General features: G+C 41.4%; 4 protein-coding genes across 5 annotated transcripts; 3 read left to right on the plus strand and 1 right to left on the minus strand.

Annotated features, from left to right (window-relative positions):
* Positions 1 to 2,272: 2,272 nt before the first annotated feature.
* LOC101279567 (T-cell surface glycoprotein CD3 delta chain) lies at positions 2,273 to 6,536 on the minus strand. Its single transcript, XM_004273343.4, has 5 exons — positions 6,375 to 6,536; positions 4,521 to 4,739; positions 3,936 to 4,067; positions 3,609 to 3,652; positions 2,273 to 3,387 (listed from the first exon to the last, which is right to left on the minus strand). The coding sequence occupies exons 1-5, from the start codon at positions 6,427 to 6,429 to the stop codon at positions 3,322 to 3,324; spliced, it is 516 nt and encodes a 171-aa protein (XP_004273391.1). The 5' UTR covers positions 6,430 to 6,536; the 3' UTR covers positions 2,273 to 3,321.
* Positions 6,537 to 8,216: 1,680 nt separating this feature from the next.
* On the plus strand, positions 8,217 to 16,942 carry LOC101279311 (T-cell surface glycoprotein CD3 gamma chain). 2 transcript variants are annotated; one of them, XM_012534303.3, is made up of 7 exons: positions 8,225 to 8,354; positions 11,241 to 11,264; positions 11,747 to 11,962; positions 12,767 to 12,898; positions 13,552 to 13,595; positions 14,346 to 14,429; positions 16,168 to 16,942. In XM_012534303.3, the coding sequence occupies exons 1-6, from the start codon at positions 8,300 to 8,302 to the stop codon at positions 14,409 to 14,411; spliced, it is 537 nt and encodes a 178-aa protein (XP_012389757.1). In that variant the 5' UTR covers positions 8,225 to 8,299; the 3' UTR covers positions 14,412 to 14,429; positions 16,168 to 16,942. The 2 variants fall into 2 exon arrangements, with proteins under 2 accessions (XP_049569359.1, XP_012389757.1); XM_049713402.1 differs by lacking the exon at positions 14,346 to 14,429 and having other exon boundaries at positions 8,217 to 8,354.
* A 2,639-nt stretch (positions 16,943 to 19,581) lies between these two features.
* On the plus strand, positions 19,582 to 53,544 carry UBE4A (ubiquitination factor E4A). The gene is made up of 20 exons (XM_004273341.3): positions 19,582 to 19,705; positions 24,644 to 24,805; positions 29,920 to 30,093; positions 30,700 to 30,812; positions 32,020 to 32,172; positions 32,825 to 32,984; positions 33,227 to 33,429; positions 33,632 to 33,823; positions 34,760 to 35,093; positions 36,194 to 36,314; positions 38,026 to 38,330; positions 39,637 to 39,769; positions 40,798 to 40,985; positions 42,505 to 42,605; positions 42,720 to 42,833; positions 44,398 to 44,572; positions 47,119 to 47,299; positions 47,740 to 47,887; positions 48,983 to 49,140; positions 50,516 to 53,544. The coding sequence occupies exons 2-20, from the start codon at positions 24,685 to 24,687 to the stop codon at positions 50,643 to 50,645; spliced, it is 3,204 nt and encodes a 1,067-aa protein (XP_004273389.1). The 5' UTR covers positions 19,582 to 19,705; positions 24,644 to 24,684; the 3' UTR covers positions 50,646 to 53,544.
* Positions 53,545 to 55,352: 1,808 nt separating this feature from the next.
* ATP5MG (ATP synthase membrane subunit g) lies at positions 55,353 to 62,935 on the plus strand. The gene is made up of 3 exons (XM_004273340.4): positions 55,353 to 55,502; positions 61,300 to 61,460; positions 62,750 to 62,935. Exons 1-3 carry the CDS (start codon positions 55,451 to 55,453, stop codon positions 62,846 to 62,848), a joined length of 312 nt encoding a protein of 103 aa, XP_004273388.1. The 5' UTR covers positions 55,353 to 55,450; the 3' UTR covers positions 62,849 to 62,935.
* Positions 62,936 to 70,606: the final 7,671 nt, after the last annotated feature.

Consider the following 70,606-nt stretch of genomic DNA (forward strand, 5'->3'; position numbering starts at 1 on the left):
ACTATTTTTGTTTAAAATTCTCAGCAAACTGGACAGAGAAGGGAATGACCTCAACCTGTTAGAGGGCATCTAAGAAAAACGTACAGCCTACATCATATTTAATGATGAAAAACAATGCTTTCCCCCTAAGATCACTAATAAGGCAGGACTTCCCTGGCGGTCCAGTGGTTAAGACTCCACGCTCCCAATGCAGGGGACCTGGGTTCAATCCCTGGTCAGGGAACTAGATCCCACATGCCACAACTAAGAGTTCACATGCCGCAACTAAAGATCCCACGTGCTGCAACTAAGAGCCGGCACAGCCAAATAAATAAATATTTAGAATGGACCCAGAACTTAAAAACAAACAAACAAAAACACAAATAAGGCAAGGCTGTCCTCTCTCCACTTCTACTCAACATTGTACTGGAGGTTCTAGTAGTACAATGAGCCAAGAAACGGAAGTAAAACAGATCCAGATTGGAAATGGAAAAGCTGGAAATAAAAAACTGTCTTTATTCACAAACAACATGATCAAATATATGGAGTATCCAATGGGATCTACAAAAAAAAAGCTACTAGAATTAATTAGGAAGTTTTCAGGATAGAAGATCAATATACAAAAAGTAATTGTATTCCTATACAATTTCAAGGAACTACTGGAAATCAAAAAATTTTAAATAACATAAACAATATCATCAAAAATATAGTAAAGCACCTAGGGATAAATCTGACAAAAGACATGTTCATGGACTGGAAGACTCAATATCATTAGGATGTCAGTTCTCTCCAAACTGATCTATAAATTCAATGCAATTCTGATCAAAATCTCAGCAGGCATTTGTAGTAACTGAGAAGGCAATTCATACGGGACTGCAAAGAACCTAGAATAGCCAGACTACTTTCTTTAAAAGTTGTATCCCAGCCATTCCACTCCTGAGTATTTATCCAATAGAGATAAGAGTGTATGTCCTTGTATATGAGTGTATGACTTGTATAATGATTTATGTATGAATGTTCATAGCAACTTAATTTGTAATAGTCAAAACCAGGAAACACTCAAAAGACAATCAAGGGGTGAATGGATAAACAACTTGTGGTATATCCATACAATGGAGTACTACTGAACATTAGAAAGGAATGAACTATTCATAGATGCAAAGAGATGGATGAATCTCAAAATAATTATGCTGAGTGTAAGGAGCCAGACCAGAAAAGGGTACATATTATATTATTTCACTTATTTAAAACTCTAGATAAATGGAAACTAATCTATAATGACAGAAAGCCGATCAGTGGTTGCCTAGAGGATGAGAGGATAAGGAAGAGATTGCATGCAAAGAGGCACAAGGAAACTGTCCAGGGTATTGGGTAAGTTCATACTTATCAATCTTGGTGATGTTTCACAAGTGTATACATATGCCAAAACTTATCAAATTTTACACGTTAAATATATGCAGTTTATTCATGTCAGTTTACTTCAGTAAAGCTGTGTTTTAAAAGCACAAAAAAAAAGAGAGCTGAAGGGACCCAAGTTTCCAGAAGGGCTCAGGTGAAGGTCAGTGTTTCTCATCCTTGGCTTCACATTAGAATCAGCTTAGGCAGTTTGAAAAGTCCTGATGTTCCAACCCAGTATAATCAGCATCTCTAAGGGTGTCACCCAGGCATCAGTACTTTGAAAGCTCCCCAGGAGATTCCAATGTGCAGTGAATTTTGAGAACTGGTGAGCTGTAGAGGGGGACATAAGGGTATATGAGGAGCACAGGGTCAAAGGAAGTGTGCAGGGCACGGGAAGGACACAAGTATTGCTGCAATGCAAGCCGTGGAAGAGTTGCCCAAGGTGGAGGGATCCAGTGTGAAAATTGGATCTAGGGCTAGGAGGACTGCAGCAGTAGGGTATAAAGGGTAGGAATGAAACATAACCATGAATGAAGCCTGTGTAAATTGGAAGTTCATTCTGTCCTAACAAAGTTAGGGTCTGTGTGTATCTTGAGGAGATAGTGGGCAGAATCATCCAGACCTCTGGCTATGTGGTTGCTAATAATTTTCTCCTTTGGGAACCCTGGTCTAAGAAACTCCCACTCTTGGGGACTTTCCTGGTGGTCCAGTGGTTAAAACTTTGCCTTCCAATGCAGGGGGTGTGGGTTCAATCCCTGGTTGGGGAGCTAAGACCCCACATGCCTCGCAGCCAAAAAACCAAAACATGAAACAGAAGCAATATTATAACAAATTCAATAAAGACTTTAAAAATGGTTCACATCAAAAAAATCTTAAAAAAAAAAAAAAGCCCATCTCTCATTAAACTGTTCTGAAGTTTATTGAATTACTCTTACGCAGAGAAAAAAAAGAGGGGTTCCCACACATGGTAGACAGGCATGGGCGTAAAGGACACAAAAGAGTAAGTGGCCTCAATTCTTCCTCTAAGCCAGAGATTCTCTGAATTGAGGCTGCTTCAGAATCACCTGGGGACCCAAGAGTGTCCCCAAGTGGGACCCAAGTGTGTATTTTTTAAATAAATCCCAAAGTTTCAGAACCACCACTAACCCAATGGCTAAAGATGCCATCTATTGAAAATATCCTAATTCCCCACCCAGTCTCAGACTCCAGCTTTCCAAGTGTGTGGAGAAGGATAGTATGTTTTAATTGATGAAGAGTTTCTGATGCCAGTTTACTATGCAGAAGGCAGGGATGGGGCAGGGAAAGGTTCTGAGGAAAGAAAATAGAACGGTACCTTCTATACAGGGGAAAAGGGTACTGAAGGGGCCCTGGCTGAGACCTCCTTGTAGGTAGTGGCTACCACTCCACAGGAGTCATAAAGCCAAGGCCAGCCCCTTAGCAGAAATGGGACTTTGTCATACACACTCTCGGAGCCTTGATAAGAAGTGATCCTCAGGGCCTTTGATGTCTCTGCCACCTCCGCTCATGATGTCATGGAAACTTCTGAGTGGCTGTGTCCCTAAACACAGCAGCCCGCCCTCCACTGTGGTGAGGAAATCAAAGCCGTAGAAGGGTTGTAATAGGGGACTGGAGCCAAGAGAGTGTGGTGGGGCTGATCCTGCACCCAGGGAGCCCACCAGGACAGAAACACCAGTGGGTCAAGATACGGTGGGAGACGGCCCATCACACGGTCCATGTGGGGCAGAGGAGGGAAGTGATGAAAGAAGGACACAGGTGGGCAGGGGAGGGCAAGGGCCCAGTCACGTCAGGGCCACTCCCATGCCTTGTCCAGGAGCCTTCAAAAGTCCAGGCGCCTGCTGAGTGAAGGAGGACAGCTTTCTTGGCTGAGCAAGGAGAGAAGGTCCAGTCGATAACCAATGAGCCTAGAAGCCACCAGCCTCAGGTTCACTTGTTCCGAGCCCAGTTCTCACCAAGATGACTGTACTGAGCATCATTCCGATCTCGAAGGGGCTAAGAGATGAGAAGGAGAAACAGTGAGGCAGTGTCAGAACTGTCCCAGGGAGAACCCCAGCAGACCCCAGAGATGAGAGATCATTCCTGGCCATTCCAGACCCCCCAGTGACGGATTCCCCACTAGGACCTTCACACACATACACATTAAACCTAGTATCAGGCTCTCCATCCCCACTCACTCCTCCCCCCATTCTCATCTTTTTCCCCTCAGGGCTCACCTGATAGAGCTGGTCATTCCCCAACAAAACTTGAGTGTCAGCAACTAGAAGAACCAGGGAAAGAGAGTCAACAAGGGCCTAGGAGATGGGACAGGGAGACCCCATGAATGCTGCAGGGGGACTTCAGCTGGTCACACCCTTGGAAGTCTGCATGAGCTACATGGGCACCTAAGTTCTGTCAGCAACCAGTTGTAAGAGGCCTTAGGAGATTGCAATAGTGACTCCCAGATGAGACACAACCCACCTCCAGCCCCATTCCTTAGCAGGTACACACTCATACCCACATTCACAGCCACAACACACACATGTTCTGTCCCTTCCACTTACCCCTGGAGAGCCTTCCAGTCTCGTGTCCAGCAAAGCAGTAGACACCCAAAGCAAGGAGCACAGTGGCAATGATGTCAGTGATGACGATGCCTGCCAGGGTGGCTGAGTCCAGCTCCACACAGTTCTGGCACACTGTGGGGGAAGGGAGGCCGAAGGAGAGGTGGAGGGTCTTCAAGATCAGGGAACCATCTCTGCCTCTTAAGTCAGCCCCAGGATCTCTCATGCCAAGACCCAAACTTGGAAAAAGTCCTGCTGAGAGCCTTGATACATCTACCTCTAACCTTCAACCCAAGAAATCCCTGAGGAGAGCCAAGAAGTTGTCTCAGCTTTGTAGGAACTTAAACAAGGCAGTAGGCCAACCACTCTCCCCACCAAGCCCCTACTGCTTGGGTCACAAGGTCCCTATTGTTCTTTTGCCATTAAGCTATTTCCCACTCAGGGCTCCAAAATCTGGCTCATGCCATTACGAGAACAACCCAGTTTGTTGAGAGCACAGACTGGTACACCAGAGCTCCCTACACCTAGAAAGTTCTCATATACAGAGGCCCCATCCATTCCAACGCAAAGGGTCTTGGAAGCACATACTTCGATAGTATACTTGCAGAGTAGGTGTTTTGCTGGTTTGTCCATCTGCCTTATTGCACACATACACTCCTCGTGGGTCCAGGTTGCGTTTTCCCAAGTCCATAGTTTTATTGCCTAAGGCCAGTTGTCCTACCGTTCCTTCTAGCCACGTGATACTCTCATTGCATCTCAAAAACACTCTGTCCTCAAGTTCCTCCACAGAGATATCGAAGGGGCTCACTAAGGGAAAAAATAACACAATTGGAGCCAGCTCTTTGGTCTGCACCAGACTGCTTGTTCTGCTGAGGCTCATACTTAAGAAGGACCAATTTCCAAGTCTAGAATAGTTCATGGTTTCTAGTGAGAGAGACGGAAGTCACAAGAGAAGTGCTTCAATAGGCTCCCCACAAACTGCGGGGACCAAGAAGGACATGAAGATACAATCCAAACAGAGGACAGGCCCTGATGGACATGGAGCAAAAGAGGAAAACATGGAGTTGGGTCGATCCAAGAACCTTCCTGGAAATGTGTTCAGACCACTGATTAGAAGTAGGAGGGGAGCCCAGACTGCTAAAACACCCAAGAGATATGGAAAGGCAGAAGAATGGGCCTCGATTGGAGATGTCTTCATTTTTTTCTCCAAGAAACCTTCTAATTCTACTTCCCAGCCACCTGCAACACTCCCAGGTCAACTTCTCATCTTCTGCCCCCTCGCCCCACCCTTGCCCCAACCACTACCAAGGGAATGGTACTACTAAAGCCTTTCCTATGGCCAATGATGGCTGCGGGTAGGAGAGAAGCTAATATGAATTACCATCCCAGTGGTCCAAAAGGGGACCTAGGGCAAATCCCATGTAAAGATTTTTAGTTGTTCCACCCTTGCTTAGGAGGAGAGGGACAGGAAAAAAAATTTTTATTGAATCTGTTCTTGGGGCTCCACACAGGTCAAGTCTTGTGGGGAGTTTAAGGGTTGGAGGTACGAACAGCACCTTTCTAGATCCACTGAACTGCTGTGACTGAGAGCATCTCCACAGCCCACAGAGGCACTGGAATCTATATCTCCAATCCCAGGAAAAAGTGGAATCTACATTCTTCCTGAGATTCATGGTCAGTAACCAATTTGGATAGAAGAGCATCCTCTAGAAAACCCCCCGAAGAGCCATTTCTCATGCCTCTGTAGCAGGTCAGGAGAAAATGCATGTATTCTCAGGGAGATCCATGTACATCAGATGCTCCACATCACAGAGTCATGTATTCCTTGGGGATCCGCTTCCAATGGAAATCCTGGATGTCCCAAAGAAGCTGACTACTAGGGTAACCATTCATCCCAGTTTGCCTGGGATTGAGAGAATACCTGGGACATGAGAGTATCAGTTTTAAAACCAGACAAACGTGGATGAGTGGGTCATTCTACTACCCCAAATCTGCCCTCCCTCCTGCTCAGCCTCAATTTAACTTTTCTCTTAAAGCATTCCCCTGAGTGCTGGGCCATGGCCCCAGGTGGTGACATCATGATGGCCAAATGACCAAGAGTCCTGGATCCCAAAGGCTCTCTGCCCTAGAAGGAAAAGTGCTCCCATTACCAGCCCTAGGCTAAGGCACACACATACTGCAACACTTCCTACAGATCTCTGGCCTAAGGTCTTCAGAGAGACATTCAAGGCAAAGATGCACCCCTAGCTGGATTCAGTCAAAGCGAAGAGCCTGTGCTTCCCAGACCCTGTGCTACGTCCCAACATGGCCCTCCTTGACAACGCTGCCTGGTGAATTGAAGCTAGCATTGAGAAGGACTTTCGAGTGGACCACATTCCAGGTGGTAATGTCGCTCTTAGGTCCCTTCTCCAAGATGCCCCCATCCACCCAGAGAAGCCTTACCTTGGGAGAGAAGGGCAGCCAGTATCAGGCCAGACAGAAAACTTCTGTGTTCCATCTTCCAGCAGAATTCATCCAGAAGACAGACCCAAGTCACAGAACTATCAGCCAAGGTGAAAGCTGCCTTCCCCCAACTGACTCATGTGTACCCGGAAAAAGTAAAGGGTGGTGGAGGCACTAGAAGACGCCTATTTCTCTGCTCTCTGCTGTTGGTGATGGGAGGCTGCCAGGGTAGAGGTAGGCTGGGGGTGGGGTAGGAAGGAAGCAGGTGCAAATCGCTCTTTCTCAGAGCATGGAGGGTGGGGGAGGGGTAGAAGGGGGAAGCAGAGGATATGGAAAAGGTTGCCTGGACTTCTAGGAAGTAAAAGGAGATTCAGGGTGTCCTTTCTTGAGTCACTGATGAAAAACAAGGAATTCTGAGTTCCTGTCAGCAAACATCACTACATTTACTCACCACCTAAAAACTGCCACCTCTCAAAACCCTTGAGACAAGCTGTGAACCCCATCCCAGAAGCCATATCAGCTAGGTTCCTCCCTTTCCTGGTCTTTCTTGGGAGGACCCGAGGTCCTCCTTGGGCCGCCTGGGACACCACACTAAGTAGCTGCTGTTTTTTTTTTTTCTTCTTTTTTTTCTGTTTTTTTTTTTTTTGCGGTACGCGGGCCTCTCACTGCTGTGGCCTCTCCCGTTGCGGAGCACAGGCTCCGGACGCGCAGGCTCAGCGGCCATGGCTCACGGGCCCAGCCGCTCCGCGCCATGTGGGATCCTCCCGGACCGGGGCACGAATCCGCGTCCCCTGCATCGTCAGGCGGACTCCCAACCACTGCGCCACCAGGGAAGCCCCTAAGTAGCTTCTTACCAGTGGGAGTTTGAGCTTTGGGAGCCCTCTAACGAGATTTACATCCTGGCTCCAATACTGCCTACCTGCTGGGTCTGAGCCACTCACAGAATTCTTCAGAGCCTGATTCCCTCAGTACCATGAGAAGAATTCGAATGGAATGTTTCCATGGTACCTGACACTTCATATGTTCTCAATAAGAGAGAGAGTTATTAATAACAATATGATTAATTCGCAGCACAATTGAGTCTCCCCAGGAGACAAATGGACTTTTTTCCTCTGGGCTATGGAAATCCCAAACTGCCTACACTGTCGCAGTTAGACTGTAATTTATCTGAGGGTAGAGAGCGTACATGTCTTGCTCACTTCTGTATCACCAGCACCTGGCCTGTGCGTGGCACGTGATGAGAGCTCTGTACATTTTTCCCAATTCACTGGCTGACCGGCTGAGGGGCCTGAGGTCCTGGGAACACAGCTGACCCTAGTCCTTGGAAATGTATGGTCTGTCTTGGTGGAATTGTCCTACCTATTCCTTTCCAGGCAGGCACCACTCTGATGATCTCATCTCAAGAGAGCAGTGAAAAAAAATCCCTGGACTGAGGTGGCTTTCTGTTCAGAGTTCCAGCCCCAAGCACCTAAGAGTTCCCACCTAAATTCACTAGTTCTAACAACAACAGCTAGCAACAGCTGGCTGAGACCCAAGTAACAAGTGGTGGCAGAAACGTTTATCTTCCCCTCATAAAAAGAAAGCGGCCCAGGCCCCCTCCTGCCCAGCACCCAAGGTGGCTTTCCGTACAAGCTGAGTCTCTGAGATGGGAATCCAGCACTCCCTCACGCTCCCTCCCCTCCACCACCCACGCTCCTCTCCTTAACTGAAAAGCCAGAGGTATCTGCACCTGCAGCCCTCCTGAGCCCTGCCCCCACCCACTGCCCACACTTGAAGCAGAGGGTGGAGGCTCCGGGTTCTTGCCTTCTCACAGGGGCCCCAGCCTTAAGGATGCTGGGCGGAGCCAGGCTATACGCTAGCACAGGCTGGCTGGCTGGCTGCTAGGGGCTGCTCAGTACTTCTGCGGGAGAAGAACAGAGGCTGCTATGGAGCAGGGGAAGCGTCTGGCTGGCCTCATCCTGGCTATCACTCTTCTTCAAGGTAAGGGCCCGCTAGGGGGTCTGACAGTCTGGAGAAGGGCTCAAGGGAAGAAGCCATAACAGGGGGGCAAGAATATTTGGATCCCCTAACCTCGAGCTGTCATCCTAAAGTTCAGAGAAGGAAGGGCAAAAATGAAGCTTCTCACTGCTCTCTGCTAAAGAGAAGCCATGTTCCATGGGAGAGATGGAGTCCTTGTCTCTTAAGAAATCAAAACAGATGACTTTACTGGCTTGAGAGAGAATCCGGATGCCACCATCTTAGGTTTGAATGTAGCCCAAAGGGCACAGGCCAGGAGTCTGAAGAGAAACGTATGTGTTCCTTAACTCAGAGCTGGGGTTAGGAGTAGACCTATGAAGCATTCACTCACTCTGTTGGTCAGCTGGTCAACAAATACATGTGAGATCCTATTACGTGTTAGGCTAGAAGGGTATAAAGGTGAATAAAAACCTTCTGCTCCAATTAGCTCATAGTCTAATTGAAGAGATAAGTTTCAACGTTGCCAGATTGAGTGTAAGGTTCAATATAGGTTGCCTGAACAAATATTCAGTTGGAAATACAATAGGAAGTGGATGAACTGGGCCGATGCCTGGAATCTGGACTAGAGGTGATCCTCTCCACATTGAAAGTCGTTGAAATCACGCAAGAACTATGAGAGATGTGAGGAAGAGGAGGCTGAGGATAGAACTGTGAGGATACCACCTTTAAAGAATAGTTAGAGAACAAACATGTCAGTAAAGAGATAAGGGAATGATCCAAGAGCTGAAATAATCGGATTAGTGCTATTCCATAGAAACCAAGGGAGTAGAGAGCTTCCAGAAGGAGAAAATCACCATGAGTATGAAATGCTAAAGAGACGTCCACTGATATAAGAATATATTCAAAAGTTTAAGTCTGTATACATACTACCAAATGTAAAATAGATCGCTGGTGGGAAGCAGCCGCATAGCACAGGGATATCAGCTCGGTGCTTTTGGACCACCTAGAGGGGTAGGATAGGGAGGGTGGGAGGGAGACGCAAGAGGGAGGAGATATGGGGAGTTTTGAATCAGAGTTAGAATGAGGGGACTCTTTTTTCCTCCCATGGTGATCAGGTGGATGGGGAGAAGAGCTAGTTAGAAATCTGCTTAACTCTTTGTCTTGCTTTTCTTTATCTTCATTTACCCATTTATTCACTCATACATTCATTCGAAATATATAAAGCTCCTACCATATTCCAGGCACTGTGCTGGGTGAACTATTCATAAACAGTTCACCCCTATATGAAGTTCTAAGACTGTTGACTCCTTCCAACTGTTTCCATCACACTTTGATCTATGCCCCCATCTCTCCCCATAACAAACTCTACCTCTAGCCAAACTACCTCTTTTGTCCTTTTCCAAGTCTGTATCTTTGTTCAGCTATTCTTTCTACCTGGAAACTCTTTCTCTGTCTGGTGAATTCTTACTCATTCTTCAAGGCAGAACCAAATGCCATCTTCTCTGTCAAGCTTTCCCTGTCCCCTCACCCTTGGTCAAAATCAATAGTTTCTACCCCTTTCCATATGCATTTATACAAATACTAAATGATAATTTACAAGTACTATTACATTTATTACATTTGTGTTTATTTTTTTCCCACTTCATTGTAAACTCTTCAGAAGCAACAACTAGTTATTTGTATCACCACCCTTTTCTTCCACACTCGTTACTCATTACTCGTTACTCAGACATATAATAGTGGTAAGTGTTTGGATTAAATCCAATTGAACTGAACTCCAGTGTTGGTTCTCTATAGTATGTCTACCATGCAACTCTACTACTCTGAGTTTTGAGACAGATTTGAGGGCTATTTAATAGCTAACTCTTTGGGGACATTCAGGGTTTCCACAAAAAATGGATCACCAAGGCTGAAGGTTTTAGAAGTAACTCAGCTCTAAAAGGCTTTAGCTAGTGCACACCCAGTCTTTGCCAGGGCTTTAGCTGCTAAAGGAGAAGAGCATTCCACACTGTACAGGCAATACCCTTACGGATACTGCAATACAGTTCTGCAATGCTAACCGTCCAGAGTTAGTGTCAGACCTCAAAGGTTAAGGGCTCAGTCCCCAAAACGACTGCCCTCACTTTAAAAGCTAGGCACAAGTTCAGGGATCCTCAGACTACCCACACTTCTAACGAACTGCCTACAAATCTGGAGGGTTCCCAAGAACCCCCTCAGAATTTGCTAGAACAACTCACAGAACTCCGGAAAGCCCTATCCTTACTACTACAGTTTTCTTACAAAAAATAAAATCAGATCTATCCAAATGAAGAGACACATAGGGTGAGGTCTGGGAGGGTCCTGAACACAAAGCTTCCATGCCCTCTCCTTCAGGAATTAAAATACATCACCCTCCTGGCACATTGATATATTCACCAACTAGGAAGTATGAATGAGTTTTTATTGGGGTTTCATTACATAGGCATGATTGATTGAATCACTGGTCGTGTGACTGAACTCAATCTCCAGTCCTCCTCCCCCTCCTAGGGCTCAAAGCCCCAATTCTCCAATCACATGTTTGGTCTTGACCAGTCCCATCCTGAGTCATCTCATTAGCATAAACTCATGTGTGATCCAAGGGCCCACGAAGAATCACAAAGGCAATCCTGTCATTCATGAAATTCCACGGGTTGAGAAACTCCCTCCCAGCAACCCAGGAGAAAGACCAGACAAACTGTTTGCTATACAACATCCTAAATTCGGTTCGGTGATTTAGGAAACAATCCAAAGAAATAGGTATAGATACTGTCACTCGCATGAATTAGACTCTTGCTCTCCATGTTGGCCTCAGATGACCACGGAAATGATACATCAGGGGATCTGAATGACTCCATGCCCAGCTGATCCTCTGTCTCTCTTCTGTCTCTACAGGTACTGTGGCACAGTTGAATGAAGGTAGGGGAAATGGCTTCTTTCTATCATCAACCTCTGAGGAAATTCATGGAAGTATGGCTTCCCACAACAGTAGTCCTATAGGAGCAAGTGAAGAGCTAAGAAGGGATGGGATGATGAAGGATAGACAGCAAACCTCCCCAGTGTCAACCAAATCAGTGGCCAGCCTTGACCTCCCTGGCAGCTTTCCTGTAGCTAAACAATTAGTTTTCTGGTTCTTGGAGGAGAAAGAGGACCGTAGCAGCTAGGCACTACTCAAAGCACAACCTATGAACCAACAGCATTGGCATCACCTGGGAGCATGTTAGAAATGCAGAATCTCAGTCCCTCCCCAGAACTATTGAATAAAACCTGAAATTCTACCTAGACCCCATGTGATTCATGTGCACATTAAAGCTTAAGAAGCAGTACTGTCATGGTCTCCTGATGCCCTGGGACAGGGAGAATTTCAGAGGCAAGATCTTAACAGACATTTCCTTTTTCAGTAAAAGTGGATGACAATCAAGAAGATGGTTCAGTAATTCTGACTTGTGACATGAATGAAAATGTTATCAGATGGTTTAAAGATGAGGTGGAAATAAGTCCTGTAAACACAAGTAAAAAGACTTGGAATCTTGGAAGTAGTACCAAGGACCCTCGAGGGATATATTGGTGTCAAGGATCAAAGAACCGTTCAAAACCACTCCAAGTATATTATAGAAGTACGTATCCCCTTTGGTTTGCTTGTGTGAAATTAAACAGTACTTGCTGCTCTGGTGAGCTTCTTGTCTGGGGTGAGTGTGGAAATAGATGCTAAACAGTGAAGTAAGAGCCAGTTTTCTTAATCTCAACATAATTTTTTTTTAATTTATTTATTTGGCTGCGCCGGGTCTTAGTTGCGGCACGCGGGATTTTCATTGAGGCATGGGGGATCTTTAGTTGCGGCATGTGGGTTCTTTTAGTTGCAGCATGCAGGATCTAATTCCCTGACCAGGGATCAAACTCTGGCCCCCTGAATTGGGAGCATGGAGACTTAACCACTGGACCACCAGGGAAGTCCCTCAACTTACTTCTTTTTGAATTTAACAAAGTAGCTCCCCCAAATTCTTGAAAAAACATAGCCTGTGTTGTAAAGCCTGACTCACTTTTGGGTAGGCCCCACAGATTGGAGCAGTCAGCAGTTTATATAAAGTGAGTTAGGGCAGGTGAGGGAGACAGGGGAGACTACCAGGTAAGTAACAGGAATGTAGAAGGCAGTTGAGCATGGAGAATGGGATCTGGTCTTCCTTATATTTCAATAGTTGCTGGGACTAATACTCCATGGGCTCCCCCAGGACTCCTGGGGGACAGAGGAACATCAAAAAGCATTGAGTTCTCAGCCCAAGGATCTTCCCAGGCAATTCCCTTGCCATACCACCCACAGAGAGAACAGTCTTCTGCCCTAGACAGAGGTATTATCTCAGGAGAAAAAAATCCAGAACAACTTTCACACCTCGAAGGAGGCTTATCCTTCCCTTTCCCCACAGTGTGTCAGAACTGCATTGAGCTGAATTTAGCCACTGTGTCTGGCTTTATCTTCGCTGAAATCATCAGCATTTTCCTCCTTGCTGTTGGGGTCTACTACATTGCGGGACAGGAAGGAGTTCGCCAGTCAAGAGGTAAAAGAATGCTCTTAGCTGAGGGGTGAGACCACCTGGGACCCTTAGCCTTCTTCCTACCAAAATAGAACCAATAGAAAAGACTGGGTTGGCACGTGTCACTGATGAGCACGACTGGGTGGGGCTCTGGTTCTGTAGGCAGGAGAAAAGGACACTTGGTGTTTTCACAGCATATTTGCCTATCTCAAGATCCAACTCTCTCTGATTTGTCCTCTGTGCTTTTTAAGAAACTCTTTCTTGAAGTAAAACCTACATACAGAAAAGGGCATGAATCACATACACACAGCTCAAAAAGCTTTTCTAAAAAAGCAAACACACACATGAATCCAGCACCCAGTTTAAGAAAGAGAATTAACACTTGTGGTCACTTCCAGCCTCCACTTAGTCCCAAAAGCGACCACTATCCTGACTTCTAACAACATTGATTCATTTTGCCTGTTTTTGTTGCTTACGTAAATAGACTCATACAGTAAGTACTCTTGTGTGTGGCTTCCTTTGCTCAACAATATGCTTGTGACATCTATCCATAGTGTTATAGGTAGATGTATTTCACTAATTCTTATTGCTATTCAGTACTCCATTGGGTGAATATATCCCAGTATATTATTTATTCTATCTTGTGTATGTGTACCTTTTGTTTATTTTTTGTGCAGCTTCAGACAAGCAGACACTGTTGTCCAATGACCAGCTCTATCAGGTAACGGAATGTGAAGTGAAAGAGACATTGCTAGTTAGTAGTCGTAAAATTTTGGTATGGGGGGGCAAGTTATTTGGAAGAAACTGCTTAGGACATACCAGACGATGGCATTGTTATCCCTTTGGGTAGAATGGACGAAATAAAGAGAAGGGTTGAGAGAGACTGAGGTCAGGGTCTAGTGACAAAAAGTTGAAGAACACACAGAGAAACTAGATACAGAGCCTCCATTCTTGTCCTCTCCCACCCCCAGGACCATGAAGAAACCACTCCAAAGCCTTGAACATAAAAAGCACTCAATAAGTATGCATCAATAGAAAACAAACTTATGGTTACCAGGGGGTAAGGGCAGGGAGGGATAAATAGGGAGATTGGGATTGACATATACACACTACTATATATAAAGTAGATAACTAATAAGAACCTGCTGTATAGCACAGGGAATTCTACTCAATACTCTGTAATGATCTATATGGGAAAAGAATCTTAAAAAAAGTTGTTTTTAAAAAAAGAGTGGATATATGTATATGTATAATAGATTCACTTTGCTGTATACCTGAAACTAACACAACATTGTAAATCAACTATACTCCAATAAAAAAATTTTTAAGTATATATATATGAAGAAAGGTGAAAAAAATAAAGACATTTAGAGTGAAAGCTAAAAATTTTTTTTAATTAGAAAATAAATATGCATCAAATTAACTCATAGAGGACGATGGAAAATGATTATGACTGTACTATCCTTTTTAGCCCCTTAAGGAAAGGGAAGATGACCAATACAGCCACCTTCAAGGAAACCATTTGAGGAAGAATTGAGCCCAGAACTCAGAGTAGGTGTGTCTCTCTACACCAATTCTAAGAACGTGCCTTTGCACTACCTGCCTTCCCAACTACTGCCAAGTTTATCTCCTTTCCCCAAGCAGCTATAAGGATGGGGGGTAGGGAGGATTGATTGATAATTCCTTGGGGGGAGGGGGATGGATGACTTCCTGTGCATTGTAGGATTTTTAGCAGCATCCCTCGCCTCTGTCCACCAGATGCCAGTAGTACTCCCCAGCTGTGACAACAAAAATATCTCCAGATATTGCAAGTATCCCCACGGGATGCAAAGTCGCCCTTAGTTAAGAATCACTGAACCTATATTAACCTTCTAATCACCCAAGCAATCAATCAGAAGTTCTAATTCAATCAACCAGAAATTTCAGTCAGTAAAACAGGGCCCAAGCATTATTTGGTTTTCTGAACCAGTTACAATTTTTCTTTTTTAATCCAGGTGTTTTCCCTTCTATCCAGTTCTCAGAAACAGAGCAATACATTTTGGAGCAATCCTAGTAGAGATTTTCAACCCTAAATCTAGACTCAAGATTCCCAAAGGTGACAAATGGAGAGGAAAGGCCATCAGAGCAAATTCGGGTTTTTCTCAAAAAAAAAAAAAAGTAAAGTAAAACTTGTATGGTGTTTCAGGAGCGCCACCTATTGGAAGTAATTTTTCTGTAAAAGAAAAACGAAACGGTCAAATAACCTCCTTTATTTGAATACCATTTTTTTAAGTTTGCATTTTTATTTACTTTCTTTATAAGTCATAATTCACATGGTTCTAATATGCAGTGAAAGGTCGCCCTCCACCTCCCTCTCCAGCCACCCAGTTGCCTTCTACAGAGGCAAACAATAATACTAGTTTCTTACATAGCTTTACAAGATATTTAAAGTATTATATATCGGAGGTATTCTAGGCATACATAAGCAAATTCTTTTTTTTTTTATGGATGATAAATGCATCGTGATTTTTTGTTTGGTTTGGTTTTAGCTGCGTTGGGTCTTCATTGCTGCACGTGGGCTTTCTCTAGTTGCAGCAAGTGGGGGCTACTCTTCACTGCAATGCGCTGGCTTCTCACTGCAGTAGCTTCTCTTGTTGTGGAGCATGGGCTCTAGGCGCACGGGCTTCAGTAGTTGTGGCACATGGGCTCAGCAGTTGTGGCACACGGGCTTAGTTGTTCTGCGGCATGTGGAATCTTCCCGGACCAGGGATGGAACCCATGTCCCCTGCATTGGCAGGCAGATTCTTAACCACTGTGCCACCAGGGAGGTCCCCAAGCAAACTCTTAAGTACACATTATTCTTCCTTCCCCTATTTTTCACACAAATGTTATCATACTATACATCTTGCACTTCTCACCTAATAAAACCTGAAGATCACTTCATACCAATATATAAAGGAGCTCTTTTTTTTTTATGCAGCCACTTTGTACAGATCCCCTATAATTTATTTAACCAGTCCTCTACTGATGGAAATTTACGTTTGTTCTTTTGCTCTTACAATGCCACAATGACCGTATAAATGTCGTTTTTTTAAATTGTATTGAGGTATAATTTACATAAAATTCACTCATTTTAAGTGATTTCACCTGTTCTCGGTAATTTTTAGCAAATTTACCCAGTTGTACAACCATCACCATAATCCAGATTTAGAATATTTCCATCAGTCTCTTAAGATCTCTTGTGCTCTTTGCAGTCACTCCTTGTTCTCACCCTCAATGCCAGGCAATCACTAATCTCTTTTCTATCTCTTTAGATTTGCCTTTTCTGGATGAATGGAGTCATACAATATGCTGCTCTGGACATTCTCTTACAAGTCTTCGTGTGGACATATGTTTTCATTTGTCTGGGTTGATATCTAGGAGTGAAGGATTGCTGGGTTGTATGGTAAATTTATGTATAACATTTTAAGAAACTGCCAGTTTGCCAAACTTGCTGTTCCATTTTACATTCCCACCGGCGATGGATGAATGAGGTTCCTGTTTCTCCACATCTTCACAAATATTTGTTACTATCTTTTTTAGTATAGCCATTCTAGTAGATGTAAAATAGTGTCTTATTGTGGCTTTAATTTGCATTCCCTAACGACTAACGATGTTGAACATCTTTTCATGTGCTTATTAGCTATGCTTATCATATCTTTAGTGAAGCGTGTGTTCAAAACTTTTTTTTAATTAAGTTGTTTTTCTTCTTACTATTGAACTGTAAAAGTTCTTATATATTTTTGAATACAAGTCTTTTATCAGCTACATGATTTGCAAATATATCTACCAGTCTGTGACTTGTCTTTTCATTTTCTTAGTGGTGTCTTTTGAAGTGCAAGAGTTTTTAATTTTGCTGAAGTCTGTTTTATCCATTTTTTTAATGGATTGTGCTTTTAGTGTCATGTCTAAGAAATCCTTGCCAAACCCAAGGCCACAAAGATTTCTCATATGTCTTGTTTTTACAGTTTTATTTCTAACAATAAATGTCATTTTGAACATTAAGACTATTTGTAACAAATACAAATAAATGGAATTGTAGGACCATAATGTATTTGCACCTGTAATTTAATTAAATATTGCCAAATTGCACTTCATTGAGGTTGGACCAATACATAATCCTAACAAGAGTGTCTACTGTTCCATACACAATCTAACAGTGTACTATTAAATTTTTTGAACTTTGCCAATCTGATAAGTTAAAAATGGCATCTCAGCTTAATTTTAATCTGCATTTTCCTAACCATTTGTTTTTCCTTCTCATGAAATACAGGCTCATATCCTTTGATTTTTTTTTTTTCACTGTTACTCTTGGTGTTTAGAATATAACCCCTTCTCTAAGTGTTATTTATTTATTTATTTATTTATTTATTTATTTATTTATTGGCTGCGTTGGGTCTTCGTTGCGGTGCACGTGTTTCTCATTGCAGTGGCTTCTCTTGTTGCGGAGCACAGGCTCTAGGTGCATGGGCTTCAGTAGTTGCAGCACGTGGGCTCAGTAGTTGCAGCATGCGGGCCCTAGAGTGTGCGGGCTTCAGTAGTTGTGGCGAGTGGACTCAGTAATTGTAGCGCACAGGCTCTAGGGTGCACGGGCTTCAGTAGTTGTGGCACACGGACTTAGTTGCTCCGTGGCATGTGGGATATTCCCAGACCAGGGATTGAACCCAGGTCCCCTGCATTGGCAGGCAGATTCTTAACCACTGCGCCACCAGGGAAGCCCCTGATCTTCTTCTTATTGACTTGCAACAACCCTTTACATATTTGGGAAAATAGATCTTTTGTTTGTGGCATTAGTTGCAAATATTTTTCCAGTGTTGTTATTTAGATTTTGACTTTACTTATGGTTGGTTTTCTATACACATTTTACAAATATTTGACTGTAGTAGAATTCACTGTTCTTTTATGGCTTAGATTATTCTTTTACAAAACTTCTCCCATTAATTCCTATAGCATTTTCCTGGTTTCACTTTATATATTTAAATCTTTGATCCACCTTGAATTAATTTTAGTGTAAAGGTCTAATATATTGACTAACGTTTAAATCCATAGCTACCCACTTATTCTGGAAGTATTTATTGAATAATCCACCTTGTGCACATTAATTTTAAATGCTACATTACCACTCCACACTCACCAGATTGTAAGCTCCAGGAAAAGTTGTATTTTTTTTCTACTTCTGTAGCTTCAGGAGCTAGAACAATGCTGGAACATAATAGGCACTCTAAGATTGCTCAACATTTGGTGTGTGTGTCTGTGTATGTTACAGTATACTATTCAGTGGCATTAAGTACATTCACAATGTTGTGCAACCATCACCACTCTCATTTTCAGAATTTTTTATTATCCTGAAGAAACACTTTACCCATTAAACAATAACTCCCCATTCCTCCCTCACCCCACCCCTGGTAACCTCTTTTTTACTTTCTGTCTCTGAATTTGCCTACTCTGGGTACCACATATAAGTGAAGTCATACAGTATTTGTCCTTTTGTGTCTGGCTTATTTCACTTGGCATAATGTTCTCAGGGTTCATAGCAAGTATCAAAATTTCCTTCCTTTTTAAGGCTTAATAATGATGTGTATGTATATGCCACATTTTGTTTGTCCATTTACCCGTCAATAGACATTCTGGGTTGTTTCCACCTTTCACCTATTACAAACGATACTGCTATGAACAGTGGTGTACAAGTATCTGTTTGAGTCCCTGCTTTCAATTCTTTGGAGTATTTACCCAGAAGTGGAATTGCTGCATCATATGATAATTCTGTTTAACTTTTTGAGGAACCACCAAACTCTTTTCCCAAAGTGCTCCACTATTTTACATTCCCATCAGCAATGCACAAGGGTTCCTATCTCTCCACATCTTCACCAAGACTTATCTTCTATTTTTTTTCATAATCACCTTCCTAATGGGTATGAGGTGGTATTTCACTGTGGTCTTAATTTGCACTTCCCTAATGATTAGTGACATTGAGCTTCTTTTCATGTGCTTATTGGCCATTTGTATATCTTCTATAGAGAAATGCTTATTCAAGCCCATTGTCCATTCTTTAATCAAGCTGTTTAGGTTTTTTGTTGTTGAGTTATAGGCTTTTTATATAACTGAATATTAACTTTTTATCAGATATGTGAGTTACAAATTTTTTCTGTCACTCTATGAATTGTCTTTTCACTTGCATGCTTGAAAAGTATGCTGCTTCCTTTGCCTTTGTGTACCTCAAAGTAACCTTTAGGATGTACTCGTCTTCACTTTACAAATAAGAAAACTGCACTCCAATCAAAGCATATCTTAACACATTTCCGGGTACCTAATAACAGTTCACAAGTTTCAGTTATTGTTAATGCTACTGTTATTGCTTCATAGATAATAATTATCTATGAAGAGTTACAGAAGCTGTTTCAAAAAGGTCTAAGATCGGTGGGACAATCAGCGTAAGTCCACGGAGGCCTTAGCAGTGCCAGGGTTCACCAACTCATACGTGCTGCTGATACATGGGTTTCCGAGAGCCGCGTATGCCACTGAGCTCCACCACAATCCGCTCCCAACTCAACCTGACCCGCCCCCAATCCAACCCCAAATCCACTTCCGGCCACTTCCGCCCCGCCCAAGCCAGTTAGCGCATGCGCAGTGGGGATGTTTGCGCGCCTTCTTCTAGCGCAGGGCGACACACCCAGCTTCCGGCGCCCAGATGAGATTCCACAAGGCCCGGCGCCTTGTCATGACGTTAGCTCCGGTTGCCGTGCTGAGTCGGAAGTGGGAACGCTTCGGCCGCTGAGATTCTGTCGCGTCGTCGCTGCTGGCCCTCAGGCTCTGGTAAGAGAGGATATAGCTGGAGGGGAGGGGATCGTTGAGTCTCCAATGGGATTTTTTTTCTCCTAGTCGAATGCCAGTCCAAACGTCTGCACTCTTACCTCCTCCAAATGCCTTCTCCTGTGCTTTCCTAAACACTGTCTCTCTCCTTCATGAACTTCGACCCTGTCTGCCTTGGGAACCCCTTACAGTGCTCCAGCTACTGGCATCTCTGCCCCTCTTTGCCATTTCCCTCCTGGAAAAGGCCGAATCCTGGCCTTGCATTATCTTTGGTTTTCTTTCTCTAGAACGTGCCCCGAGTGGGTGGGTCTCCCTCTGTGCCGCGAATCCCTTATGGAACCTGGAGGGACAAAATATAAAGAGTAGACAACAAATAGCTAGGTGCAAAAGAAGAGAAAATTAAGCACGAGTCGCAGTAGTCAAACCAGTCGAATCCGTATGGCAAGGTGTTGATATTTCTAAAGGCAAGTGATCAGTTCACCACTCAAAACTCCCCCGGCACTCTGCTTCTTGCTCCCTCAGCAGTTGGGTTTAGAAGACATTTCTAAAATTGAGTAACCAGAGCTCAGGAGCTTATACTTGATGGGTCTTCTCTTTGGATTCAGTTTTTCACTCCCAGAACAAGGATATGTTTAGTCTCACTGCCTTGGTCTGTTTTGGTCTCACATGGGAGCCGTCCTGAGATAAAATGGGGCCCAGGAAGGAATGCTGTGTGCTTTGCGACTTGATGAGATCCTTCTAGCTTGCTGATGTGATGGAAGGATCTGTTGCCACAACGAAGGCCTGAACGTGTAACAATGAAAACATTTTTTAAATTCCTTTTTTTGGTTTGATCTATGTATTACTCACCAGGAAAGAGACCTTATGGAGTATAATTTAATAAAGCTTGATTTTTTAATAGATTTATTTATTTCATTTTGGGCTACATTGGGTCCTCATTGCTGCACGTGGGCTTCCTCTAGTTGTGGCGAGTGGTGGCTACTCTTCGCTGCAGTGCGCGAGCCTCTCATTGCAGTGGCCTCCCCTGTTGTGGAGCACGGGCTCTAGGTGCACGGGCTCAGTAGTTGTGGCTCACGGGCTCTAGAATACAAACTCAGTAGTTGAAGCGCACGGGCTTAGTTGCTCCGTGGCATGTGGGATCCTCCCAGACCAGGGCTCGAACCCATGTCCCCTGCATTGACAGGCAGATTCTCAACCACTGCGCCACCAGGGAAACCCTAAAGCTTGATTTTGACAATCCTAGTTTTGTGAAGTATTCCAAGTATTTCTGTTTAAAAGGAATACCAAATCTGATGTTAAAACGTTTATGTGCTCACCTCTTAAAAAGCTGACAGTGCCCCTTAAGGGATTAGCAGTACTCTTTATAAACAAAAGAGTGAATCAGGGGAGGGTGAGAGGATTTTGTAGGACTGGAGATAGACAGCATCTATAAATGTAGAGTCTTGCAGCATACGTATAAGAGGGAAACATGGGGCTTCCCTGGTGGCGCAGTGGTTGAGAGTCCGCCTGCCGATGCAGGGGACACGGGTTCATGCCCCGGTCCGGGAAGATCCCACATGCCGCAGAGTGCCTGGGCCCATGAGCCATGGCCACTGAGCCTGCGCGTCCGGAGCCTGTGCTCCGCGGCGGGAGAGGCCACAGCAGTGAGAGGCCCGCGTACCGCAAAAAAAAGAAAGAGGGAAACGTGTTTTTAAAGGGGACATATTTGGGGAATTCCCTGGCGGTCCAGTGGTTAGGACCACGGTGCTTTCACTGCAGAGGGCTCAGGTTCAATCGCTGGTCGAGGAACTAAGATCCTGCAAGCCGTGCAGCCAAAAGTAAATAAATAAATAAAGAGGACGTCTTTTAAAAATCAAATCCAAAAACATCTAAGGATTGGTGGTTATATTGATTGGTTATTTGCCAAAGGCTGACAACAGGATAGTACTTTATCTTTGTATGGCAGTTGAAAGTAGGAGATTATAAATTCCTGATGACATTGAATACTAAACAAAATATCAAGGTTCCATTTTATCAGACCTTTCTTTTGGAGTGGGTACTCTTTTTACATTTGTGTGATCATTGAACAAATCTAAACTGACATCTCCACAAAGGTTCCCATCAAGTGATCAGTCCTCCTTTTTCCTGTAAAATTTTCCTGGTTGCACAGTGTTAGCTATTTTTCTATGAAAATAGTTTTTGCACTATTACTTCAAATAGATTTTAAGTACATATGAGAAAGTTGAGCTTAGTGAGGTCGGCAAAGCTCTTTTTGTTTTTCAAAAAGACAGCATAGATGACAACAGAGATTTATTTCCATTCTCTATTCTACACATTCCGAGATATCAAAGAGCCACAAGTGTCTGGCCCAATAGTTTGACCTTCCACTGCAACCCAGGACAAACAGTAAAACCCTTACCTTGAAGTAGGATTATGGGTGCTGCTATTGATTACAAGAAGGTCAGGAGTAATTACATGTAAGATTGAATCATTCAATACATATTTGTTTGGGATTTTGTGATTACGGACTATGCCAGGTACAGAAGAAAAAAATAATCAGATATGAACCTGTGTTCAAATTGCTTACCTTCTAGTAAGATAGAAGATCTACATTAGGAATACAGTGTAGAAAGTTATAAATCCTGTTAATATAGGTAAAACGTAGTGGGAAGCTGGCTTTATATACTGCAACAGTATATTATTGAAAGGAGGAAATAATGCCGTTTGTGATGATAAATCCTCTTTATCTCTCTTTGTAGTCTTAAGAGCCTGTGTCCTATGTTCTGATTCTTAGCTTTCAACTCACTTCCTTTCTGCATTGATGGTACAGGTGATGCATTTCCTTTGTACTAATCTGCACTCTTTTCAGTTGTATTGGCTTCCACAATGTAGGGAAATCTACTGGCTTTTTTATAACTGAGAAGACTCTTTCCATCTCACATCTCTCTTCCTACAAGTTGGCTTAGTTTTAGGCTAGGCCTTCTCTAGATGGTAGAAAGATGGCAACTCCAGTTTCCTATCTTACTAGCCTAACAACCCAAGCAGGAAAAAAGAGTCCCCTTTTCTGTAGATTTAGCCAAAGGCCTGTAGCTGGTGTTCATTGATTCTGTTAGGCCTTGCTAGGGTCTTGTGCCCACTCCTGAATCAGTCACTTTGGGCAGAGAATACTGTATTCTTGTGGGCCAGGCCAGATTCATATGCCCATTTCTAGAGCTAATGGGTAAGGTCATCCCCTTCTGTACACATGGACCAGGAATGGGTTGGATCCCCAAAAGAAAAATGTGGGTGTCATGTTGAAAAAAGAGGTTGATATTTTGCAGACAGAAAAATAACTAGAGCTCACTACACTTTTTGCATTCCTCTGGGTACCTTAGAAAAGAGGTAGGGTGGTGGTCAGCTAACAGTGACACAATTCTTGGTGCCTCTACATGAATTAGGGGTAATAATTAAGCTTATGCAATGTTTAAATGGGAGGAAAGACCTCTCAAGGATTGTTAATTCCAACACTAAACATGCTGTCTTTCTTTTCTGCATTATTAAGCTCAACTAAACTATACATAGTAGAAAGTAAAATACATAGAGCAACATCTAACAGTTCAGTTCCTTGAAGCAGTAAAGCCCAGCACCATGCTGAAACGAGATTAGACTGTCTGCCTGAGTCATTACAGCTCAGTAGCCATTAGCTCTTATGCAGAAAGCACGACAGAGGAGCATGAAGCAACTGGTAGAGATGCCTCAGAAGTGTCAAAAAGTGATAGTCTCTCTTCCTCCAAAAAATAAGGGTAACTTTTCTGACTTGCATTAGCTTTTGTTAATAGGATTCTGTAAGGAGTCTTAACTCAATTAATTAAAGGTAGACCGAACGTTCTTTTTTTTCTCCCACATTTGTGTCCCTGACCCCAACTCCTTCTAAGGCCTCTGTCCTTGTAGCAGTTCAGCATCCTTGTAAGCAGAATATTCATACCCTTTGTCTCTTTTCACCCTTTTCAGGGTTGTATTTCTGTGCTTTGGCCTTAAAATTTCAGAAAGGGGAGAAAGCCTTTCAGGGAGCTCTGCTCATCCCGTTGTGCCACTGAGTCCCCTTGGCGCTTGGATGAGGAAATGTAATCAGAAGAGTGCAAATGCAGGCTCAGTCAGCTCCTTTAAATACCTTTGAGGTATATATCTATTTCATATTATACATTAGGAATTTGTGTTTCTTCAGTATTGTAAAGTCAGATAAATAGGGAAAGTTAAATATAGAATTAAGCAAAGACCATTTAGTTTTTAGAGGAAAAAATATCAGTAGTCATAAGCCTAGAAGTAGAGATAGATTGCTTAATATAGATTTAAAACCCACGATATGCTGCTAATCTGATTCCTGTCATGGTTTGCAATTCCACATCTGACATACAGACTTACGTTTAGTTTCTGTGTAGCTGAGGAATTCCCAGCTCCAACTCTTAAGTCACAGAAGCCTGTGCAAGCACCACCTTATGCTCGTGGTGAATGAGAACTAGCCGACCAGCCTAGGGATTTATGGGAGATCCATAGTTTTTGTCATATTATTTTTAAGTGCCACATTGTTGTTACAATTAGTAGCTGAGTTTCCTCTTTGACTTCAATAATTCTTTCCCCGCGTACCGCAAAAAAAAAAAAAAAAAAGTTACACAATAATTCTTTCTATTTAATCTATTTTTTAAAGGTATAGTAAATAGAAACATGTCAATAGATAAATGCATTCCAGCTGAACATTTTTTAAGCTTTTTGGTTTTAGCCACCCCCAAATCAAGTCAACTTGTCCAGTTGGTAGGTTTTTAACCATTTTGCCAAAAATTGTCTTGAATCTTGGAATAGGAGTTGGCAAGTCTTACCCAAACCCTTTTAAAATGTATTCAAGAAATGAGAGAAGAAACAACTATGATAATATCATAACTGTTGTGTTATCTGCCCTTCGGCGTCTAATACCTGTCCTTTCTATAGCCCCTCCCCCTAGGTCTGGATGGAGGATACTTTAAAGTGAAATGACAGACCAGGAGAATAACAACAACATCTCAAGTAACCCCTTTGCTGCTCTTTTTGGCTCCCTGGCTGATGCCAAGCAGTTTGCAGCAATCCAAAAAGAGCAGCTGAAGCAGCAATCTGGTAAGTGGACGAGCCAGTAGCAGCAGATGAGATGACCTAGAATGGGGTCTTCCCAACTTAAGTATTCTTTGGGTCCTTAATTGGAACTAGAATTTAAGTTTAGGGCAGAAGGGGTTTTTTGGTTCACATTTGTTGTTTGTTTTGTTTTGGGTTCTTCTCCCTGTCCTATCCCCTGCATAAAGAAGAGACCAGATGACAGGTGGTTCCAGAGTGACAGATGCCAGTCATGATCCCAAAGCTGTGAAGCTCTTTTATTTTAAACATCACCTAGTGAAAGATACTTAACCAGGATACTAATTTGTTTTAACATAGGAAACTGAGGTTATAGGCGAAGGTGTGGAAAGCAAGTCACACGCAGCTGTAGAAAGCAGATTTGTTGAAGGAAGAATTATAAAAGCTTTTTGGCCTGTAGAGAAATAAATGAGATTTGTTCTTAAGCCAAGTGCTTCAGAGTCTATCTCAAGCAGAATGCTTCTTTCACTCCATAGAGTGGCCAACTTTCATAACTTACTGCTTTCAGAACAGACATCTAGGAAAATCTGATCCTTAACCTTAATGTGAAAAAAATTAGGATAATATCTTACTAATCAGAAAAATGATTTTCCTCATCTGGGACCAAAATTAACATCAAGTCTACCTCCCTCCTATAAGGTAACATATGGACTAAAAGAAGTAGGATGCTGTTTCTCAAATATATTAGTCTTCTGAGGGTATTCACAATCTTACAAGCTAGAAATTGCTCCCCTTCTCCTTCCTCCAAAAAGAATAATAGTGTTATTGTTTTTAGGAAAGGAGAAATGTTTATATTTTCCCTTTATTTTGTTTATTTCAGAAGTATTCAGATATGTAGCTAAGTTGTGGCCTTACTCTTTGATTAGGATTGGATAAAAAGGAGGTCAGGGGACTTCCCTGGTGGCACAGTGGTTAAGAATCTGCCTGCCAATGCAGGGGACACAGGTTCAAGCCCTGGTCCAGGAAGATCCCACATGTCACGGAGCAACTAAGCCCGTGCACCACAACTACTGAGCCTGTGCTCTGGAGTCTGTGAGCCACAACTACTGAGCCTGCGTGCTGCAACTACTGAAACCTGCACGCCTAGAGCCCATGCTCTGCAACAAGAGAAGCCACCGCGATGAGAAGCCTGCGCACCACAATGAAGAGTAGCCCCTGCTCACCACAGGTAGAGAAAGCCCACGCACAGCAACGAAGACCCAACACAGCCAAAAATAAATTTTAAAAAATTTTTTAAAAAAGAAGAAAAAGAAAAAGGAGGTCAGGGGAAGACACATGAGTAGTAGACAAAGTGATGGATGAAACAAGGGAGAAATACATGTAATGCTGACTTTTTTAATGTGATAGAAATAGGCAGCTCTGAGTCTCCATCTCTGAAAACTTTCCCAGATTTCTAAAATACAGGATGAGAATGGGAAACCTTGGATTAAGAGATTGTAGGAGAGAATGGAGAGTGAGGAGTTGGAAAAATAGGAAATGAGAAAATAAAGTTTTTAAGTATGTGGTTGAGGGAAATTTTGCTAATCAGCACCTATTACTCTTGGAATTTAAAAGGGAATAGAGTGGTATAGGAATAGAGTGACAGAATGCTCATCCTTCTGGCTATAAACAGACATAAGGCTGGCTAGGGTTGGGAGCATTGCAGCCACCAAGCAGTGGGGACAAATCAGGTGCATGCCCTTCTGTTACTATTTTGGCACCTCATCATCTTTGTTTACAGTGAATTTGTCAGGCCACCTGATCTAACCTGTTTTCCACCAGCAGTTAGTACTCTGCCAAAACCTTTGGCCTCTTTTATTGAGCTTCACTTTTACAAAAGTCACCACAGTGAAGCAACTCTTGCTTCTTTTTGTTTTTAAGATATTTTATTTTATTTTTTATTTATTATTATTTTTAAAAAATAATTTATTTGGCTGCGTCGGGTCTTAGTTGCGGCATACCGGATCTTCATTGCAGTGTGAGGGCTTCTCTCTAGTTGTGGTACACAGGCTCCAGAGCGCACAGGCCTCAGTAGTTGCGGCACACAGGCTCTCTAGTTGTGGGGCACAGGCTCTAGAGCATGGGCTTAGTTGCCCCGCAGCATGTGGGATCTTAGTTCCCTGAACAGGGATCGAACCAGTGTCCCCTGCATTCAAAGGAGGATTCTTTTTTTTTTTTTTTTAATAAATTTATTTTATTTATTTATTTTTGGCTGCGTTGGGTCTCCGTTGCTGCGCACAGTCTTTCTCTAGTTGTGGCAAGCGGGGGCTACTCTTCATTGCGGTGCGCAGGCTTCTCATTGCAGTGGCTTCCCTTGTTGTGGAGCACGGGCTCTAGGCTCTTGGGCTTCAGTAGTTGCAGCACGCGGGCTCAGTAGTTGTGGCTCACGGGCTTAGTTGCTCCACGGCATGTGGGATCTTCCCGGACCAGGGTTCGAACCCGTGTCCCCTTCATTGGCAGGCAGATTCTCAACCACTGCGCCACCAGGGAAGCCCCTTGAAGGCAGATTCTTAACCACTGGACCACCAGGGAAATCCCACAACTCTTGCTTCTGCGAGTTTTGCCTGGACTTTTAGAGTTAACTGCTTTGTCAGTAGAGGAGAAAAGCAGATGCAGACTTGTGTGTAGCTTTTAATGAACAAAACCTACTTATATACCCCTTTAGCATGAGTGCCATTCTGAGAAGCTCTTGTAAGTTGCTTTATAAAAAATAAAAGGATACAATCAATAAGAAAAAAGTAACTCATTGGAAAAACAACAAAAGTTAGGAACAGGGACTTCCCTAGTGGTCCAGTGGTTAAGACTCCACATGCTCCCAGTGAATGGGGCATGGGTTCAATGCCTGGTTGGGGAACTAAGATCCCACATGCCATGCCACACAGTACAACCAAAAATAAGTTAGAAATGATTTATATATGATAATAAGTTACTTTAAAAATCCAGTCTCGGGTTTCTCAGGTGGTACAGTGATTAAGAATCCGCCTGCCAATACAGGGGACACGGGTTCGAGCCCTGGTCTGGGAAGATCCCACATGCTGCAGAGCAACTAAGCCTGTGTGCCACAACTACTGAGCCTGCGCTCTAGCGCCCTTGAGCCACAACTACTAAAGCCCATGCGCCTAGAGTCCGTGCTCCACAACAAGAGAAGCCACCACAGTGAGAAGCCTGTGCACCGCAACGAAGAGTAGCCCCTGCTCGCCTCAACTAGAGAAAAACCTGCGTGCAGCAACAAAGACCCAATGCAGCCAAAAAAAATAAATCCAGTCTCACTAATAATTAGAGAAATGCTCATTAAAAGAACAATTAGGATAGTTTTTAGTCTATGAAGTTTTGTTTTTTGTTTTTTTGGCTGCGTTGGGTCTTCTTCGTTGCTGTGCACAGTCAGTCTTTCTTTAGTTGCGGTGAGCGGGGACTACTCTTCATTGCAGTGCGTGGGCTTCTCATCACGGTGGCTTCTCTTGTTGTAGAGCACGGGCTCTAGGCGCACAGGCTTCAGTAGCTGTGGCTTGTGGGCTCTAGCGCGCAGGCTCAGTAGTTGTGGCGCACGGACTTAGTTGCTTCGTGGCACGTGGGATCTTCCCAGACCAGGGCTTGAATCCGTGTCCCCTGCATTGGCAGGTGGATTCTTAACCACTGCACCACCAGGGAAGCCCCAAGCCATATTTAATATAATTAAAGGCATACTGATCTATTGGGTAATTCTTTGCCCACTAGGATTCTGTAGGGAAGATAGTGTTGCTACTATTGGCATTTTGGAATACAATTAATTATGAGTACAAAGAATAAAACTTTTGGTTTTTAAAATGTGGTAGATTTTATAGCCAGGGATTTCAGAATTCTGTATTTAAAATGTTCCTGATATAACTCAATAGCAGAAAATATAAACAGTCCAATTTAAAAATGGGCACAGGATCTGAATAAACATTTTTCCAAAGACAACATACAGATGGCCAACAGGTACATTAAAAGGTGCCCTAATCTATGAAAAAAAACCATCACTAATTGGGGAAATGTAAATCAAAACCACCTCACACCTCTTAGAATGGCTATTATCAAAAAGACAAGAAATAACAAGTGTTGGCAAGGATGTGGAGAAAAGGGAATTCTTGTGCACTGTTGCTGGGATTGTAAATTGGTGCAGGCACTATGGAAACTAGAATGGAGATTCCTAAAAAAAATAAATATAGAACTACCATATGATTCAGCAATTCCACTTCTGGGTATTTATCCAAAGAAAACAAAAACACTAATTCAAGAAGATATATGCACCCCCATGTTCATTGCATCAGTATACAATAACCAAGATGTGAAAACATCCTAAGTGTCCATCAACGGATGAATAAAGAAACCGATGTAATTACACACAGGCACACACATACGTGCACACACACACGAATATTATTCAGCCATAAATAAAAAAGAAATATTGCCATTTGCAACAACAGGTGGACAGTGGTTGGACCTTGAGGGCGTTATGCTGAGGGATATAAGTCAGAAAGACGAATACCATATGATCTCACTTATGTGGAATATTTTTAAAAAAAAAAAAAAACAAGCTGATAGATACAGAGAATAGATTGGTGGTTGCCAGAGGCAGGGGGTGGGGGGGATGGACAAAATAGGTGAAGGGTTTCAAAAGGTACAAATTTCCAGTTATAAAATAAAGAATCCATGGGGATGCAATGAACAGCATGGTGACCGTAATTAACAGTACTGTATTGTATATTTCAAAGTTGTTAAGAAAGTCGATCTTAATAATTCTTATCACAAGAAAAAAATTTGTAGCTATGTATGGTGACAGACGTTAACTAGATTTATTGTAGTGATCATATAACAATGACAATATATAACATATATAATATATATATATTGTTATATAACAATAACTATATATATATATATATATATAATATCGAATCATTATGTTGTGCACCTGAAACTAATATGTCAATGATACCTTAATTTAAAAAAAAAGATGTTGCCTGACTTGAGATGTTCACTAATTAGATAGTTAACTTGTTTAACACCCCAAATTATCCTCCTCTTGGTTACATTTATCATGTGTACTTGGTTCTCTCTTAAAGAGAGCATTGTAACTGTTAACGACTTACATCTTCTGGCAGATGAACTCCCAGCCAGCCCAGATGACTCAGATAATAGTGTGTCAGAGAGCCTGGATGAATTTGATTACTCTGTGGCTGAGATTAGCCGCTCATTCCGTTCACAGCAGGAAATATGTGAGCAACTCAACATCAATCACATGATCCAAAGGATCTTTCTCATCACTCTGGACAACAGTGAGTTACATCTTTGCAGCTAGTGTATTTATTACTCTGCCCTTCCTGCTTGGGCTAGGGACTTGCTCTTAGAAACTTACTGTATCTGATGGTTAAACAAACCCATCATACTCCCTGGGACACAGGGTTTATATTTCAAGGAAGCTTTTAATGTGACCTAAAGCAGAATTTTGACACAGATACAACTTTCATTTCTATTTTGATACTGACTGGGCCATGTAGCTACTGCCTTTACTACCTTAAAAGGGAAATGGGAATGGTAGCTAAATCCATTTTCTACTCAGAGGTGACCTAGACATTTAGATGAAAGCCCCAAGAAGGGTCAGATAGTGTTTCCCCTCTGTGCCCTATCTGTAGTTAAACCCCAGAATTAGTGCTGATGTCTGGGATTTACTCTTCAAATGTCATGGTGTTAGGTTTATAACAAAGCACATACTCTTCGAGGGGTAAAAATGATTTAAATCTTTAGATACTGCTGTGTGTGGCAAGATCATTCTGATATTACCTGAGTCAAACTTGGGGTTCAAGAGAAATGCCATCAAGATCAGTTGTCTGTATAAGACAGAAGCATTATCCTTAACTTACCAGATTAAAACCATTTCCCAGGTGACCCAAGCCTGAAAAGTGGGAATGGCATCCCCAGCCGTTGTGTGTATTTGGAAGAAATGGCAGTAGACCTGGAAGATCAAGACTGGCTTGATATGAACAACGTAGAGCAGGTACCATTCTTACATTCCTTACATGTGGCTTCAGGAAAAATTAGCCTTGCAGCTGAACTCCGCTCACCTTTCTCCAACCATTGCTTTGCTTAGCTCCATCTCTTACGTTGTTTGTGGTGTTCCTCTTTTGGAATCTTCTCATCTACCATGGTCCCACGTCCAAATCTACCCATCCTTTAAGACCTAGTTAAAATGCCATCCTGTTTACAAAGTTTTGCCAAGTAGGAGTTATTTTCTCCTCTGGGCTCTGGCAGTAATCTCCATGCATCTCTTATGGGAATTGTCTCTTTCTGTCTCATGTCTTGGCTTCTTTATGAACCTGTCTTCTCTCTCCCGTAGACACTAGTATTTATCAAGGCCAAGGTCCATCTCTTTTTTTATTTCTTTTCCAAAATCAAAACAATGCATTTTACCTTACAGGTGCCTAATTAACATTGAAGGAATAAAAGTTTGATAGGGAAGACCTGACAACTTGTAGTTTAACTTCATAATTGGGTTGGCCAAAAAGTTTATTCGGGTTTTTCTGGACAGTGGTGTGGGAAAACCCAAACGAACTTTTTGGCCAACCCAGTACATTTAAACTGTGTTTATATAAGTCTGAGTGAGGTCAGCAATGATGCAGAGTAGTAGATTTCACATATGAGTTTAATCTCCAATTCTCCACACCATTCAACAAATATTCTTTTAATGCTTACTCTGTGCCAGGGGCTATGCTAGACACTTAAGCTTGCTTTAGGATAACTACATAAACGATTAAATTTGTATATGTAATATTTTCTAAAGTAATGATACACTGAGCCCTTTTTTCCCCATTTGTTCTACGTTCTGTGATTCTTATAATAACCTGTGTCAAAATTATCTTTTTTATCTTGATGTTGTAAAATAAACTTCGCAGTGGTCAGGGGAGATAAATTAGGAGTTTGGGATTAAGAGATACACACTGCTACATATAAAATAGATAAACAACAGGGACCAACTATATAGCACAGGGAACTATATTCAATGTCTTATAATAACCTATAATGGAAAAGAATCTGAAAAAGAATAGCTATATATGTGTGTGTAACTGAATCACTTTGCTGAACACTTGAAACTAACACAACATTGTAAATCAACTATACTTCAATAAAAAATACATCAAAAAAATTTAAAAATAAATTAACTTTGCAATGATTTAGTATTTTTGTTTATTTGTTTTTCTTAATAGGCCGTCTTCACTCGCTTATTACTTCAAGATCCAGGCAACCACTTGATTAACATGACCTCTTCTACAACGTTGAATCTCTCTGCTGATCGAGATGCAGGGGAGAGGCACATTTTTTGTTACCTTTATTCCTGTTTCCAAAGAGCCAAGGAAGAGGTAAAAGAATAATCCGTATTGAGTACTCTGTTGTCCTCTTGGGTATGACTTTAACACATAAGCCAGAGAGTTGGATCAATGTCTTTTTTTTTTTTTTTTTTTGGCTGTGCTGTGCAGCATGCGGTATCTTCCCCAACCAAGGATCGAACCCACACCCCCTGCAGTGGAAGCACAGAGTCTTAACCACTGGACCACCTGGGAAGTCCCAAGATCAGTGTCTTTTATATCAATTTATATACATCATATTATATCTGGAACTGGATATCAGAGGCACTGTTAGTTTATCTTCTAAAGTTTTAGTCTCTCCTTTCTGTGGCTTGGGGTCTACCCCTTTCCCCAATTAACAAGTGCCTCCTATTATTCTCTCTACAAACATCTTAATATATCACACCCTTATTAAAAAAAGGTCTGATAAATTCATTTCCACTAAGGTATATATAACAGTAGATTAAGCTTGATCACTTCCAGCATTAGAATTTCTAACAGTTAGGTGATTCCTTAAACCAAAGAATGAACTCTCATGGCTTTTCAAGCATCCACAGGAAAGCACTACTGTTTTGGGACACAATGTCTTTTCCCTTCTATTTGCTATATCTGTCCTTGTGCCAGGTCACAGAGCTAGACTCTTCCCTCTCTTCATTGCTGTTTCCAGATTACCAAAGTTCCAGAGAACCTGCTACCCTTTGCAGTGCAGTGCAGGAACCTCACTGTGTCCAATACCCGAACAGTTCTCCTCACCCCCGAGATCTATGTTGACCAAAACATCCACGAGCAACTGGTAGATTTGATGTTGGAAGCCATCCTAGGAGGCCGTGAGTACATAAGCAACATCTATGAGCTTCTACATTTGATTTCCAAGCGTAACATTCCTCTAATTGCATTAGAAAGCCTCAGAGCCACTATGGTTCCAGCGTAAATTAAGGAAGAGAGCTCACACCTTGACCTTTGAGGTTGAATACCAATAGAATTATCAAAAGTATCAGAAGAGTAAAGAGCTGTGTGTAAAGGCGTCTAAAAATTCTTATGGCCTCCTCTCTCTCTTGTCTTCTGTCAGATTTTGAAGGTGTAGCTGAGTTTCTGGATGAGGTCATCGAAGCCTTGATACTGGATGAGGAAGTTAGAACATTTCCAGAAGTCATGATTCCAGTGTTTGATATTTTATTGGGCCGAATAAAAGATCTAGAACTCTGCCAGATCCTGTTGTATGCATATCTGGACATTCTTCTGTATTTCACTAGGCAAAAGGATATGGCAAAGGTAGGTCTGAAAGCTCGTATATATTCAGTTGAGTTGGAAGCTTAATACTCTATGCTTCCGTATCCTGAGGGCAGTGTAATATTACCTATGGAATAAGAGAAAGATACATTGGTTGTTGTATAATCTTAACTCTTTGAGGCCCTCTCATCCCATCATTTATCTCATCATACAGACAAATAACTAGGCTTGTCTTTTCCTACAGGTTTTTGTAGAATACATTCAGCCCAAGGATCCTAGTAATGGGCAGATGTACCAGAAGACCTTGCTGGGAGTAATCCTGAATATCTCCTGCTTATTAAAGACTCCGGGTGTAGTAGAAAATCATGGCTACTTCCTGAATCCATCTCGTTCCAGTCCCCAGGAGATCAAAGTACAAGAGGCCAACATTCACCAGGTGGAGCTGTTAATCGGTGTATCCCGGCCCCCTGGTCTTAGATTAAGTATCGTTTCCTCAAAAAGCAGATGCATATAAGGCTGCTTGAGCCTCTTTGGGAAAGCAGATCAATCTGGTTGGCTGTCTACCATAATCATGTACAGAAATGGCCCTCTTTTTAGCAGGCGCTAAGAGCAGAGCACAAACCTCTGTGTGGTTTAAGAGTGAGCTGCTGCTCTTTGCCCTGTGCTGTAGCACAGCTACCTGCTCTCAATCCTCATTTTCCTCACCAAGCTATTTCTTATAACTTTAGCTCCTAAAATCTTCTGACTGAACTCCAGCTTAAAAGCCAAATTATTTTCCTTTTCCTCCTTCTACTTATGTCCTCTCTTTTTGGGCTTAGCATAAATTATGGTAGAAGTCTGGCCAACATATGACAATAAATGGTTGAATTGGGGGCAGTTTAAATCTCCCATCATCACAACTTTCTAAAGCAGGGGTTGGCAAATTATACCAGTGGCCAAATCCAGCCTGCCGCCCATTTTTGTAAATAGTTTTATTGAACCCAGCCATGCCCATGTGTATATGTATTGTTCATGGCTTGATTTCATGCCACAGTGGTAGAGTTGAATAGTTGCTACAGAGACCATATGGCATGCAAAGCCAAAAATATTTATCATCTGGCCCTCTGCAGAAAAAGTTTACCATCCCCTACTCTAAAGCTATGTGAATGCTACCTGCAGTTTGGCAGCTCATCAGGAAATCTCTTAAAAATTCCCAGAAAAAAAAAAAAATTTTTTTTTTAATCAGAAATGGTGGCATAAGGCACAGGGAAAGTGAGGGAGAAGATTAGGATTCGTGTATTTTTGGAAATTGCCAGTGGCTAAGATTTGAGAGTAACAAATATTAGGATTGTGAAACTGGAATGTTCTGTGGTTGTGTTTTCTGGTTAAACAGTTCATGGCTCGGTTCCATGAAAAGATCTACCAGATGTTGAAGAACTTACTCCAGCTCTCTCCAGAAACCAAACACTGTATCTTGTCCTGGCTTGGAAACTGTTTGCATGCAAATGCAGGCCGCACCAAGATTTGGGCCAATCAGATGCCAGAAATCTTCTTCCAAATGTATGCCTCGGATGCCTTCTTTCTGAATTTGGGTGCTGCTCTCCTGAAGTTATGCCAGCCATTTTGCAAACCCAGATCCTCTCGGCTCCTCACCTTTAATCCCACTTACTGTGCCCTGAAGGAGTTGAATGATGAAGAACGAAAAATAAAAAATGTACACATGAGAGGTAAGGGGGAGCTGGTCTTCTCAAAACAGTGTGTGCGTAACATCTAAGCCATTCACTTCTATATCCTTTTTCACAGAGGTCCCTCTTTCTCAAAGAAGATGAGGCAAAAAGAAAAGCTATTATGAGTTTTAAAAAGGCAAGCTTTTTTTTTTTTTTTGGTAAAAAAGGCAAACTTTTTAAAACTGTTATTTTTTAGATGTCCTTTAATGAGACCTTCTCTCTGAATTTAGCAGACTTGGATATTCGCTCATTCATTCATTCATTATGAAAATGAATAAAGTACATTCCCTGTCCTTTTTGAACTCAAAGTCTCCACAGGAAGGCAGATATGTTAACAGATCATCATAATATGGTCTAGGGCTAATCTACAGGAGCACAGAGGAGGGAGTAAATGATTCATTCTACAGAAGCTGGAGGTCTTCGTAGCTGATTCCTGAAAAATGAGTTGGGTTTATCAAGCAAAGGAGCAAAGGAGGCCCTTTATGTAGAGGGAAAAACAAGTATGAAGGTACACAGCTGTGAAATGTCTTAACTAAGGAACAGTGAGAAGCTCAATGTGGCTGGAACAAGGGGTAGATGGGGGAAGGGGTATGGGAATTGGCAGGAAATATTAGCCTAGGGAGGAAGAATATTGGGGAAAACTCAAATAATACAGAGAAGTGAAAAGAAGAAGATAAATCACTCTTAATTCTACCACTCAAAATGAATCGCTCAATCTTGATGTATTTCCTCCCAGTTGTATAACTCTTCTAATTATAAAAGTAACATGCTCAAAAGCAAATAATCTTAAATACAGAAAAGCACAGAATAGGTACAAATGATCCATTATCTATCCCCTGGGAAAATCTACAGTGCTATCATTCCTTTTAATTGTTGGTGATTTCATGATCAAGCTAAAGAGATTTAACTGCATTTCTATAGACTGAGAAGCCAAATTACATTTTTAGACAAGAGAGTAGGAATGTGAGAAGATGTGTTTTTAAGAAGATATTACTTAATTCACTAATAGCAGGATGGAAGTTGAACTAGAATAAGGGGACACTGGAGCCAAGATAGATGTCTGTGGCAAGCCATTTACTCTTCCTTTTAATTTCTTTGAGGTTTGGACAAAGAAACCTGTTTGATCCCAGCTGTACAGGAGCCAAAGTTTCCCCAGAACTACAACCTTGTAACAGAAAACCTTGTCCTGACAGAGTACACCTTGTACTTAGGATTTCACAGGTAACTCCTCTGATGTCATTAGGAAAGAACTGCTTGGTTGTGTTGATAACCAGAAGGTTGAAAGTGCGTCTTACAGATAACAATCTCACTTTATTCTGAAGGCTGACATTAGGATCTAGTAGGAAGAGGGCATTATATGCATTTATTTGTGTCTACATGAAGTGGCTTTATCCATATAACTTGAATTTATTTTTAATTTTTGACCTGTTAAACTTTTTAAAATTAAAGATACACTAGTATTTTTCTCTAAACTTGCAAATTCTTAAATCACTATCTTCCTTTTGTCATCTGCTAAAGTGGAATTGTTTTCATTTAACATCTCACATTCTGCTCTTGAATTTTCATTACTTATTACTCCTGATGAAAAAAGAGAAAGCTTTATTCTATGGTATAAAGACAAAATTAAATGTTTATAAGGTATTTCAATAAGATCAGTAGGAACATAAAAATCTATGTATCAAAGATAAGGAGGATTCTGGAAGTGTGAAGATTTGAGAGCCAAAGTGTATGACTTCCAAAAATTGTCTGGTTCTGGCTAACCGTATGTCATTCTATGATTTTTTTTTCCCTCTGATTTAGCTGACTGTGACAAGTATAAATAAGGGGAGCAAATAGCTACTCACTCACAGTCTATAGGAAGGTATATTGAGGACAGCAGTTTTTAATGCCTTTTCAGGATACTTAAACTGACACAGCATTTTTCAAAACTCAGCAAATTTTTGGAAAAATGAAATTATATCTTTATTAGAGGCATTTTCTATCCCTATCATTGACATTTTAAGTGAGACAATAGATAACAATTTAGCATGTGTTTAACCTGTTCAACCACCTGGATTTAAACACAAAAATGAACGTCATCTAGTTTCCCAGTATTGGCTAGCTAACCCTAGACGTTATCCACAAGGCCAAGAATGACTTTGGACTGTACACATAGACACAACTATCTATAACATTGAATTATGGGTCTTCCTTTCATTAGAGAACATTTGGCTGACCCTTTGTGAAGAATCATTTAATTTTATATTGAGCATCAGAGGACTGGAAGCTGCTCTTAGGCTGCATCATAGGTGGCTACTGGTGGTCATTAGTAATCTAGACTCCTTTCTCACCAGCTTTAGTTCTCTACTAACCATGGAAAGACTGTCCATATAACCACATCCAGGTACAATCATTGCACTTGTGTGGTGTCAAACTACCCTGCTGGGCTTCTTGTACTTTGCCTGATCGTTATATATTGTACATAATAAAAGCCCAATCTACACCCTGCTCAACCGAGCCATTCTATGGATGGTGCATTTCAGCCGAAGACAACTAATCTATGTAATTAGATTCAATTCTTGAATACTTGGTAACATTTTCCCGGTGCTATGCTCCCACCTCTGTCCTGTCAATAACTTTTGTGATTGCTTTTTGTGTCATCACAACTGCAGCTCCCTACAGCCTAAAAGGGAATAATAGAATAAATAAGTGAGGATTTGGTTTTCAAAAATGGTCTGTAAGGGAGGATGGGAGGGAGGTGCAAGAGGGAGGGGATATGGGGTTATATGTATACGTATAGCTGATTCACTTTGCTATACAGCAGAAATTAACACAACATTGTAAAGCAATTATACTCCAATAAAGATGTTAAAATTAAAAAAAAAAATGGTCTGTACTCAACTGTCCCTATATGAGCCTCCTGACCCAGTCTTTTCTGCTTTCTTGGGGGCAGGTTGCATGATCAGATGGTAAAAATCAACCAAAATCTGCATCGGCTGCAGGTAGCCTGGCGGGATGCTCAGCAAAGTTCTAGCCCAGCTGCTGACAACCTCCGTGAGCAGTTTGAACGACTGATGACCATCTATCTTTCTACCAAGACTGCCATGACTGAGCCGCAAATGCTGCAAAACTGCCTAAATTTGCAGGTGTCCATGGCTGTCCTCCTGGTTCAACTGGCCATAGGCAATGAAGGCTCACAGCCGATAGAGCTAACTTTTCCTTTGCCAGATGGCTACAGTTCTTTGGCTTACGTGCCAGGTAAGCAGGCTCTCCCTTGGGAGCTTCCTATTTATAGCCATCTAAGTTTAACTGGGTCACGTTGGAAGTTTAATCCTCAAAATATCCTTCCTTAGTTATCATTCAGCTGTTTTTGGAGAAACAACTCAAACTTGTAGGTAATGTCTGTTGGCTGAAGCCTGGGGGAACTGATAGCTTGTTCCTCAGCATTGTGTCGCCACTGCTGTGCAGATAAGAAAATAGTCTTCAAAGGACGAAGTGCAGTCAGGGTTTTCAGAGCTGTTAGTTTCTATCATTACTGTTGTTTGTCATTCAACTTACAAATTTATTTGTCTAACCCACCCACCTGTGCTATTCTTTAGAAAAAAAAAAATCATCTCCTCTTGGTTAACCCAGAAGTGAGATTGTATATGTATGTATGTTGGTGAGGGGCCGGCAGAAACTGTCCATCAAAATCAAGTTACATGTTCTTGATCACTGTACTGGTCATCTATTGCTGAGTCACAAATTACCCCAAAACATAGCAACTTAACACAACAGACATTATCACACACAGTTTCCACGGGTCGGTGATCCAGGAGTAGCTTAGCTGCATGGTTCTGACTCTGGTCCTTCATGAGGTTGCAGCCAGACTGTCCACCAGTGCCATGGGAATCTGAAGACTCGATCAGAGCTGGAGGATCTGCTTACAAGCCTAGTCGTGTGGTTGTGGCAAACCTCAGTTGCTTACTGGCTTCTTTTCCAGGCCATACAGGACTCTCCTTAGTACTGCTAATGGTATGGCAGGTGGCTTCCCTCAGAGCAGGGAACCAAAATGGAAGCTGTAGGCTTCTATAACCTAATTATGGAAATGACATGCCATCACTTCTATGTGCCCCATAGTGTGTCTTCTACCCTGGAATAGTGTAGGAGGAGATATACAAGGGCATAAATACTAGAAGGCAAAGACCAGTGGAGGACCCCAGAGAGTGAAGACCATAGTCATCTAATGTATTCATTTCTATTCAAGATTCTTTTTCATCTAAAGGGTTATTTTAACACACTGTTAACCTTGAGTGTGGAAGTATATGTCTATCAGTATACTTTCTTAAACTGCATTGGTGTGTTAACATTTTATGTCTCTACTATTCTGTTTACTTGGATAAAAATAAAAATTGACTTACATTCAAAGGAGATTCTATATTAATTTATCGTCATTTCTAGTATCTACAAGACATTTGGGGTTTTTTTAACCTTCACTAAGTAGAGTAAAAGGGAGGAATTTAAATATTGCATAATACAAAGAGTCAGATGTTTGGCTAATTCCAGTGAATATTTCCTTTCTCAGAATTTTTTGCAGATAACTTGGGTGATTTCCTCATTTTTCTCCGCCGCTTTGCCGATGACATCTTGGAGACATCAGCAGATTCCCTGGAACATGTCCTTCATTTTATCACCATTTTCACTGGAAGCATAGAAAGGTGAAGTGCTGAAAGCGTGGCTCTGTCACAGTTTAGAGCTGCAAAACATTCAGAAGACTTCTAAACCAAGAAATAAACAAGCCTGAATCATAAGGGGTTGCCTTCAGAAGTTGTGTTAACATTAATGAATCACCTGACTATCCTTATGGGTAGCCCAAAATCCCACACTTGAGAGGCATAATAAACAAAGGACTTTGCCCACAGAGAATTTGAACCTGCATATAAGGTACCTGATGGGAATTTCACTGCTAGTCCCTGGTTAAAATAGTTACCTTAATGCCAGAGACCTTGCCAGGTGCTAATGATCTTCTAATGTATGATAACAAAGTTTGCTCTTAAAATTCTGAGTTGGATGAGCAGTAAACTTGGGTAAATGCTCTCTGATCTCAAGTCTTAGCATTCATAGCTTCTAGTCCTCCTTCCCAAAGGAAGATGCTCATTGACCTGTAGAGTTGCTTCTCTGATTTTTTGTGGTAGGCCAAAGGGAACAGTATGTATGTAAGTGAGAATTTGCTGCACAAAGAAGAGATCCACAATCCCCTGAGCCGTGTCAGTGAGACATAGGTAGAAGCCAGTCCTTCACTGAACTGAGCAGACCTAATGAAAAATCATAAGTCAACAAGTATTAGGCGCACATGGTATGCATTATAAGTAACGTGGAATAATTATATCCTGGCCCTTAGCCTCAGAAAGCTTGGAAAGGCAAGTTTATCCCAGATGAAGCTGTCAGAGAATAGTAAATAGTAAGTCGTGCATTGTTATAGTGAAGTAAACAGAATGGCAGAGCATTAAATAGAAACTTAAGTACTCATCCTCATAATTGGTAAGCTGTGATCTTAAAGAGCTGAATGGTACACTCTGCATATCCCCCAGAAATTGACCGACTTAAAACTGTGGAGTCGTGTTTTCTCCTGTAATTCTCTGTACAGATGATACGTGATGTTTTGACTCCTCGTATGGAGAGAATAGTTATAAATTTGGGAGTTAAATTTTCTGCCTGCTCAGTTTGATTTCTGCCCTATTCATAGGATGAAGAATCCCCACCTAAGGGCCAAACTCGCTGAGGTGTTGGAAGCAGTGATGCCCCACATGGATCAGACCCCAAATCCCTTGGTATCCAGTGTGTTCCACCGGAAACGTGTGTTCTGCAACTTTCCCTATGCATCCCACCTTGCAGAAGCTCTAATCAAGGTCTTTGTGGACATTGAGTTTACAGGTAAAGCAGTCTAGAACCAAGAAACTGATCGCTGATCAGTTTTTAAATGTCAGGAAAATAATCATAAGCCATTATTTATTGAATACCTACCATGTGCTACCCTTGATGCTAAGTGCTTTTTTCACATTGTTTCCTTAATCTGTCACCATCTGGAAAGTTTTACTCTATTATCCCCATTTACCTATGAAGACATGGATGCTCAAAAAGATTAAATTATTTGTTTATGTCATACAATTAAGTGGTAGAATCAGGTCTCTCTCACCTTAAAAAAGAAAAACGCATACTGTTAACAACTTTACTATAATTTTTGATTGAATCATACTCAAATAAATTAGGCTGTCCAGTTAAAACCCCAGGTCTTTATTTTTCTCTGCCTCATAATTACAGAATGGTGGATAATGAGACAGTGTGCTGATTGAGATATTCTTTTGTCTTATCCAGACGGTCTAACTCTCATACAGTTTCATTGTTAGATTAAGAATAACAGCAGGCAACATTCCCTTTCTCTCATGCCCTTTTGAGCTGTAACCCTGAGATGCTATGTCTGAGTAAACAGTACCCCCTCTCAACCAGTAAACAAGATCAGTTACTTAAGACCCCTTTTAAAGGGGATGTCCTACCAGCCAGTGATAAATACAATTAACATTAAAGAGACATTTAACACTTTACTGACTGTTTTTCCATATTTGAATTTTGACTTTGTTACTTGCTTACCTCTGAGACTTAGTTTCCTCATTTGTAAAAGGGGTTGAAGTGATGGTTGAGGCAGTGTATGTAAATCTTTATAATATATAAGAAGTTGCACAATAAATCATTGCAGTTATCTCATTATACAGCCACTATGACCCTCTGGTTGTAATATTAGAGGGCGTATTATAATTCCTGTTTTATTTTCTGAGGAAGTGGGAGTTGAGAAAGAGTAAGAGACTTGCATTAAGTGGAGCCAGAAGGAAAACCTAAGTCTCCTGACTCCAAATCCCATGCCCCTCCCTTATTATATGACCCAACCTGTAGAGCTCTGGTGGTACCTGTGGCATGTCAAAAGCAGTATAAGCCTCAGATTTTTAGCTCCTGGCCTGATTTTTCAGAGTAATCAAGAACCAGTTAGCCACACAGTTGGGATGTTATCCATGAAGAATGTGGGGATTACTTTTAGTAGCCCATCCTGCACATGGCTGGCACTGCCACAATGGCCAGCTCAGAGGCCTCATTCAAAGTCTGATAAGTAGTCTACGTTTGGTTGTGGAAGCATTTGTTTCCCTTGGCTTTTATTTTGCAGCTCAGTCCTTGTCCTTTTCTGAGTACTGTATCGTTTATATGTCCCCCTCTTGTTCTGTCGGTAAGGAGATAAACAAACACTTGATTATGACTCTAGGCCTTCATAAACTCCCGCGGCAGGTCTTGCCGGTAGCCTTGACACATTCAGAATTTTTATAAAATGGCTACACATAAACATAAGCCCTTGCCTTTTCTCTGATAGCACCACCTTTGTTGATGTTTTGCTCTTGCCTTACTCCAGGAGACCCCCATCAATTTGAGCAGAAGTTTAATTACCGCCGCCCCATGTATCCCATCCTCAGGTACATGTGGGGAACAGATACCTATCGAGAGAGCATTAAGGTGAGAATGTTTTTGGTGAAACCAAAATTGAGTTATCTGAGTTTTGCTCCACATAAGCCCCAATGGGTTGTGATTCAGTACTAAAATGTTTTTTTCTTGGGCTGGGACTTACAGGATTTGGCTGACTATGCCTCTAAGAATTTAGAAGCCATGAATCCCCCACTTTTCCTCCGCTTTCTTAACCTGCTAATGAACGATGCCATCTTCCTTTTGGATGAAGCCATACAGGTAAAAACAAACAAACAAACAAACAGATTTAACTGCCCTTATACCATCATATATACTTTTTACCTCTTAGTCATAATAGAGCAATCCTTATGCTAGCAATCCCCTAGTACCAGTCTTGGACACCAAAAATTTGCAAGTAGTAATGTACCACCAACCTTGCCCTTGTAGAGTTTGATAGGTATTGTTCCATTAGAGACCAAGACCAAGGGCCTTATGAGCTAGGATGATATTCTGGCAGACAGTGGAAAAGAAAGTGTGAAAGGCCAAACTAAGGTACCCTGGCAGAATTAATCAGTCTAGCACTACAGAAAGAAATCAGAGGATCTTCGTTCAGTTAGTGACTTTCAGCTTTCTTCCATCCCTAGACATCAGTAACAGTGACTGACCAAGGCAATGATTCTTAGCCCTCTTTCCTAAAAGATTCTGACTTTTATACCACTATTTGGAAAAAAATCTCTGGTTTGGGTTATTTTTTCACATAAAGACTCCAAGTCATCAGTACTATTCATCTGTCCGCTGCCTCCCAAATCTTTAGCTATATCTGAAACATGAGTTTTACAAAGTATACACCTGGGGGTCTCTCAGTTCCTTCAGCTTAACCCTCCCTTGTGGAGCTGCTTATTGCTGCTATAAAAACTTCCCTTATCTGCGACAGGTGTAAGATAGGGCAGTGACCCAAAGGGAGACAAAGCAGGTAAATCATGAGGGTAGCCTGTTGGATAACCCACACACTCCTCGTATTGATTAGCAATCTCCCAGTAACTTGTATTTAATTTGTGAGCAAATGTTCCTGCTTTGTTCATAATCCCATACTTGAAGATTTTAGATCTGTTGCCTTAGAAAACAAGTCCTGTAATAAATAGACGTTTCTAAGGAACAGTTATGTGACAGAATGACACAGACGGCGTTTTCATGGGACTGTAAGTTTAACATGCTTGCTACAACAGCAAGAATGGTGAGAGGCAGAGGGTTCTAAATATTTATGGTTCTCCTTCCAGACATTTTGCATATGTGATAGAGCTTTGTTTTTTGATAAGCAGTTTTGGGGGGTGGTTTTTTTTTTTAATCTTTCATCTTTTTTTCCCCATCTTTCATCTTTTTTTTCCCTGTAGCCTGTTTGCTTTTACCAATATTTCATATACTATTTATCCTCGTTTCTATTTCATAGACTATAATATTTCCAGGGGAATTACCCATAAGTCTACCCAGGCTGAAACAATTTTTCCCACAATTTCTTTTTTATCTTTTTTTGTCTTTTTTTCATCTTTTTTTTTTTTTAAGTCTGTGCCTTGTGGCATGCAGGATTCTTAGTTCCCCGACCAGGGATCGAACCCATGTCCCCTGCTTTGGGAGCATGGAGTCTTAGCCACTGGACCGCCAGGGAAATCTCCCCACAGTTTCTTTTTAAACTTCAGCCCTGTGCTGAGAAATAAAGCCTCATGTCTCTTAGGTAATCTGTGGTTTTCCCAGCTTAGTAGACTAGATTTTAAATAGGACCTCTTAAATATCATCTTCCCTTCAATACACTTTGTTCTCTGATATCTTCCACCTCTGGTTTCTATAGTATTTGAGCAAGATAAAAATTCAACAAATTGAGAAGGACCGAGGTGAATGGGACAGTCTGACTCCAGAAGCCCGCCGAGAGAAGGAGGCTGGCCTACAGATGTTTGGACAGCTGGCACGTTTCCATAACATCATGTCCAATGAAACAATTGGTACCCTTGCCTTTCTGACATCAGGTAAGGATGCAACACACTGCTTTCCCAAAACATGCAGTGGTTAAGATCTGCTTCATTTGAGGGATCAGCCCACTGAGACTCTGGTGACAGTATCCTCCTCCACAGTCTGAGAGGAACTGAATCACTAGAAAAGCTTCAAAAAGAATGATGTTGTCCATTGTTGACATGGGAATGAGGAAATGGTCATCCTCACACAGCTGCCAGAAAGCATAAGTTAGTATCATTTTTCTTGAGGACACAACTTACCCGTATCAGTATAGCTGGGGGTGTTTGTGTTACCTGAAAAAAATATTCTTGAACTCTGGTTAAATGTGGTAGATCAAACAGAGATATTTATCTCTACTCCCTCTAGAGCTGCACTGTCCAGTTCAGTAGTCACTCGCCACATGTGGCTCTCAAGCATTTAAACTTTGGCTAGTCGGAATTGAGATGTGATATAAGTAGAAAATACACACTGCAAGACTTGGTATTTAAAAACAAAGTAAAACCTTTCATTAATAATTTTTATATTGATTATATATGAAATGACAACCAAGGATCACCAGACATTTGAGGAAATCCTCTAATGTGAAACACAGATAATAGATGAAAACTCTTTAAAACAGGGGTCCCCAACCCCCAGGCCGCGGACCAGTATCGGTCCACAGCCTGTTAGGAACAGGGCCGCACAGCAGGAGGTGAGCGGCGGGCGAGTGAGTGAAGCGTCATCTGCCGCTCCCCATTGCTCCCCATCACTCGCATTACCACCTGAACCATCACCCCACCCCCACCCCCGGTCCGTGGAAAAATTGTCTTACACGAAACTGGTCCCTAGTGCCAAAAATGTTGGGGACTGCTGCTTTAAAATATCTTTATAATCTCAGAGGTATGAGAGAAGATACAGCATACATAAAACAGAAACAAAGAGGCAACACAAGGGATTATGCAAAGAACAAGAAGGAGCTCTTGGATATTGAAAATGTAACTTCAGAAATTTTGAAAAGTCAGTAGAAGGGTTAGAAGATAAATTCAAGGAACTCTTCCATGAAAGTAGAACAGAAAAAGAGATAGAAATTAGAAGAGAAAACAAGAAAATAAAGGATCAATCTAGGAAGTATCAAAAGAGAAAAATGAAAGGACGTTATCAAAGAAATAATACCCCCCAAATTCCCCAAAACTAAGTCTAAATTAAAAGGAGCCACCAAGTACCCAGTGCAGGGAATTTTTAAACCCCCACACTAAGGTATATCATTGTGGCATTTCAGAAAATCAGGGTACCTAAAAGGTTCCAGAGAAAAATCAGGTCATGTACAATGGTTTAAACATCTTTGAATTTCACAGCACTGACGTTTGAAGCTGGAACACAGTCCTGATGGAAAATATCTTTTCAGCCTAGAATCTTATTGCCCACCAAACCATTTTACCCTGTTTGAGGGTAAAATGTAAGGACATCTTCAGACGTGAAGGTATCAGATTTACTTCCGGTGTACCCTTTTTTGAGAAGCTACAAAAGGATAAATATACTCCATCAAAATGAAGGAGGAAAGTGGAATCCTGTAAGAGAGATGCAAAGGAAGTTCCCAGGCTGATGATAGAGGTAGCTTGTATGACCACCACACCATAGGCCTATAAAACAAGGAGTCCAGATTGGAGTGAGGAATGGAAGCTTCCAGAAAGAACATCTCCAAAAACTATTTTTGAGAGTTTTACATTTCTGGTGGAGAGTTTAGAAAGATTTAATGATAGGTACTCTGAAAATAAGCAGGAAAAAAAGTATTAAAAAGTATATATAGGGGCTTCCCTGGTGGCACAGTGGTTGAGAGTCTGCCTGCCGATGCAGGGGACGTGGGTTCGTGCCCCGGTCCGGGAGGATCCCACATGCCGTGGAGCGGCTGAGCCCGTGAGCCATGGCCGCTGAGCCTGTGTGTCCGGAGCCTGTGCTCCGCAACGGGAGAGGCCACAACAGTGAGAGGCCCACGTACCGCAAAAAAAAAAAAAAAAAAAAAAAAAAAAGGTATGAATCGTCACTATCCTATAGAACTTTATTTGATGGAAATGTTCTATAAATCTAGACTGTCCAATACTATAGATACTAGCCACATGTGGCCATTGAACACTTGAAATGTGCATAGTGTATCTGAAAAACTGAATTTTTTACTTAATTTTAATTAATTTAAATAGTCACATGTAGCCAGTGGCTACCATGTTGGACAGCACAGGAACCTATATTTACTGAAATGGTAAGGTATTTACGATATCATTAATGAAAAAAGTAAGTTACAGAATATGTACAACATGATAATCATTTTGTTTTATAAATGTATATGTATGTAAATATGGACAGGAAAACTAGAAGGATATATTAGCAAAATGTTAACAGTGTTTACATCTGAGTAGTAGTTTTTATATTTTGTTTGTTTGCTGTTCCTTGTCTAATATTTTCTAATATTACTGCAATGAAAATGTATTTTAAGAAATAGCAGTCCCCAGAGGTCTCCAAGTATAAGACATTGTAAGTTGAAGATTGCTAATGGATTGAGTTTTCACAGACTTTGGCTTTTTTCCAGAGATCAAATCCCTCTTTGTGCATCCTTTCCTGGCTGAGCGCATCATCTCCATGTTGAACTACTTCCTGCAGCACCTGGTTGGCCCCAAGATGGGGGCCTTAAAAGTCAAGGACTTCAGTGAATTTGACTTCAAACCCCAGCAGCTCGTTTCAGATATCTGCACCATCTACTTAAATCTTGGGTACCTGAGATTTAATTGGGCAGGCCAGAGGCCTTGCTCGTGTTTTAACTGGGGGTTTTGACAATGGAATGACTAGCTGGTAATTATGTGGAAATAGAAAGGAAATGGTTTGTTTCTAGTTGGCTGATGAAGGAATCTTCTATAGTTTTAAATAATGAGATTTTGTACGACCTGTGGGACGTTATTTGGAATTTCCAACATTCTGCCTTGATCTGTGCAAAGATAAACTTTACTGATCCATTGTTGGAAAAGCAGTATATTTTTAAGGTCATGGGATAGTTGATAAGACTTCCTTCCTAAAAATTAGAAGAAATCATTCTATATCAAAAGAACATTCATGGTATATAAGTGATGGGGAACTTTGTTCCTCAACCCATCCGTTATTGCCCTCTTTGACGTATCCTCTGATGCTCAGTTTCTTTCTGATGCTGACCTTCTAGGGATGAGGAGAATTTCTGTGCCACTGTGCCCAAGGATGGACGTTCCTATTCCCCAACTCTCTTTGCACAGACAGTCCGAGTCCTGAAGAAAATAAATAAGCCTGGGAATATGATTGTGGCTTTCAGCAACTTAGCGGAGAGAATCAAGGTAAGGAGGAGGATAATTTGCTTATTAACATGTTCAATAAAAACTATGTCAACTCAGCCGTTCTGCTTTTTTACCCAATTTGAGGGGGGAAAAGAGTATTGCGTTGAGAAAACATAAATAGCTGATTCTTCCTGATTAGTCAATAGCTAAAACTATCATATTCTTTAATAGTACTACTCTTTTCAGTATGAGGGTGAGAACAGAAAAATAATTTAAGAAGCTTCTACTAAAAGGAATTTACAGATTTTTAATAGGCCGTTTTTATGAAAACTTCTCTGTACAGTGTTACCAATAGACTTGAAAATCTACGATATTTATACAGAACTTTTTAGAATACAATTCAAGATTAGTAGCTTTTAGTCATTGATTTTTATTGATTTTTCTCTGTTCTCTCTATTTGTAGTTGGTAGTTGGCTTATATAGGAATGGCCATACATTTTAAAGATTAAAATACTGTATTGTACTCAGCTAATCCCTTTCGTTGGAGCAGCTGCATTTGCATTTATGAAGAAGGAAAAATTATGGCACAGAGTCTAATGGAAAACCTTCCTAATTGATAACAGTCTTCCCTTCATTGAGTTACTTATTTATTGAATTGGGCTTCATCTTTGCCTAGAGCTTAGGCAGATGGATCGCTGAGGAACTAAAGTTCAAGCAGATGTTGAAGCCACTTTTAAATTCCCATACCTGTTTGTTCCTAAAACCGGAAACTGCTTTTCATACACAGACTGCATGGGTAACTCTGTAATTATACAAATAATAACCCCCTCCAACCCCCACCCCTTACAGCCGGGTTGTTGTCAGAAGGATGGATGTTGAGTGTGGTGTGGTTTTTTTCCCCTGTTAACATTTAGATCCATTTCTGGTCATGGCTGCTAGCAGCTGAGCCAAACTGAAGATTCAGAGTTGGGGCTGAATGTTAAATTTGCTCCTATAGTATCCATATTGGCTTGTTTAGAACATAAAGCTGAGAATTGTTACTGTCGCCATAAAGGGTTACTAAAATAACCCTTGAAGGTTAAGGTATAGTCATTGAGCATTTTGAGTTCAGCTGTTTCTGTGATTTCCCCGTAACTGCCCGGTATTTGTGCTCAGTCTCTAGCAGACCTCCAGCAACAGGAAGAGGAGACCTATGCAGATGCCTGTGATGAGTTTCTGGATCCCATCATGAGCACACTGATGTCTGACCCTGTGGTGCTGCCGTCTTCCAGAGTCACTGTGGATAGATCCACCATTGCCAGACATTTGCTCAGGTAAGCCAGCTCCCAAAAGCAGCCTCAAGAGTACAGGTGTACATTTGTCTGGTATCATCTTTTTCTCCCAGTACAGTACTGTGCACCCAATAGGTACTCCACATTGTTGATTTATTAACGTATTGTGTTAAGGAGGCATTTTGGTAGACGTATATCACTTGATTGTTAAGGATTTCAACATCCAAAACAAGACACCTGTTGAGAAATGCTGGAGCTAACTTTACCTCTTCCTTCCTCAAGGAAATAATTTCTATCAATTATAAAATATGTCAAACTTGGGCTTCCCTGGTGGCGTAGTGGTTGAGAGTCTGCCTGCCGATGCAGGGGACACGGGTTCATGCCCCGGTCCGGGAAGATCCCACATGCCACGGGGCGGCTGGGCCCGTGAGCCATGGCTGCTGAGCCTGCGCGTCCGGAGCCTGTGTTCCGCCACGGGAGAGGCCACAACAGTGAGATGCCCGCGTACCGCAAAAAAAAAAAAAAAAGTCAACCTGGAGTATAAGTTGACTTGAAATTGTCTTAATTTTACTTTAGTTGTAAAAATATAAAAGGCAGATTGAAAAAAAAATTCAGGTTTTACACTCATCGTATGGGTTTACCCACATTCTGCTGCAGCTGTTGGACTCAGCCATGGTGACTACAAGTTTTCCCCAGCCTGCCTACTCTTAAGTGCAGCATTAGAAAGAAATGGGTACTGAGAGACTCTGCCTATTTAAAATGAAGTTATATAAGTTGACCCAGATCTAGGGAAATAATGTTTTTTAAATATTGGAAAAAAGGATGTTCTACTTGATGGTATTTGGTATTAAGCACTCGCTATATGCATGATGCTGTGCTGGGTAGTATGTCTTTTCCAAAGTGTCAGTGAGAGTTTATATTTTTATCGTGGCTTGAGAGTACAGAGAGAAGGTATATCATTTTACCTATGAGGAAGCCATAATCTGCATTTACTTGAAGAGCAATCAGCTAGCTAAATCGAGTGTCAGCCTACAAAGCTTTATCCCTTAACACCTTATACTGTTTCAAGAGTCTGTCACTAAAACTACAAACAGCTCTTTATGCCGACATGATTGTTACAGGGTCTCTGTCTTGGGGAAATGGAATCAAATACCATCTGAAGAGCAATGTTGAGATAAAGTTTGTTAAGCGGAGAGACAAAGTAGCTAAAAAATCTGCAAAAAAAAACAAAAAAAAAAAAACCTCCCAAATCACTCTCTGTCATCCCATTCTTTCTAACCTCAAGTCAGCACTTGATTCAGAATCATAATACACTCTAGCTTCAGTCTCAAGGTGGGATGCCTAGGTATTCTCTTTTTGGCTGAAGATGTTAGAACTTACGGAAATAACCCCATTTCTCTTTTTCTCTTTGTCTCAGTGACCAAACAGATCCCTTTAACCGTAGTCCCCTCACCATGGACCAGATCCGGCCAAACACAGAACTAAAAGAAAAAATCCAACGGTGGCTTGCAGAGAGGAAACAACAACAAAAGGAGCAACTTGAATAAATACTGTGACCTAAACAAACCAAAAACCAACCCCAGAGTGTAGATAAACAATTGTTTGTGGTTTCTCTCTTTCTGGTTCTGTTCCTTTCCTTTTTCTTGCTTTTTTTTTCTTCACCCTTTACTAAATTAGAGAACTGCTCTTTCTCAAATTATGGTAATTAAAATTCCTAAGAACTTTACAGTGCTCCTGGCTTGCAGGAAATTATACTTATAGCATCACCATGTTTGGAAATCATCACTAATTTTTACCCTTTGTTATATCTCTTCCTGTTCGTTCTTCTTCCTTTTCTTACCTTAAATTACATTAACTTCAACTACTGAAACCTCCTGCCACCCTACTATTTCTCTTCCAAGAACTGCTCAGACATCTTTGGTGAGCACTGCTTTTAAGTATATGATGTCACATATTGACAGCTGATATCAGAAAGTCCTGTGTTATCAAGGTATTTACTAGACTTTATGACCCAGACTTCAGCCCTTTTCCTTGTTACAGCTCTGCAATGTTACAGAATAACATTTTGTATAAAAGCAGATACCTTGATGTTTGAGTAGATTTTTGAATAAGATGAAAGATGACATGAAAAAAAGGAATCTTATGCAACTTCAGTTGGTAGCTCTTAGTTTTGTGTTACATTGTAACTCAAAGATATCTTGGAGGCCAAACACTCCCCCATGGAGTTGTCATTACCACAGAAAATTTAGCCCTATAATATTTTTAGAAGGATTGGTAGAACAAATTTGCAGTTTTGACACTTTATTCAGAAAATTCTGAGGTGAAAAAAGAAGGCTGTTGGGCCCTTTTCATCTGCTGGAAATCAAGGATTAGGCTTGAGTAGAAAAGTTAGGCAACAAATATTGTAACTATGAAAAATGTCATTTTAAGACACTAATATCAGCAGTATATCTCAGTGTATATATATATATATACACACCTACATACACACACCATGTACATTTTTATATTGGTCTAGTGTAAACAGAGTACCAATTTATATTGTCTCTTCCATGGTAAGATGTATGCAGTGTGTGGCCATGTTTACTAACACTTATTCTAGACAAAATTCTGAGACTGTAAAATGTATATAATTAACGTTTGTTTGGGCTTAAGACCTGACTTCTAAGAGCTGCTTCTAACTCAGCCTTAGGTCATCAATTACCAGAGCAGGAATTTGAGCACAACCTTGTCCACAAACCATTTTAAATACCCACTTAGACCTATGTAGTTAGTAGATGGATGGGCCCCACTTTTACAGGTTGAGCTTGAGTTCCCTACTCAGTTGTGCAGCTTAACATGCTGAGTGAGGCACATTCCCCTATGGACTGTCTATATCACTATCCCTCTAAGCCCAAAAATATAACTAACAAGAAAAGTGATATGATCTAGAAACAGGGGTCATTGCTTCATTTAGAGGATATTATTGTTAACCACGGCCTCTTTCAAATAAGATGGTAGTTTTACGGTAATCCAACACAAGTTGTTATAAGCAGTCCTTGATGTGTTTTTGATGGTATCAGCTGGAAACCCTCAAGTCAGAGGGCATCCCACACTAGATATAAAGTAGATGTTGCCTGTTGCTGTGCTTATAAATGAAAAAGGCAGTCTAGGACTCTCGCAAATGCCAGAATGTAAGATAGTAATTCAGTATGCTCCCTGGGTCTTTAAGGCATGGGTTGACAGGATGTGTTTATTTTCTTAAAATGAACTTCTTTTCATATTTATTATCCTCCTTTACTTCTCTGAGAATGAACTGTATAAAATAAGCTTCAATTTATTTGCATTTATCTTCCAAACCCAATGTAGAAGGATATTTTCATTTTTAAAAGAAGTGGGGAAAAGACCAGAGTTTTATAGGAGAAAATTGGAGGAAAAAACGGGCACAAAACCTCAGAAGGCAGCTGTTCCCAGCAGCTTTCTAGTTAACAACCTCTATGCTGCCTCTTGTATCTGTGTCTGTATTCTACTTCTGTATTAAGTTAAGTCTTCAGATTGTAAGCCTTTTCTGGCAAGGTTTTTTGTTTTTGTTTTTGTTTTTTAAAAATCTCTTTTCCTGAAACTTTTTATGAATGGCTATGGCACCATTAATGCTGCTGAATATCTATAAACTCATCACAAAGGCAAGTGCGTAGCTTAAGGCCACTATTGGTAAGGAAACCAAGTGTCCTCTGTGCCTTTTTCCTTTCCTTGAAGTAATTTAAGACATCCCAAAAATGCGACTAAAAAATTATGATCGTGGTACAACATGGTGCGTATGTGCACTCAGAAGCTTAAAGAGGGCTTGTGTTTTCTGGAACTCAGCAAGCTCTAAATCTATCAGAGCAGACTTTCTGACATACCTAGTTTTATGTGTTGGCTTTGCTAGCGTATGATAGGAAAGTGAAGACTCTAATCAGCTCTAGTATTGCTTACTAAGAGGGTAATACTAAACTTGGAAAATTAAGTAGGTTTTATCAAGCAATCTGGGTTTGTTTGTTTTTAATATAGTTTTTAATGGATATGTGAAAACTGAAAGAAATGTCGAAGGTTTTTTAATGGTGCAGGTGAAGCTGCCAGTTGCTATTTGGTATCACACTCTACAAAAGCTTCATTACTTTATTTGATGCTGGTTACTAAGCAGCCATTGCACAGAGCATAAGTCTACTGGGTGCCTTTACAAGCCAGAGGCTGATGCTGCACTGTTGATGTCATGTGAGGAAATAATGCACATGCTCTAACTGCTTGGAAAAGAAAAAGAACCTAGAAACAAAGAAAATGAAGAACAAAACGACAAAAAGTTTGATTGAAATAAAACTTGATCAACGTAACTGTATTTTGGAACATTCCAGGAAGGTTACTTCTTGTCATACTTGCCTGGGGGTGTTTGTTCAAAGCTTGTATTTAATAAATGAACATCTGACTTAACCTTTGTTATCACTGCTTTATTACAGTATCAAAAGCTAGTGGCAGTTCCAGAAATCCCTCTGAAAACTTAGAGGGCTCTGAACTTTACTTTTTTTTTAAGGTCGTATCAAATGTGTGGCCTGGCTGACCTAACCTGCCTTACCAGGCTTTTGGACCCTGGAGTTATCTTCAGATGAGTCTCAGGGCATGTTTCTTCCTAAGCAGTTCACTTTTGGCTTCACTTTTCTTCATCTGGCCTAAACCCCAGGTCTTTCACTTTAATCATTCACTGTCAAGTTCCCCTTTCTTGCCCCTTGTTTCTGCACCTCTGCTATGCAAAACCTCAGCCCAGATTAACCCAACCATTTCCCTCTGCTCCAATATCCCAGCTACAGGCTATTGTTGGAGGAAAATGACACAAACTTTAGAGTGGTGTGACCAACCACCCTTCTGTGTGTCCTTAACTTCAACAGCTACTCCAAACTTTAACTTCTTTCCTTAGATTTTCTCCCACCCTCCCACTTAACCCTCACACTCAGATGACCTTGCCTTCTAATTCACAGATTTCAGAATTTCCACTTTCAAACTTCTCTTCCATCATCTCATCTGTGGAAAAGGCCCCACAGTTTCAAAGCTAATCCCTCCAACCTTATTTCCAGCCTCATCAGGAATCTTGTCAATCCCGCTTCTCGATCTTCAATCTCCCCCTTGAGTTTCATATCTCACATTTGGTTTTCTGGCTGGTCTTCCTTTATAGGCATATTTCTTCACTCTGGCTTCTATCCTAATTGAAACTGCTCTAGCTAATGTTTCTATATTGCTACATTAACTTCCTCATCCTTAATTTTACTTCTCTGGAGTATCAGGCAACTGAATCACTCCTTCACTGAAGCGCTGTTATTGACTCCTTGATATCACTCCTAATTTTTCATTCCACCTCTAACCATTCCATCAATCAGTTTTACTTCTGCTCAGGCTTCCCCGGGTCCATTACTTATTGTTTTTCTCATCAAATGCCACATCCCTACGTATATCTTTCCTTCCAGTCATATTAACTATAAAGTTCACCTCCGTAGGACACAGCTGTTCTGTTATGCATCAACCCAAGGATCTCCTTCTCTAGGAACTCTTCCCAGATCAGCACCACGCCTAATCCGATACTAATGCCTCTTCTCTGTTTACATTGCAACCTCATCAGATCCCAACTCTGCCACTCACTAGCTACTGTGGCCATTTACCAATGCCAGTCTTAAATGGGCACACTACCTAACAAAGGCTTTCTTTAAATTCCAAAATGCCTGACAGACTGAAGGCCCTCAGTAAATGTGATTTTGTTCCTTATATCCCCATAGTTCCTTGCGGCTGGTTAGGGAATTAGGGGAATTGGATTCCAATCCTAATACAGGATGCGGGGGAGACCAGGATTACACCTAACTGTCCGTGTTTGGCCTAGGACCCACCCTCTCTGCCTTTGTTAGGCGATCATGTTGGCCTAGAAAAGTCGCAGCGGTGCCTTCCAGCCCTAACTTGCCTCGTTCTCTCTGAAAAGCTGCAAAATCACCCTGCGCAAAAAAAAAAAAATTGGAGGTCTGCGCCACCGCAGAGCGCATGCGCCATCCCTCCTCGCGCCGGCCTTTCGGACTTCCCGGAGCGGCTGACCCAAGAAATGCCTGTTTCTCTGCGGAATTCCGTTGTATTTTACGTGATCTCTGGTCTCATCTTCTCGTACCCACTTTCTCATCTGTGACTGAAGAAAATGAATCGGCCCACAGAATTCCGGAAAAATACTAGGACACCTAAATATCTTGGACCGGCACGGAAAGGAGAGGCCTGACCTTGGAAGCGGAACGGGGTCCTGCGGCAGGTCCTTCCGGGAGGGTGACATTCAGCCGGCCGGTCGGCGCGACGGGCTTTCCGTCCTAGAACCATGGCCCAGTTTGTCCGTAACCTCGCGGAGAAGGCCCCGGCGCTGGTCAGCGGTGAGCGCGGCATCAGCCCGGCTACGCGGGTAGCCGGGCGGGCGGAAAGGCCTGCGAGGGCCCGAGGGGAGGACGCGGGAGGCGGTCACCCGAGCGGCCGGCGGGAGCCGCGGCGGGCACGGCCTGAACGTGGAGGCGGGGGAGGCAGGAGACGGATTGGCGGCTCTTCTCTAGCTTTTCGCTGGCCAGGCCTGCGGCTTGGGTTCTGTCTACAACCTAGAGATTCTGAATTCTGACCGCAACAGCGAGCGGAGGGAGTGTGTAGGCAGCCGGGGTTGCCCAGCAGCCGCCGCCATGACGCCCTTCGACCTCCAGGAGGAGGAATAGAGAGGGGATGGCTCCGCTAGGAGAGCGTGGGAGACGGCAGGCAGAGGTACATGAAAGCATAGAAATGCGGCCGCATCAGCTTGTCTGCTTCTCAGTGGAGTATGTGAAAGTCTGCAGAATTTTTAAGGATGGGTGACCTTTGGAACGTTGCCTTTGTATTTTGTCCTGGCCAGATCCTGAGATACTTCGCCTTTAATCTAAGGGAATTTTTAGGTGAAATTGAGCTTTACGAACGAATATTCCTGCCCCGGTAAGCATAGGAAGGGATATTGGTAAGCAGCAATGTTTATTACCATACGTTAGCGTTCGTGGGGATTTTCTGTTCGAAAAAGCTGGATGTATCTTTATTGGTAGAAGGTTGTATTTCAGAGCAACCCTGAGTAGTCACAGCCCAGGGTAGTAATCTTATGTCAGTAAATATTTCATTTGTCTCCTGTAGCAAGCTATTCATTTTATCCCCATAGTGAGATCAGTTAAGTAGACGGAAGCTTCTTCGCTAGATGTGCTATATTCTAGTAAGTGGTTGAAGCGCAGGTCTCTGAACGGCTTTCGCTCAAATTTTGTTCGTTGTCTCCTCCCTTTTCTCCATCAGCAGTCGAACAATGAGTTACTAAATGCCTGACAGTGTCAGATACTTTAAATACTTGATCCTCTTCTCCTACAGAACCCGACAGTCCACTACTATTATAAGTTTACACACTTTACCAAAGAACTTAAGTTTACAGCTTGACTAAGATAAAGCTCTACATTTTTACATAATGCAAGGAGAAGGAATAGTGGCTTGATTATTTGGACTTTGTGGATGATTTGAGGCAATTTTTTTTAAATTTCAGGTGGATTTTTTTTCTCCTACCAGGGCTTTCACATCTTTTCGGTGGTGCATCTTGGGGAATTGCAAACTAATTTTAATGATAATTTACAAAAAGAAAAGTAATGTGAAAATAATTATGAAATATATCAACCATTTCCTCTGTTACTATGAATAGTTAAAAGATACAGGTTGTTATTCTTCCAGAAGTACTCAGAAAGGAGAACTCAACTGGGGCCAGAATGTTAAACTGGAGCTGTATTTTGCTTCGTAGCTTAACTTGGTGTATTAAATGTTAATGTTAAATATCTAAAATATTGCTAACTGTATCTGTTAATTCTCCTGGAGGACAAAGACACTTACAGAAATAAGTAATTTTAATTCATCAAACTTCCTCGGAAAGGTCATAGAGTCTGGGGTTTTTTTGGGGTTTTGTTTTTTTTCCTATTAACTAAACTTGAGACTTTATTTGGATTTCACCAGCTTTTTGAGTTAATCTCTGTCTGTTCCAGGAACCAATCCAGGGTACCACAGTGCAATGAGTTGTCTATCTCTCTAGTCTCCTGTGTGACAGTTTCCCAAACTTTCCTTACCTTTCATGACCTTGACAGTCTCAAGATGTCTGTGTAGGTATCTGTCTAGGTATCCTTTAGATGTTCCCCATTTTGGATTTGTCTGGTGTCTTTGTCATGATTAGTCTGGAGCTATGGGGCTGTTGTTGTTTTTTTTTCTTTTTTTTTTTCTTTGGCCGCACCTAGCGGCATGGGGGTTTGAACCCGTGCCCCCTGCAGTGCAAGTGCAGGGTCTTAACCACTGGACCGCCAGGGAAGTCCCTGGAGCTATGGATTTTGAGAAAGAATACCACAAAAGTGAAGTCCCCTAATCACATATCATGATGTAAGTGATATCCATATAACATCACTAGTGAAGTTAGCTTTCATCACTTGGTTAAGGTAGTTTCACTAGGTTTCTCCTAAAGTTACTGTTTTTTCCTTTCCATACTGTATTCTTTAGAAGCAAGTAACTAAATTGGGGGAGGCAGGGGCAGGATTCTTATCTCCTGTAAGAGGGAATATTTACATATATTTAAATAGAATTCTTCTGTGAGAAAGATTTGTCTCTTCTTCCCCATTTTTTTATTCAGTCATTTATTGTATGGACTCACGTACATTCATTTCAGACTTTGTACCTCCAGTAGTACAGTAGTATGTTATTTATTTTGTTGCTCACGTTGTTCCAGCTTTGGTCATTGAGAACTGTCACTTTGGCACCTCTGTCCCTTCGACATTCCCCTTTACTTTCTGGTACTACAAGATGCTTCAGACTTTTTTTTTTCTTCCCCTGCCATGCCACATGGCTTGCAGGATCTTAGTTCCCTGACCAGGGATTGAACCCGGGCCCCGGCAGCGAAAACGCTGAGTCCTAACCACTGGACCGCCAGGGAATTCTCCAGATTCATCTTGTGTATCCTCTGCCCCAGCCTTAGAATTAGCCATTTCTCCAAGGAACCCTAGTTCCTTTTATTGGACAATTGTATTTTGAAACTAAGATCTAGGTACTGGATATGTTCCTTGCCACTAAACTATGCTAGTAACCCCATATTCATGGAACGTAAGTTCCAAGACCTCCAGTGGATGCCTGAAACCACAGATAGTACTGAATCCTATATATGCTGTTTTTTTCCTATACATACATACCTATGATAAAGTTTAATCTATAGATTAGGCACAGTGGGCTTCCCTGGTGGTGCAGTGGTTGAGAGTCCGCCTGCCAATGCAGGGGACGTGGGTTCGTTCCCCGGTCCAGGAAGATCCCACATGCCGCGGAGCAGCTACGCCCGTGAGCCATGACCGCTGAGCCTGCGTGTCCGGAGCCTGTGCTCCGCAACGGGAGAGGCCACAACAGTGAGAGGCCCGCGTACCGCAAAAAAAAAAAAAATTAGGCACAGTAAAAGATTAACGACAATAACTAATAAAACAGAACAATTAAAATACTGCAGTAAAAGTTATGTGAGGGGGGCTCTCTCAGAATATCTTATTGTACTGTACTCACCCTTCTGATGAGTGAGATGTTATAATGCCTACATGATAGGATAAGGTGGGGCAGATGATGTAGGCATTGTGACACAGCATTAGGATGGAACAGGGACAGCACGAAATTTCATCACACTACTCAGAAAGGCACACAATTTAAAACTTACAGATTGTTTAGTTCTGGAATTTTCCATTTAATATTTTCGGACAGTGGTTGACTGCAGGTAACTGAAACTATGGAAAGCAAAATCAGATATGGGGAGACTGTTGTACTAGAATATCATTGCCTCTAGGCCCTCTCAGTGGACAAGGAGGTGTGTGCGTATAGGTATTCCTCTACTTAGAATAAAATTACGTACCAGTAAACCTATCACAAGTTGAGAATATTGTAAGTCGAAAATGCATTTATTACAGCTAGCCTACCAACATCATAACTTAGCCTAGCCTACCTTAATTGTGCTCAGAATACTTACATTAGCCTACGGTTGGGCAGAATCACCTACCACAAAGCCTATTTTAGAAAACAGTGTTGAATATCTCACGTAATTTATTGAGTACTGTACTGAAAGTGAAAAACAGAATGGTTGTGTGTTGGTTGTTTACCCTCATATCACATGATAGACCAACTGCAGCTTGCTGGCACTGCCCAGCATTACAAAAAAGTATGGTACCCACTATCGCTAGCCTGGGAAAAGATCAAAGTTCAAAGTATCATTTTTATTGAATGTATGTCACTTTCACACTGTAAAGTTGAAAAATTATAAGTTGAACCATCAAAAATTGGGGACCATGGGGCTTCCCTGGTGGTGCAGTGGTTGAGAGTCTGCCTGCTGATGCAGGGAACGTGGGTTCGTGCCCTGGTCCGGGAAGATCCCACATGCCGTGGAGCGGCTGGGCCCGTGAGCCATGGCTGCTGAGCCTGCGCGTCTGGAGCCTGTACTCCACAACAGGAGAGGCCACAACAGTGAGAGGCCCGCGCACCGCCAAAAAAAAAAAAATTGGGGACCATCTGTATATTCACCCATGGGTGTGTGTGTGTACACACACACACACACACGACCATTGGACAATGTGGGGATTAAGGACGCTGACTCCCATGCAGTTGAAAATCCAAATATAACTTTACAGTTGGCCCTCCATATCCACAGTTCCACGTCCACGCATGCAACCAGCCTCAGATCGTGAAGTACCATAGTACATATTTATTGAAAAACCTCCACATATAAGTGGACCTGTGCAGTTCAAAGGTCAACTATAGTTGTTTCTTATTGATCAATCTGTATATAAAACTAAACATGGGTTCATAATGAATGTCTCCAACTCTAATCCAGTACCACAAGGTTTGTTCTTTTCTTCCACATCTATAACTTCCCTCTCTTACAGTGAGAAACCTGGCTCCCATCATCCACCATTCATTTACTTATATTTTGTTCATCCCTTGTATACATGTAAAGCAGTTTCAAACTTTTTAACCTAAACTCCCTGAGAAACAAATTTACCAACTAAAGTACAGTGTTTGTGTACATTGTACTGATTTGTTTGTTTATAAAGAATAACATATCTGTATGTTGAAGATAATTTTAAAGACTGTTGACTGTTAAACAAGACTTTGTTCTCTTTGATGGCGCCGTCTTACAGGCGTTGGCAGTTCTATTTAGAACTATCTGGTAGAGCTTTGGGTCTGCTTAAAGATTTACCCATGGCCCTAAGCCAGAGGATGATGGAGATAGTAACTTTAAGAGTAGTGAAATACCTAAATACAGGCAGTTAATAATAGGGAAAGTACCAGGAGTTTTGGGTTATCTGTCTTTAAGCAGTAGACACTTTATGGATGTTCATGTATTTGTGCTGTTTTTGTCATGCTGTCTTGTAATTTTTTATATAAGATACCTTTTCTTTTGCTGAAATCACTACCATAGTCTCACATCTACCCTGGTCGTTAAAATTTTTTTTTCCTGAAATAGTAAATACCTTGAGGAATTTCAGCTTAATAACAGTTAAGTTTTGGCTGCTCTTAACAATACATGTAGGCTTTATTTTTATTATTTGTGATATTTTGAAGGAGGAGCAGCTGTGCTTTTGTTAATCCAGCACATATTGATGAGGATACCAGAAATGGGTACTAATTGGTATAATTCTATCTGGATTTGTGGCCAATATAGTGACAAGTTTTAATCTTATTCTTAAGGATGCCATTCTACAGAGCTCCTTCCCTCCCCTTCTGCACCTCTTCCCTCCAAATTTTTTGGTCTCTACAAGACAATATGATTACATTGCTGCTGTTTTCTTGTTTTTGAACACAATTTCTGGTAACTTTATAGTTAACTAGATTTGCCATTCATAAATGAAGTACTAGTACTCTGGTACTGGCCACTAGTGAAGTCCTGGCATAATTGAATGTGCTTATAGCTTCCTGCCTGATTGAACTGCCCTGTGACACAGGTGTTCTGCATCTTTAAAAGCCTCTGGTTTCCAGGGAGCAGCTTTGACTTTTCACACCGGGTGCACATTTGGTACAAGCATTGAATGAATGTGATGCATGAATAAATATTTGTGTCCAGCCCACACATCTGCTTCTTTCGGTCTCTAGTGAGTTCATCCTGGTTTTTTGTTTTGTTTTGTTTTCCAGCTGCTGTGACTTACTCGAAGCCTCGATTGGCCACATTTTGGCACTATGCCAAGGTTGAGCTGGTTCCTCCAACCCCTGCTGAGATCCCTACAGCTATTCAGAGCTTGAAAAAAATTATCAATAGTGCTCAAACTGGTAGCTTCAAACAGCTTACAGTTAAGGTAACTATGGGCTAAATGAAAACGTATGTGCATAAAAGAAAATGTCTCCCCTTGGGTTTTTCTGATTGTTTTGATTAATATATGTATTTTTCAGTGAGGCTGAAACCAACATAATGAGAGATAATCTCTTTTTTGACTGTGGAGAAAGATACTTTGTAATTTTGTCATCTGGGTTGAAATAATTGGGCTGTTTTATGTCTTAGTTTCCTATTAATCTTATAACAAAGAAGTGATCACTTTTACTGGGCAGCTTTTTTTTTTCCTTTCCTATTTGTTTAGTGTACTAAATAGAATGGCTTGCTTTGCTGATTCTGTACTTTTTTTGTCTGTAGTCCTAAAACTATCCCCGATTTGGCTAAAAGCTCTTGGTCTATATCACAGTCAAGCAGCTAACACTCATGGAGGGTAAAAATACCAAAACCTAGAAGCATATAATATGATGTGAAGGGTGGAGATAAAATCTAAAGACTTAAGAATTCTAAAGAATTGGAACTTGAGGACTTCCCTGGTGGTCCAGTGGTTAAGACTCCTCTGTGCTCCCAGTGCAGGGGGCACAGGTTCTGTCCCTGGTCAGGGAACTAAGATCCCACATGCCGCTCAGCACATCCAAAAAAAAAAGGAAAAAGAATTGGAACAAATTCACTTCCAGGTGCTAAAAGGAAAAGGCCCAGTTTTGTTGTGGAAAGGTATTTTTTTCAACTGGAGTTTCAAGATCCATATTTGTGCTTGTGTGAACGCTGTTTTCTGGAACTGTGTGTGTACTTTTTAGGGCAATAAAACATTGATCTGTGAAACTAATTACTGAATACTTGGAAAGAATTAAACCAAATAATAAACGAATAAAAATTATGTCTAAAGGGAATGAAAGAGCCCTTCAACTTTCAACAGATTTTCTTTGGCCAGACAGAAATGTCTGTTCAGAGACTTGCCTTCCTGTAGCCATCCTTTCATATGGATGCCCTGTCTAAATGTGGCAGCTATTTCCAGGATGTGGGTTGTTTTAGGGCTCATAAAGTGTCTCATAAACTAATAATGAAAGGGTTAAGTCAGTTCAGGTCTTTAAAGAATGCTTTGAAAGAATTTATAAGCTCTGGCCTACTTACCTTACATAATTGAAAGTTCAAGGGTTCTCAGCAGTTAAAGTTAACATCAGTAATTCTTGACTTTGACTAAAACTCCCCTTTAATTTGAATAGCATCCTTATATTCTCTGTCACTTAATCCTGGAAAAGAATAGTTTTAAATATATAAGAAAAAAATGTACATTAAAATTTGTGCTTCTTTTTTCAGGAAGCTCTACTGAATGGTTTGGTGGCCACTGAGGTGTGGATGTGGTTTTATGTTGGCGAGATCATAGGCAAGCGTGGCATCATTGGCTATAATGTTTGAAGACCAGTCTTTGCTTTATTATTTGGGTGTTCTTGGACCATGTGTGAGCAGACTGCTATTTGAATAAAATAAGACAATGTGTCAAAATCAGTGTTTTCTCTGTCAAGCACTACATGGAAGGTCACAATTTCTCTTGATATTAAGTTCGGTTGTCTTTTGCTTTAATACATTAATACAGCTCTAAATGCATGTCTTTGCTTAGCCTGAAATTGGAAAGGATAGATATGAATATACCAACCTGGTACATGTATATATGAGGATAGCATTTTACTTTGAAGTCTTGAAATAAATGATATTTAAGCTTAATTTTAGAAAAGTTGGGGAAAGGCTTTGAGAAAACAAGAACTTGTTCCAGTAGGAGAAAAATAATACCGTGTGCCAAACATGGTATATACTAGTTAAATCACCTAGTATAAAGAATACAATTTGGACGGTTTTTCTTTGCTAAAATCAGAGAAAGACCCCTTTGACAACAGCTGTGTCTGTAAATGTAGGGGTACTTTTTGTCAATTTGAATATAGCTTCCCCAAAAGAGACCAGCTGGGTGATATTCTGTGTGTCTTTGTAACATCTTTAACACTAGGACAGAGAATGAAAGCAATGACCTATGTTTTCAGTTTAATTTTGATATGTTATTAACCTGTCTTTTTTTTTTAAAGACCTACCTTTACAAAAATAAAATATCCTATAGATATTTAACAGGATTATAGTTTAGTATCGTCCATGGGTCAAAATAATATATTATGTCCTGAAATAAATACAAGTGATTGGTATCAGTCTGTCATCTTGAGCCACTTTATTGAGGATTTGGGAGCGACTTAATCATTCATTGGCCTTTCCTGGGGTTCTTACCATCTATGAATGTCTCGTTGGTATGTTTCTAAATCTGTTGTAACTCTCTTTGCAGCCACTGCACAACATGGAATCCCAGCTGATGATAAGCAAAAGATGATTGCATATTGGAAAAGCATCATGGCTCACAATATAGTATTAATCCTTTAATAGTATTGAACCTTTATCCAGTCAATCCCAAATTTACCAACTGGTTTTGAACACTGCTGCTTTAGCCAATAAAGGGCACAGCTTTTCTTTGTGATAGGCAAGAACTCACCAAGGAGAGACTGCTACTCTCTGAACTGTGAAGTAATGCCTAACTTACTGCAGGTGGTCAAAACTGAAACTACCTCTTTTCAGAAGGCATTCAGTAACTTAAAATATGCATAGCAACAGACAGAAAAGACACTACTACAATAATGGTGATTTTCATGAATTTTTCTATTGCATATGTGAGTGAGCAGTGCAATTAATTTTTTAAAAATTTAAAGGTATGAGATAGCTAGCACTAGTAAGAACCTACAGAGGCCAAGTTGATTCATGATATGTAATGTGATTTTATTTTAACTACATGGTCACAACAGAAAGTCCTCAAAATAAATGTTTACTACTCACTCCACTGCTACTTCCTCCTCCTTTGCCATATGGCACACCTCTGGTGTAGGGTGGCTAACAGTGTATGTACAGAATTTCCTTGGTTAAAATAGCAGTGGACTCTGAAGCGGCCACTTGACTTCTGCAGGCCTGTTACTTTTTGTCCTCCTAAACCCCAAATGTCTTGCCTCCTAGCAGAGAACTGTTCAGACTGTCTTGCACTGAATTTTTGCGTGCCAGGTGTTTGCCACTAGCCACATAAGTGAAGTTAAGTTTGAAGTCAGATATTTTTGGTGCACCTTCTAAATCCAGGTATGCTAAATGGTAGAAACATTCATGAACAAGACTGTTACCTGTTTCACAGAGCTTGATCTGGTGAGATGGGTAACTAAGCATGCAGCTAGAGTACCATGTGGCTTGTGAATGGAAACCCATTGAAGGACTTAGACAAGGCACAATCCCTGCCTTCACTTTGTATAGTCTAGCAGCAGCGGGCAATTTCAAATCCATTAACAAAAGCTAGGGTAGAAATATGCATGGGGTGCATGTGGTCTTAAAGTTATTATACATAAATTGTCAATAACAGCAAAACCTTCCTGAGGCTTGCATTTCAAGACCACATTGAATGTGATTCTGTCCGCGTTGCATACTTAATCCTCTGTTCTATATGCCTCAGCACTACTCTCCTTGGATAAGCTTCTTTTTTCTTTTCCACTTATCTTTTATATACCTAAGTACATATTCTGCCCTGATTTCTAAGGATAGCTCAATATAATTTACTTTTTTAACATCTCATGTTTGTATAGCACTTTACATTTTCACTATCTCATTTAGCCCTCAACTTCCCTCTGAGGCATGTGGCACAAATGATAGACCCACTTAAGACATTTTTGGTCAGAGGCATACTACAGCCACAGGAGTTAGTTTCTGCAAAAAATCCCCTGGTCAGTAATGTGTTAAGAAGTCAGGAACTAAGCTGCAGAAACACTCAGTGATTTGGCTAGGATCCCATGAGTAATCCGTAGAATCGCAAGTTGGGCCCAGGTCGTGATCCCATGTGTAGCCTCTGCCCTGCCTTCACTCCTTGTAGACTCCCTCACGTTTTTCATGGTTCCATTCTGCAGTGCTTTCTGTATATCCTCAGTCCTTTGCCCTACTGTCAAGCTGTTTAAGCTTTCTTGGCAAATCAGATGTCAGCCTACCTAATCTTATATAAAGTGATATCTAGCTTTGTGAGACTTAAGTATTTCCTAATTAATATGGTTTTCATTTCTACTGGAATACGAATTGGTATGATCAGGATGACTCTTGAGATAAATACAGTAGCAATTCCACCAGAGATTCCCTTACCAGGGAACTTAACAGTAGGCCTGCTTACCAAATGAAAGGCCCCGATACTATTAAAATACTGATAAATACATGCAAGGCCCTTGACAACATGCCTTCAGCCTTGGTGTAATCACATTTTGCTACCAACCAGGGTTTCAGCCACACAGCTTCTAACCAGTCCCCGTAAAAACTCAAAAGCTTTAAATCTAGTTTTCAGATCATGTACCCACTGCCCCTGATGGTTGCAGTTTTTTACCAGTCACCAGGCCACGCTTCTTTATTTCTTGATAAATATTTTTTCTCCTGGCTTTCTGTCAGTCTACAAAACGGGTTCCGTCTTAATTCTTGGCCATTTCAACATACACGTGGATCAGTAGTTTTCAAAGTAAGGAAACTTGGTAATGAAAATTCTCAGGTTCTACCTAGGAACGGGGGATGGGATCTGGCAATCTCTGTTTGAATTGGCTCTCCGTTTAATTCTGATGCATGCTAAAGTTTGAGAACTATTGACATAAATTGTCCTTCCAACAGACTGGGCTCAGTTCCCTTAAAAAGTCCAATGATTATGTCGCACGTTCCCCTGGGCATTCATTCCTGTCGTTACCAGGGAATTTCAGCCACTCCATAGTTTCAGTTTCACGCATCCCTCTCTCTGACCACCTATAATCTTTCCAGCCCATTCCCTGTAATATCCCAGCTATATTAATTTGGAGTCACCATGACCATCAATAAATTGATGCTGCCATCTCCTTCACCACCTCGATGTCCCCTCTTCTCCCGGCTTATTTATATTCCATGGTCAATCGGGATCACTCTTTTGAATAAACCCTGAACTTCTTTACCTCTCACTCATTTTGTTGTCCTCATTCGCCAAAACCACATCCTCGGCTAAGTCTGCGCAGTCTGTACTTGCACCCGTGTAGCAGAATGTAGCTGGGGGAAACGGCCAAGGTGGCTAATCTCACTTTATATTCATGATCAGAATCTTCAGATGGTACCTAGTACTACCTGACAACCACACTGTGTTTCCTTGGGCCACGATTATTTCTGTGAGCAGGTGACCTTGCTTACTACTTAACTAAGAAAACTAAAGCAATTGGAGAACTTCCATGGGCTCCCACAGCATCATTCTCAACAAACTGCACCCATAAATATTCTCCACCTTGCCTATACTAGATAGTTCATGTGCCTTTTTTTTTTTTTTCTCTTTCCTTTTGTTTGTTTTGGCCCTGCGGCTTGTGGGATCTTAGTTCCCTGACCAGGGATCGGACTCAGCCCCTCGGCAGTGAAAGTGCAGAGTCCTAACCGTCGGACCACCAGGGAATTCCCAATTCATGCTCCTTTTTAAAGCCAATCCCTCCATTCAATGTCTTTGTGCTATCATTTCTCCCCTTTTCCTGTTGTTTTGTCTGTTGTTCCTGTGAGTGTATACACATCCCATCTTTTACAAAATTAGCCCCCTTTTGCACCAAAACACCTCAAAAGTTGTCAATATTCAGGGCCTTCCCTGGTGGTCCAGTGGTTAAGACTCCACACTCCCAATGCAGGGGGCCTGGGTTTGATCCCTGGTCGGGAACTAGATCCCACATGCCACAACTAAAGATCCCTCATGCCGCAACTAAAGATCCCACATGCCACAGCGAAGATCCCGCGTGCAGCAACTAAGACCCGGTGCAGCCTAAATAAATAAATATTTTTTGAAAGTTACCGATATTCAGTGTCTCCAAATCCTGTTCTCCCTTCAACCCATTCCAATCCAGCATTCATTCCTACCACTCCACTGAAACTGCTCTCTGACACTTTAAATGGGTCACTTTTCAGTCCTCATTTTACTTGCTCTTTCAGCAATATTTGACTCAGCTGACTATTTCCTCCTACTTGATGCACTTTCTGATAGACTTGACTTCCAGAACTTTCCTTTGGCCTTCCTTCTTCCTTACTTTTTGTTCGCTTCTCAGTTTCCTTTTCTGGTTCCTCCTTTCCCTGGCAGCCTGTCTTTGGAATATCCCAAACGTAAGGCTCAGCTCTCTTGCTCTCTTTCTCCCTCTCTCTCTCATCATTCCACTGGAGATCTCATCCAGTCTCCTGGTTTAAATGACGCCTCTTAACTGATGACTCTCAAATTTATAGCTGTAGTCCCTACCTCTCCTCTGAACTCTAGGCTTATATGCCACTACACCTCCACTTGGGTGTTTAATAGACATCTCAAACTTCGTATATCCAAAGTGAACTCCTGATTTCCTTCCCCACCCCCATCCCAAACCTGTTCCATAGTTTTCTCCCTCTCAGCTGATGGCAACTCTATCCTTCCAGTTGCTCAGGCTAAAAACCTTTGGAGTCATCCTTGACTCCCTGTCTTTCATATTCTATATCAATCCTTCAAAAAGTCCTATTGGTTCTACCTTCAAAATATGTCTATTTCTTACCACCTCCACCACTAACACCAAGGTGCTATCATCTCTCACTGGGATTGCTGAAATGCCCTCTTAAATGGCCTCCTGCTGCCAAGCTTGCCTGTCTACAGTCTATTTACATCAGTCAGAGTGATTGTATCAAAGTGTAAGTCATAACCATGTCACTCCTCTGCTCAGAACCCTCAATGGCTCCCGCCTCACTCAGATTTGAAGCTGAAGTCCTTACTGTGGGCCAGAAGGCCCACCCAACAAGATCTGGCTTTCCATTATATCTCCGACTTCATCCCCCTCTACCCTTCTCCTTTCTCACCCTGCCCCACTGGCCCCCTTGCTGTTTCTCAAACTCACCAGGCAACTCCTGCCTTAGCACTGACTGGTTCCGCAGTTTGGAATATTCTACCCCAAGATCTTCCCAGGGCTGGCTCCCTCACCTCATTCAGTATTTTCAGTGTGGGCTTCCCCAAACATCCTAATTATAATTGCAAGAAACCTTCCTCCAAATACTCTTTTCTCCTACCCTGCTTTTTTATCCAAAAATTTCAACTTCTAATATTCCACATGATTTACTGGATTATTATGTTTATTGTTTTACCTTGCTAAAATAAATGCAAGCCCCACAAAGGCAGAAATGTTTAAAAATCTATTTTGTTCACTGATACTATCCCAAGCTCCAAGCACATAATCACTCAATACAGATATGATGAATAAATTAATTTATCCATTAATGAATCTATACCTTTATAAATGCTGTTCTCTCGGCCTTTACCCTGTCTCTTTCTACCTGTACATCTCTGTTCCACTTTGCGAAGTCTTTTCTGATTTTCCCAAACTGCTTCCCTTTCCCCTCCTGTTGGGCCTCTTCTAGCACACATCACTGTACCCTAATGACACATTTACATTTGTTTATTCCCCTTGCTAAGCTTTTTAAGGAAGGTACAGTATCTAATTCACCTTTGTAATCCTAGCCTATCCCATTATCTATCTGACTTGTCTATAGTAGGTTTTCAAACAGTAAAACAGCCAACTCTAGCTTACCGTGTTTGGTGCTAGGTTGATAAAACAGAGTTTAGTGGCAGTTTGCCACAGAGGGAGATGCAGGCCTAGGGGACTCATTTCCTGAAGGCCTGCAGTCTGAGACTGCTACAAAGCTGATGCCAGCTGAGTCACTCCTGCATCTCAACCTCTAACTCTGAAACTCAGAGATCTCGATCCCTGATTATCAGCCCTTCTCTACTAAGCAAGGTTAGTGCAGTGCTACCTTCACATAAGGCCTAGGAGGGAAGAATGAGAGGGTGGGCAGCAGAAGATCCTTGACAGAAGACCTAGCCTGAAATCTGAAAATCCCAGAAATCCCTTAGGAACTGATCATCTTAGCTTCCTCTTTCTTTGCCACACCTGCCTTTCAGGAATTATACCCTTCAGAGAGATGAAAGAAGCACATCATATATAAGTTTATAGCACCACGCTATTCCTCATAGGATTTACACATGCAGCCTATGGGTGGATATTTTTTTAACATTTTTATTGGAGTATAATTGCTTTACAATGGTGTGTTAGTTTCTGCTTTATAACAAAGTGAATCAGCTATACATTTACATATATCCCCATATCTCCTCCCTCTTGTGTCTCCCTCCCACCCTCCCTATCCCACCACTCTAGGTGGTCACAAAGCACCGAGCTGATCACCCTATGCTATGCTTCCCACTAGCTAGCTATTTTACATTTGGTAGTATATATAAGTCCATGCCACTCTTTCACTTCGTCCCAGCTTACCCTTCCCCCTCACCGTGTCCTCAAGTCCCTTCTCTACATCTGCGTCTGCGTCTTTATTCCTGTCCTACCCCTAGGTTCTTCAGAACCATTTTTTTTTTTAGATTCCACATATATGTGTTAGCATACAGCATTTGTTTTTCTCTTTCTGATTTACTTCACTTTGACTCTAGGTCCACCCACCTCACTACAAATAACTTAATTTCGTTTCTTTTTATGACTGAGTAATATTCCATTGTATATGTGTGCCACATCTTCTTTATCCATTCATCTGTCGATGAACACTTAGGTTGCTTCCATGTCCTGGCTATTGTAAATAGATATGAATTTATATAAGAATTATATAAATTTTTTATAAGAATTATAAAAAGAATTCTTATAAGAATTATATGAATTTTTATAAGAATTTTTTTATAAGAATTATATGTTGTACTTCTTGCACAAAGTAAAAAAGGTTATCTTTAGAGCCTCGAAGTTTTAACGCATTCCAGTGTTGTCAAATCCAAAAGCAATTCAAACACTGTTGTGTGGTTTTGAATTATAGACTACTTGTTAAAATAGCTATTGTTTCCCCTAAGGATTGCCTGCATTTTTACCTTGATGTCATCTCACTTTGGGTCTCAAGAGTTTAGGGAAGTTAATAGAACAAGTGAATAACTATAGTTCTGAGATAACAGTGAATTCTAACATGATGGTAGAAAAGTGATTACCACTTTTTTTTAAAGTGATTACCACTTTTGATGACCTTCAGGTGGAGTAATGGAAAGAAAACCATGTAAGCCCAGGATTGTTGTTTTGGGGAGTTTTTTTAAAGTAA

Source organism: Orcinus orca, chromosome 8, assembly GCF_937001465.1.
Source record: "Orcinus orca chromosome 8, mOrcOrc1.1, whole genome shotgun sequence".
NCBI lineage: Eukaryota > Metazoa > Chordata > Mammalia > Artiodactyla > Delphinidae > Orcinus > Orcinus orca.

What these genes read in the sequence shown, in the direction of transcription:
- LOC101279567 (XM_004273343.4), bottom strand. Translation starts at nt 6,429, where the DNA reads ATGGAACACAGAAGTTTTCTGTCTGGCCTGATACTGGCTGCCCTTCTC. An exon ending in GGCTGCCCTTCTCTCCCAAG is followed by an intron (nt 4,740 to 6,374) that starts GTAAGGCTTCTC and finishes TTTTTCCCTTAG; the next exon opens with TGAGCCCCTTCGATATCTCT. An exon ending in GGAATGACCAGCTCTATCAG is followed by an intron (nt 3,388 to 3,608) that starts GTGAGCCCTGAG and finishes CTCATCTCTTAG; the next exon opens with CCCCTTCGAGATCGGAATGA.
- LOC101279311 (XM_049713402.1), top strand. Translation starts at nt 8,300, where the DNA reads ATGGAGCAGGGGAAGCGTCTGGCTGGCCTCATCCTGGCTATCACTCTT. An exon ending in TGTGGCACAGTTGAATGAAG is followed by an intron (nt 11,265 to 11,746) that starts GTAGGGGAAATG and finishes TTCCTTTTTCAG; the next exon opens with TAAAAGTGGATGACAATCAA. An exon ending in CCAATGACCAGCTCTATCAG is followed by an intron (nt 13,596 to 16,167) that starts GTAACGGAATGT and finishes CTATCTCTTTAG; the next exon opens with ATTTGCCTTTTCTGGATGAA.
- UBE4A (XM_004273341.3), top strand. Translation starts at nt 24,685, where the DNA reads ATGACAGACCAGGAGAATAACAACAACATCTCAAGTAACCCCTTTGCT. An exon ending in GGCAAAAGGATATGGCAAAG is followed by an intron (nt 33,430 to 33,631) that starts GTAGGTCTGAAA and finishes CTTTTCCTACAG; the next exon opens with GTTTTTGTAGAATACATTCA. An exon ending in ACTTAGCGGAGAGAATCAAG is followed by an intron (nt 47,888 to 48,982) that starts GTAAGGAGGAGG and finishes ATTTGTGCTCAG; the next exon opens with TCTCTAGCAGACCTCCAGCA.
- ATP5MG (XM_004273340.4), top strand. Translation starts at nt 55,451, where the DNA reads ATGGCCCAGTTTGTCCGTAACCTCGCGGAGAAGGCCCCGGCGCTGGTC. An exon ending in GGCCCCGGCGCTGGTCAGCG is followed by an intron (nt 55,503 to 61,299) that starts GTGAGCGCGGCA and finishes TTTGTTTTCCAG; the next exon opens with CTGCTGTGACTTACTCGAAG. An exon ending in TCAAACAGCTTACAGTTAAG is followed by an intron (nt 61,461 to 62,749) that starts GTAACTATGGGC and finishes TTCTTTTTTCAG; the next exon opens with GAAGCTCTACTGAATGGTTT.